The sequence below is a fragment of the Benincasa hispida genome, chromosome 7 (assembly GCF_009727055.1).
Source record: "Benincasa hispida cultivar B227 chromosome 7, ASM972705v1, whole genome shotgun sequence".
Classification (NCBI taxonomy): domain Eukaryota; kingdom Viridiplantae; phylum Streptophyta; class Magnoliopsida; order Cucurbitales; family Cucurbitaceae; genus Benincasa; species Benincasa hispida.
In genome coordinates this window covers 18,443,197-18,515,285 of record NC_052355.1, presented here as the reverse complement: position 1 = coordinate 18,515,285, position 72,089 = coordinate 18,443,197, and the positions used below count along the sequence as shown (strand labels likewise).

General features: G+C 30.3%; 4 protein-coding genes across 5 annotated transcripts in view; 1 reads left to right on the top strand and 3 right to left on the bottom strand.

Annotated features, from left to right (window-relative positions):
- Positions 1 to 6,987, top strand: part of LOC120081690 (tryptophan--tRNA ligase, cytoplasmic) — a 17,018-nt gene extending 10,031 nt beyond the window's left edge. Inside the window, exons 6-12 of the mRNA XM_039036778.1 lie at positions 407 to 493; positions 650 to 742; positions 941 to 1,021; positions 3,965 to 4,036; positions 5,192 to 5,260; positions 5,394 to 5,504; positions 6,517 to 6,987. Coding sequence (XP_038892706.1) covers positions 407 to 493; positions 650 to 742; positions 941 to 1,021; positions 3,965 to 4,036; positions 5,192 to 5,260; positions 5,394 to 5,504; positions 6,517 to 6,567 — 564 coding nt within the window. The 3' untranslated portion in view covers positions 6,568 to 6,987. The remainder of the gene's footprint in view (positions 1 to 406; positions 494 to 649; positions 743 to 940; positions 1,022 to 3,964; positions 4,037 to 5,191; positions 5,261 to 5,393; positions 5,505 to 6,516) is intronic.
- An 11,027-nt stretch (positions 6,988 to 18,014) lies between these two features.
- Positions 18,015 to 19,700, bottom strand: LOC120081765 (U-box domain-containing protein 21-like). Its single transcript, XM_039036920.1, has 2 exons — positions 19,140 to 19,700; positions 18,015 to 19,035 (listed from the first exon to the last, which is right to left on the bottom strand). Exons 1-2 carry the CDS (start codon positions 19,630 to 19,632, stop codon positions 18,182 to 18,184), a joined length of 1,347 nt encoding a protein of 448 aa, XP_038892848.1. The 5' UTR covers positions 19,633 to 19,700; the 3' UTR covers positions 18,015 to 18,181.
- A 14,117-nt stretch (positions 19,701 to 33,817) lies between these two features.
- LOC120080826 (aspartate-semialdehyde dehydrogenase) lies at positions 33,818 to 37,455 on the bottom strand. Its single transcript, XM_039035477.1, has 7 exons — positions 36,799 to 37,455; positions 36,387 to 36,473; positions 36,216 to 36,260; positions 36,025 to 36,120; positions 35,786 to 35,887; positions 34,371 to 34,525; positions 33,818 to 34,270 (listed from the first exon to the last, which is right to left on the bottom strand). The coding sequence occupies exons 1-7, from the start codon at positions 37,354 to 37,356 to the stop codon at positions 34,189 to 34,191; spliced, it is 1,125 nt and encodes a 374-aa protein (XP_038891405.1). The 5' UTR covers positions 37,357 to 37,455; the 3' UTR covers positions 33,818 to 34,188.
- A 16,597-nt stretch (positions 37,456 to 54,052) lies between these two features.
- Positions 54,053 to 58,714, bottom strand: LOC120082117 (CRAL-TRIO domain-containing protein YKL091C-like). Of its 2 annotated transcripts, none has more exons than XM_039037352.1 (6): positions 58,293 to 58,714; positions 57,967 to 58,219; positions 56,422 to 56,458; positions 56,065 to 56,182; positions 55,431 to 55,541; positions 54,053 to 54,389 (listed from the first exon to the last, which is right to left on the bottom strand). In XM_039037352.1, the coding sequence occupies exons 1-6, from the start codon at positions 58,356 to 58,358 to the stop codon at positions 54,252 to 54,254; spliced, it is 723 nt and encodes a 240-aa protein (XP_038893280.1). In that variant the 5' UTR covers positions 58,359 to 58,714; the 3' UTR covers positions 54,053 to 54,251. The 2 variants fall into 2 exon arrangements, with proteins under 2 accessions (XP_038893280.1, XP_038893279.1); XM_039037351.1 differs by having other exon boundaries at positions 54,180 to 54,389; positions 57,967 to 58,222; positions 58,293 to 58,713.
- Between the last annotated feature and the right edge of the window lie 13,375 nt (positions 58,715 to 72,089).

Below are 72,089 nucleotides of genomic sequence, written 5' to 3'. Positions count from 1 at the left end.
CACTCCTTTACAGCCGCTCGAATAGCAGTTTTCATATCAAAACTCGAAGATCCATCAGCAGAAGACGACTGTGGTTGGTTCTCTTCCATAATGGCTAGGGTTTCGTCCTCGAGCTCTGATACCATGTTAAAAATAAAAGTAGGGAAGAGAATAACAACATAGTTACGTGGAAATTCTAGTATAGGGAGAAAAACCACGATATAGAGACTTTTTCTTATTTTTTTTAATTTGATACACTGAATACATAGGGACACACTGTATAAATAGACAGTAGAAAACCCTAGGGGTCTACACAATTACATAAATGCCCCTAGGTTAATAACGCTGTAGTATCACTACGTTGTCTATGGAATTATTTGCTGAGTAATCTAACCTTTTCTTCCATCATCATCCCACTCTAATGCAGGCAGTTCCTTCATTTCCGAGTTCATTCCCACATCTTTTCTCTGGCAAGGATGATCTTCGGTGCTTAATACCTTGTGCTATTGATCAGGTATTGCTGATTGTTTCTCCTTGCACACGTTTTTGTTCACCTTGTTAAATAGCATTTACCACATTGGAATGGTCATATGATCTGGGTTTGATATTTTACTTTTGGTCCGTGATTGATTTTTCCTCTAATTGCGTGGATTTTTTGTTGATTCTCCAGGATCCTTATTTTCGAATGACAAGGGATGTAGCTCCTCGCTTAGGATATCATAAACCTGCATTGATCGAATCTTCTTTCTTTCCCGCTCTGCAGGTAACGCCACAATTCTTATGGTTCATCATGTTAAAAGTTAATTATATAGAACATTGTTTTATTTATTTCTCCTTAAGAAGTTTACTGCATACTAAAAAAATTTGGTTCCCTACTCCCTAGTTTAATGTAAAATATGTTGCCAGGAATTTTTGTGAATTGTGCAACTGCTTTCTTATTATTTCAGTATCTGATTTGCAGGGGGAGACAGGAAAGATGTCCGCAAGTGATCCTAATTCTGCCATATATGTGACTGATTCTGCAAAGGACATAAAAAACAAGGTCTTAGTTTCTTTCTTTTATAATGGGTTTTCTATTGGGACTTTCATGTGGAAAAAATAGTTTATTGTCCCTGAAGTTTCAAGATGTGGAAACTGGGTTACTTATCCATGCGCTTTTTTTTCGTTGGGGGGGGGGGGGGGGGGGGGGGGGGTGGAGACAATAATAAAAATGTCTGTTTCCCTTCCAACCATTAAGTCAATGAAGTGTTGAAGCTGCTCAGTTTTGAAAGCTTTCATTCCTTGGGAATCTTAAACTCCAAAAGCATCAGAACAATGAATATATTTATTTGGAAACTGACATTTCTGCACTCGTTTTCCGTATGTAGTGTTTTGAGAAATAATCTATTGGGAAGTACAAATATGATTACAATTGAATTTCTGTAATGAACTTAATATCTTTTTATTCATAAAATTCTATACCCAATGTTAAATTGGATGGATTACTTCGTAGCTTTGTGGACAGCCTTACTAGTGATTTAAGTAGACTTTTCTGACTTCCACGAATAAGTTTTGAGAATAGTTTAGTGCAAAGGCATCTTGGAGCAAAATTTGTGATGTGATCTTAGGAGGTCATGCGACTGTATGTTCAAATTAATTTTATATATTTTAAAAAATCAGTATGAAATAAGTGGATTGGTAGAATGTGCTTTGCTTTTGAGCCAGTAAAGGTTGGATAAGAAGACTTTTGCATGAGAACTGTTTCCTCTCCATTTCATGAAACTGTAGAAGCTGTAAGCCTGAGTCTCTCTCTGTGAACTACATGGATTGTCCAGTTATCAGAGAAATGTAATGTAGGGTTTTATAAGTTGTTCTTAGGGAGTGTTATCAGAAACGCTCTGGGAGGAGTTTGTTTCAAAGTTTTTGAGGTGCATTTGGATATGACATCTGTGTTCTTTCTGAATAAGTATTAACTTCCTCATCCATTCTCCAGCCAACTTGAAGTTTTTCTAGATGCTTACAAATTCTAAATCTGTCTCCTGGTTAGAGAAATAATGTTCAGAGGGGGAATTGCCTAGTTCTCACCAGGAATTAGTCTATTTGAAAGGTTTTGTTAATTTTCTGGATAACTTTTGTGTAAAGGTTCTATATATGACCAAGGAGAATGCTGTTAGTCACTTAATCGAGGGTATCCTTGAGGTCATTTGTGAATGTTGTGATGGGACTAACATTTTCGTAAAGAAACCATTGTATGTTTGTTACGTACAAAGTGAACCAAATCTCAACTTGGGTAAAATTGACTTAAAGGTTGCTGAAGGCATCTGGTACTGGTGTTATGATGGTGAGCAAGTTAAAAGACAACTAGTGAGAGCGAACAAAGTGGGTTTGAGAGTTGATTGAAGAACTATGATGAGAACATTGTATGCGATTGAGATGGGGAGTAGCTGAAGAAACTGAAGATGAAGATTGTGGAGGCAAACACCATCAATAGAGGAAGGGATGCTCGATGAATAAGGCAAAGTGGCACATAAGATGAAGTAAGAAACATCCGTTTTGATGGTGTAGTTTTTTTAAGAGAGGGGTCTAGGGGCGATGGAGGCAAACACTGACAATAGAGGACGGGATGCTCAATGGATCAGGCAAGGTGGCATATTATATGAATTTAGAAGTTTCAATATTTATGGTGTACTTCCTGTAAGAGAGGGGTCAAAGGAGGGCTAAAGCTTGGGATGATCCCATCAATGCTTGAATGACAAAGCAGGAAGATTGGGTTAACATCTCAGTTCTCATATTATGGGCAGGTGGGTTGAAACTTTGGGTAGAAGTTGGGGTTGGACATTCTGGATTCCTCTCTATTAAGTCATCAATATTTTGGGAGCAACAACTCATTCATGGGCTAAAATATTTGGAGGAGTATTAAGCCCCGCTCTAGTAGATTACATCTGGATCTTTGTGAGTAAAGAACTCGACCCCAATGGAAAATGACCAATCGCCCTGTCTCTGACTTGCACTTCATCTTTTGGTAATGTGAGTAAGACAATTACTTGTTCACAATGGCAGACATCACTAAAGTTAGAAGTCCTGATCATTGGGAAATTAGTTATTGGAATTTGAGATCAAAGCTGTGTCAGCTAAATGGTGGAGAGTCATGACCACATTCATCAGAATATTTGACATGGTTGTGATGCCATGAAAAGTGTATGGGACCGGGTATGCATTGTGATGGTTGAACTCGGTGTTTGGGTTGGATCATTGGTCCCATGACCATGGCATTTCTACATCCCCAACAAGGCATCTAGATCTCAGGGTACAATAATACACTAGCAAGTTTCAAATTAGTTACCTTGAATTGGGAAGGCAATTGTGCCATTCTACCATGATTATTTAATTCACACCTTGAGGATAAGGTATTAAGAGTTGCTCAAGGCTAGGGCGTTGAATGGTTGCTTGGACCTAAGCTTTGTCGTGGAGAATCTATGGTCCCTCAATTTACTCAAGATTCGACTTTTTTTTTAATAATATATATATATATATATATTATTATTATTATTATTTAAAGTTTTCATTAGAATAGTCATTTGGTTAGGTGTACTCTTTGTGTCCTTCACCCTCTTTATTTCTGTAGTGACCCATTTCACGACTATTTGGATCTTTTTAGTTTATACTACTACTAATCCCCAAGAAAGTAGAAATGTGAATTATCTCTACAATACTACTTAAATGCGATGCTTACAAGTTTAATTATAATTTCAAAAGCTTTGATTTCAGTTTTTTGTGAAGTTGCTTATTTATTTTTAACTATGTGGCAATTCTATTGTTCGTCTTTGTGATAATAATAATATGTACGTGTAGTTCTCTAGGTATGACTGGGTAGTGATTTCTAGATTCTATGCTTCCCAATCTTTTATTCTGTAACTGGAAAAGTGTGTTCACTTCATCCAATATTCTTACAATGCCATTACTTTGCCGTTTCTTTCGTCATTGGGATTATGTTTATTTTCTTCAGATTAACAAATATGCATTCTCCGGGGGGCAAGATTCTATAGAGAAGCATAGATTATATGGTGCAAATCTCGAGGTATCTTTTCATTTATTGTTGTGCCATAAAGTTGACATTTAAAAAAAATATCATGCGATATTATATTTACTCATGATATATGACTTCAAAGTAATAAAAAGGAAAATAGATCACTATGATTGTGTCTTTAGACTCTGTTCTTGTTAATATCAAGACCCAAATACAACACGGCATAAACTTACTCAAACCCATTTTAATATCTGTTTTCAAATATATTTGTATGCTGCGCTGTATAATATATAATCATAAGGTTATTCCCAGTATGGTATTGAAGGGTAAGGGTTCAGCTAGTCTTTCTAGTAGTGGTGGACTGGATGCACCTAGTTGATCATGGATGGGAGATCTTTCTATTCTGAGCAGTGTAGAAGAGTTTGGAAGGGAGATGCTTCAGGTTCTCTTGCAATTCTGGCTTTCTTGGCTTGATGGGTCAAGTGGAGTTCCTAGGAATAAATTTTTTTCTTCGCTTTTCATTGTGGAATTAGCACTAATTATAGGATTCAACATATGAGTACTAACATTCTCCATCGAGCCTAATTTATGTCCTTTGCAAGAGTTCTTCCAAAACTATAAATCACATATTCTCAATGGTTCTGCCCAGATGTGACTTGATGTTGATGAAATCTTTTTATACCTTTTGGTTTTGTGTTAACTTTGTACTCCCTAACTGGACACAAAATTTGATGCTCTCTCTTTGGTGTTATCCTCAACGTGGAATCCACAGTTCTTTGGCTTCCTTTCTTTAGACGAGTTTTGTGGGATACTATTATCTAGGTAGCTTCTAGATGTAGCTATCATTGGAAAGGGATTTTATAATTATTATTCTTTTCTTCAAATTGAAATGCCTTTTTTTTACCTCGAAATTCTGTATATATTTATTTGTATATTCTATTGCATTCGTAGTTTCTTATCATAAAAAGTACTTGAATGAAGAAGGTCCAATGTGGTTCAAAATTCAAATTTCATCAACGTTTTTTTTTTCATTTTTGCATGCTCTATGCATTAACACGTTAATGTTATGCTCCCCTGCTTCCAAGATTATAGTCAGCATTCGAGTCTGCCTGAGAAGAAAATAGGAACCTAAAATTAAGGTATCGTGCCAATGCCAATTTCTAATGTGGTTTTTTTTTGGGGTCAATTTTACTATAAACTATCCAGGTGGATATACCCATCAAATATTTGAACTTTTTCCTTGACGATGATGCTGAACTTGAACATATAACAAAGGTGAGACTGCTGGTTCCATAATGGAGTTGATATTTCGATCATCCCTTTTGCTCATCTTTACAATGTTTTGGCCCCCTAAACCCTATATCAGAAAAATAGATTTTTTTTCAATTCTTTCTTTTTTTTAATTCAGGAGTATGGTGCTGGACGCATGCTAACAGGTGAAGTGAAGCAGCGCCTTATTCAAGTATTAACTGAAATGGTAGAAAGACATCGTAGAGCTCGTGCTGCTGTGACAGATGAGGTAAGTTTGTTTCATTCTTTGTGTGATAGTGTGATGGAAATTCATCCTCTAATCATGGCTGTTATAATCGTTATTACATTTTTAATGTTTGGGATGGCTATAATAATTCTCGATACCATTATGCCATTTCTTTCCCTTTTTAATGAAAAACCAACTATTATGCTATTTTTTGTTTTAAATAAACATACCTGATCATAAATTTTAGGAGAAACTCATTTTTTTGACACTTGTACTTGGTTGTTGATTGAGAGAATCAAGGTTAACCCCAAAATTTTTATTTCATGAAATTTAGTTTGAACTTGAATAAGTGGGGAAAGTTAGTAACCTTAGCCGATTTATTCTTTTCTCCTTTTTTCCTTCTTCTTTTATATATATATATAAAGATTTTTACTTGTGGTAATTTTTTTTTAAATATATGAAGAACAATAGTGTTACAAATAATGAATATGATGAGGTTTAAGAAAATAGAGCATTATTTTAGAGTGTTGGAAAAAATGATTAATTTTAAAGAATAATCTTTCTTTTTTTGAAAAGGAATTTTAAAGAATAATCTTGAGTTATAAAATTTTAAAAAATAGTGGGAAATAAGACACCTGTGCAGGGGAGTAAGTTTTGCCATTTAGCTGGGTTTTGTCATTGAGTTATTTATTTATTTTATTTTACTTTCTTGATTATGTGACTTTTATTTGGGCATAGAGGTCAAATTTGTTTTCTTTAAATCCTTGAAGGATACAAATACAAATAGACAAGCAATATAAATAAAGCAACAATCTATGCATGCTGAGGCATGGATTTCAGCTTAGTTAAGCATCAAGTTATCTATTAATAGAAGTTTAATGCTCTTGAGAATTGAAACTTCAAAAGAGAGAGAAAAACAAAATGCTCTCCTTGGTTTCCTATCAAGAATACTATTGAGCATTGAAATATGTTAGACCACCTCAGTTCAGTTGAATGCATGAGATATTTTGTTGGCTGGTATGGCCTACTTATATTTGTTTTGCTTCCTTTTCAGATGGTTGATGCTTTCATGGCAGTCAGACCCCTTCCTAATATGTTCGACTAAAGAACTCATTCTTCGAACTGCTATTTACCATTTAATTCAAGGGGCCTGCATTAGATGAGACACGGCGGGACGGGGGCTCGTGTCTCTACTCTCTAGTCGAATTAGTTATCAGTCAGTCCACCCAAATTGTCTTAATACCACTTATGAACCTGAGGGCTTTTCCTTTTCCAACATTAACTTTCTAGAGATCCTATATTTACCCAAATTTTGTATTATTAGGGAAGCAATGTTATACAATGCTGTTTGGCAGTATATCTTTTTAGGTGTTTTGGGAGCATTGGAGTTTTTTGGTATTGAGGATTGGGCAAGAGTTTGTTTGATTTCAGCCACAGAAAAAGTGCTAAAAAATTAAAGATTCTTCATGACTCATTTTGCAAAACTATATGATGACTAATGAGTTTTTGGAGGATTTGTACAAAATGGAATTTGATTTTGTTGGTAGGTTTATATGCATGATTCATTGAATTGTATCCAATTGTGTTTTGGGTGGGAGGTAATGGTACAAAAATTGTGGAGTGATTGGAAAATGATGGCTGTTAATAAAAAAAATTTATCGAAAAATATATTTTTGGTTCTTAGGTTTTGGATTTAGATTTCAAAATATTACTTTCAAGTAAATGTAATCAATCAGTCTTAATATGAAAAGTGGAGTCAATTTAAATACGTTATCAGAAAATTAGTTAACAAGATATTGTGAATTATGAATAATGAAAAAATTCATTATAATTGTATCAATTTTTTTATGGAGTAGTAAATTTGATTTTAAATTTCGAGTTTGATTTCATTCGTCTCTAGATTTCACAATGTTACAATTCTATTTTTGAGATTTGAATCTTGTTCCAATTTGGTTTCTAATTTCAAGATTTCCACTTTTATTTTAGATTTTTCATCAAATATTTACAGACTAAAATGTCTATCAATTAAATTTAAAAATCTTAAATTTATAACCAATTAAATTTTACTATTTTTTCATCACTAATAAAATTAATTTTAAAATATCACTTCATAATTATTTTAAATTAATTAATAGACATTAATACCAAAATACAAAATTTTAGGTGTAACATTTTGAAATCTAGGGATTAAACTGAAATCAAATTCAAAACTCAAGAACTAAAATTATAACATTTATAAATTTAGAGACCAAATAAAAATTAAACTCAAAACTTAGGGATAAAAGGGTATTTTCTCCCAAAATTCATATTTTTGTTTTGCATTTTAACTGGATATTATTATTATTATTATTATTATTATTATTATTTAAATGTAGATTAGTAAAGTCAGTTTCATTTTGAAGTTCAAAGGTCCATTACTGTTGCTCCATATATGAGGATGGTCAAATTGTGATGACATGTGTAGTAGGTAATATTTGAAGACTTCTGTTTTGTTTTTCTTTTCTTGAATATAAATTTGACTATTCTTACCATACTATATTACAATTTTCTGATTTTTTGTTCAAACAAGGAACTACCTACATTTTGAAATTTGTCTTATTTTCCCAACTTTATTATTATTTATATAATATTATTATTTTTTAAGATGTAAAACACTTCGAAGAATATTTTATTCGAATGGTTTTGTATAAAATGTTTGAGACATAAGCTAAGATTTTATTCTCAATTAAAGGTTCTTGATATTGAATATTTAAAATCCTTCATTTTGAAATTAGTTAAGCTAGCTAACCTTCTTAGTTCATAATAATTTTGTCATTTACATTACAATGAATATGATGTTCACTATGTAAAGGTTGAGAGAAGTGATCTATTTTTATTCATGAACATACTAATATTTTGCTTTTGATCTTGGATGAGGAACATTTTTTTATTACTTCAAATACAATGCTCTCTTCAATGCTATCAAATTCTTTTATCGTTTATATTCAACAACAGTTAGAGAATTGCTCAAAATTGCAACCATGTAGGCAACCGTTTCGGTCGGTTTGGATAGTTTGGTCGGGTTGCGTGGGTTTAGCTTGCACCCTTAATCATTATGCCTTTCTCTTTCAAGGTCAATATGTTTTCATCCGTTGGATTTTGGTAAAAATATTAGAAGAGTGGTTTTCCCAAATTGAAAAGGTTTAAGGAAGTGATAAGCTCCAACCACTGTAAAAGGAGGCAATGACTTTCGTTCCAATTGTCCCAGTTGGAAACACTTTAAGTTTGAATGTATTAAACTCTAATTAAATTCTCTTTTGTATTCTCAAGTTATGAGAGGATATTATTGTATTTGAGATTAGAAAGAGAATTATTCTGTGTAATTGTAACATTTTTATAGGTTGTGGTTTTTTCACCGAATCGAGAGTTTTCTATGTAAATTTTTGTGCTTTTTTTTCTTATTTTTTTTAATCTTTACGTTATTTTTCTGCTTATTCTTGCGGTATCCACATTTCATCATCTTTTGTAGATGTATGTGCAATTATGAATTTTATATCATGAACAAAAAATTTACAAGCTCTAAAATAGATTTCGTGATGTTGACCTATTTAATCATCTTCTATTAGAACCTCTCCTTGCCTCTTAGAGACCAATGAATCTACAATATTGACATTGGATGATTTGCTTGTGAGGGACTCAATAATTTGAGTACTCTTGTTATAAAACTTATCTACTAATTCTTATTCAAATTTGATTTGCGTTTGGTCATTGAAGTTTTAAAAGTGACATATATGGATATGAAAGTTTGCCTTCGAATTTTAAAAAATAAAATTCAACCCATTTAGAATTAAACTATTTAAGCACAAATTTTAAACTTGGGGGATTGAATTTGAAATTAAATTCAAGTATTTGAGACCAAACATGTCACTTTTGAAATCATAAGGACAAAATAGTTTGTAGCTTAAAAGTTTTTTTTGCTTGTTGAACTTTTAAAATTAAAAATTTAGTCCTTGAACTATAGTAGTGATGATTTAGTTTATATATTCTCAATTTTTAACATTTTAGTCCCAATACTTTTAAAATTGTAACCATGGAATCTATGTTATAAGAAAAATTTCATCAATATTTATATGTAACAACTTAATCTTTATATTTTATAAGTATATTTGCTCCATAATCAATTTCTTGATCTAGACATGGACGAAACTTCACTAAATTCATACTAATATCATTTACATTAGGGACTCAATCGTTACAAATTGTAAAGTACATTGATTATTGTATTATTATATATTAAAGTTTATAAACTAGATTGTTAAAAAATTAAAAGTGCATGACAAATTCAAATTTATAACATTTTAGTCTCTCTACTTTCAAACTTGTAAGAATTTAATTTCTAAAATTTTAAAAAGTAACAATTTAATCTTTATACTTTATAGTTTGTAATGATTTAATTCCTATTGTGAAATTTTTTGTAGGATTTAGTAAAAAAATACATGTAGATCAATAATCTGATCTAAGATCAATTTCTTTTCTATAAAAAAATATATATAAATAATAAAAATCGGCACTTAATTTTCTATGAGATTTTCTTGATAGAGATTAAATTGTTATAAATTAAAGTTCAAGAACTAAATTGTTACAAATTTAAAAGTATATAGACTAAATTGTTACTAGTTCAAAAATTATGGCTTTGTTTGGTAACCATTTGGCTATATTATTATTTTTTTAAAATTAAGCATATTTCATCACCATCTCTTATAGTGATTGAATTTTTAAGCAAATTTCAAAAACAAAAACAGCTTCTCGAAAACTACTTTTTTTAGTTCTCAAAATTTGGCTTGGTTTATAAACGGTGAAAAGTAGATAAGAAAGGAAAAAATTTGGAGGTGAAAGTAATGTCTATAAGCTTATTTTTAAAAAACAAAATGATTATCCAACGAACCTGAATTATTACTTTTGTAAAAATTTAGAGCCAAAATCGTTCATTTAACAAAAGAAAGTTGGGTTTTTTTTTTGTATGAATGGTCTCATTTGGGAGGCCCAAATGAAAAAAAGTAATGGTAAGTGGTCTTCTGCTTACGTCATAAGCATGTGATTTTACAGATTTGCCCCTAAGATGCAACCTACGTGCCTGTCAATACAAATTTTCTCGATCCTCAATGGCTCGTCACACGTTCCTCGATGCATGGTCACTCGATACCTAGCTTCATGGTCACTCGATATGACTGCAATCGACATGTGTATACTCAATCATATACACGTCATACTCGATGCCCGATTACTTTATACTCGATTCTTCTGAATTTCAGAGTGTAAAAGTGTTATCGTTGAAGGATATACAATCGGACCAATAAAGAGAATAGTCTGAGCTCATTGGAAGTGATGAAGTAATGGATTTCAAACGCCTTCAAACATGTTAAGAATTCAAAAGAATCGAGTATAAAATAATTTGAAAATATAGGAAATGAGTCAATTTATTCACAAATATAACAAAATTATTCTCCCAAATGAGATCATCCATAAAAAAAAAAAAAAAAAAAAAAAAAAAGGTTGGAGAGAGAGTTGAGTAGTTGGGTTGAAGGGTAAAAGATTTGGAAGAGAAGGAAAAAAAAAACCAAATCTTTTTATACTAAAAAGTCTAAAAAGGAATCAGTGCCGTTAAAAAGCATTCGAAAAAACAAGAAAGATTTGATTGTTGAATTTTAATTTCATTTTTGGTCAAAATTATTGCCCCAACTGTTTTTACATCACTATTTAGCCCATAATTATTGACCATAAATGTTTTTTCCCCCTTTCACTTTGGTTTAGTTTTATTTTTATTAATTCATCAACTTTACACCTCTTATCACTATCTTAATATGCTATTTGTAAATGGTGATATTTTATTTCTATAAAAAACGGTTGCACTTTTAATCCTTAAATTTTGAATAATATGTGTCTTTGATTTTTAATAGTTAGTGTATTTGGTCATTGAATTTTAAAAATGTGACTTTTTAGTCTTCAAGTTTTTAATAATAGGTACATTTAGTTCTCGAGTTTTTAAAATACACATTTTTAATCATTGAACTTTTAAGAATTCGTTTAAAAGATCATTGAACTGTTTTTTCTTTTTCTTTTTTTAATTAACTATATGATATTTAAAAGGAAAATTTTAATGGATAGAAAAAATATCAAATTACTCACAGAAATAGTAAAAAGAATACTGATAGTCTAAAATGATTAAATTTTGCTATTTTGGATAAATAATTCCCTTATTTTTCTATTTTTGAAAATCTCCTATTTAAAATTATAATAAAATAATTTTAGGGAGGATTTTTAAATTTTTTTTCTTTTAATTTGAAATGCCATATTATTATTTAAAATAAGAATAAAAATTATTTGAGGGATCTTTTAAACCTATTCTTAAGAACTTGAGGACTAAAATGTTACATTTTGAAAATTTATGGACCAAATACACGTAAAAAACTGAAACTATCAATTTACATTTTAAAAACCTAAGGACTAAACACCCTTAATCTTCCAAATTCGATGACTAAAAGAGTAATTTCTCCTTAGTTTTATTTATTTTTTGTTTTTATTGTCAAACTCTTGTATCATGCATTGCTTCAGTAAATATTAAAATGACATACATACATACATACATACATATACATATATATATGTATCGATTCCATATCTAAAAGGTGCTATATGAGAACAATCTTTCTCTCCCCATTTTACCCTTTATTTATTTAAAAAATGCCCATTATACGATCCATTTTAATTATTTGTACCTTTTTCTTTTTTTCTATTTGATTAGGAAATTTGAGAAAAAAAATCATAATTTTTAAAAACAAATTGGTTATCAAACATAATGTATTTTAACCATTAAAGTTACTCGCAAGTCTAAATAGTTCTCTAAGTTTAGATGAATTAACTATAAGAATATTTTACCGTGACATGGTAGACAAAAATTATTATCATCATCAACGATAGCAAAATCAATCTAAAAACTAGCTACTATGATAAGTTTTTTAGCTTCCACGCTTGAATATAAATATTATTCGACAATCTGACTTGAAGTCGATCCTTCTTTCTAATTGTCATTCATATCTTAATTTTTTTTCTCTCCCAACCTGAAATCTAATATTTTAAAATTATTTTATAATTTCAATTGATTAGACTTATATCTTCAAAAACATTCATAAAATCACTTGCCTTACTTATTGAACTAAAAAAATTATTTAAAATGGTTTATTATTATTTTAAAATAGAAAACTAATCTAAGATTTGTTTTCCCAACCATCACATTTTAAATTATCCCATGAGTCATGATCATTTCTCAACCTTAAAAGAGAATAATTTTAGAAAAATAAGCTAAAAAAAGTGTTCTTCCTAAATATAAAATTTTGGTACCCTACCATATGAAACACTCATTTTCTTTTTTTTTTTTTTTGGTGTAACCTTAGGGCCAAGGGAACAATACTTTATTTGAAAAAAAAGAGAGAAATAAAGAAAGAAAAACCCTAAGGAAGTGTTCTCTTAATTATCCCTTTACTTTTCAATGTGTCAATTAAAAAGTATTAAAACTTAATGCATGTGGAAGTGGACTTGGACTAAGCCCTAGTTTTGTTTTGTAATTATTATTATTATTATATATATAGGCACTTGCACAATTTAACCATTTGTTTTCTAATGACAAATATAATATATACATTAAACTTTTTATGTCATTACTCCTAATATGTAACATTCCGAGTTTAGTTGGGAGGCATGAATAAAACGAAATCACATCTAAATGAGGATATGAAAATATGAAAGTATGGTTAGAAAAGACTTAGAAGAATTGAAAGTTACTATCTATATCAACAAGGTGCACCTTCATAATTAAGCGTGCTTAGCTTGGAGCAATTTTATGTTGTATGACCTCTTAAGATGACCTTGTTAAGTCATAGGAGAATGCAGAATCTGGATTCCGAATTTTGGATTTAGGACATTACATAACATTTTTAACTTAGTCTTTCAAATTTCAAATTTATATTTCAATCCCTAAACTTAAAAAAAATATAATTTTAGACTCTAAACTTTTTAATATCATCCCTAAATTTAAAAGAAAACATCATTTTCATCCATATTATTATTTTGTTACCCAATATTCATCCACTCAATACTCGTCTCATCGATTTATGTAGCTCCACACACATTTAATAATAAATGTTAAATATTGTTTTTTTTTCCTTTTGAAGTGACATGAAAGGTAAAGGACTTAAAAAAATAATAGACATTCATGAAACTTGAACAAACATGTGAAAAATGGGAAAATTCTAGAGAGAGAGAACCATGCATTTTGAAAGAAGAAAGGGAGAGAAATTATAGATTCATTTATTAAAAAAAAAAAAAAAAAAAAAATAGCAAAGCTGAAACATTGCAATATTCAAACCAAAAGACTTGGACTAATTAAGTTTCTTCAAATAAAAAAAAAATAGAAAAAGACTTAATTGTACACACCTTAGTCATAACATATTAAAAACTATAAATGAATTAATTAAAATAAAAACATGGAATTTTGCACTCTAAATTTTTTAATATATTAATAATGTGAGTGGGGCCATGTGATGTTTCTAATGAGAGAATTTTCAAATCATTTGCCAAGAATAAAACATTAAATGTAACTTCAATTTAAATTTTGAGTCACAAAAAGCATTAAAGTTTCTCAAAGATCTAACTCAATTTTTTGATTGGGTTAAAATTTTGTGATAGGAGTAATGGGTGGGATTTCATTTATCCTCAAGTTGAAAATAAATGGTATATTTAAAGATAAATTAAATAAAAACCCAACTATTTTTCAATGTGTTAGGTTAACTTTTCATACATGGTAAAAGAGAGAGGGAATACATACATATAGCTAATAACCTAAATTCCGAGTTCTTAATTTTACAGAAATTTTGATAGATATTTTCAAACAAATATAAAAAATAAATATTCAAAAAATAAATAAACCTTTATTATTTTCAAATAATTAACATTTGTATTTTTTTTTATATTATATTTATATGCTTATTTTTTGTGTTTCGTAGATTCTTTTACGATATAATGGAAATATCAAATCACTTCTCATGTGATGTCGAACTCAAGGAAACGTGAAAATAACGATGAAAATGTAATACTGTGATTATAATTAAGGTGTAAAATGTCAAAAGTCAATGGAAATATCCAAATTTCAATTTTATGAAAATGTAAATGAAAATATCAAATGTCATCGTCAATAAAATTTATTGGATTTCTTTTTAAAGAAAGATAGATTAAGAATACATATTCGATACTAAAGTGACATTTGATTACTTATTTTATACGTCTCATGAATAATTTTTACAATATAATAGAAATGTCGATTCACTTTTTAGTATCAATATTTGATGTCAAAGTCATGGATATGTAAAAATATTAACGAAAAATGTCAACATATTGATAGAGATTTACTATGTTGTAAAATGGCACACAAAGGGGAAAAATGACAAAATAAAAAACAGTTATTTTAAATAAATATATGTAAGTAACAAGATTGAAGAAACAAAAGCACCTCATTTTCCATTTAATTTATGGTTCTAACTATACATAAAAATCACATGGCAAAAAGTTTTTGCCACTTTGGTAGGGAAAAAGGTGTGTTTGGTCATTTTCCCATTAAAGATTTTGTGGATAAATTAAAGAGACATGCCATTGTTGAAAAACAAAAAGGTGGGCTTCCATTAAAGACTTGTTTTCAGCTTCCTAAATCCCACACTCTCTTTTTTTTAGGCTTCATGCTAAAGAATAATGTGTCTTATAGTCATAAAAGTTTCATTATGAGACACATTTTAATTTTACACAATAATATAATGCAACATTGAAGTCACATCCATCCAAACTTTTAGAGCTTCATATATACTATTCATCAACTTATATGGTTAGCTCACCAACCAAATATTGTTCAAAGATCTTAATATTTATCCATGTGCCTTTTTTTTAAGTACGACAAATTGAAGCGGGAATTCAGACCTCTGATCCCATGATTAAGTATATATGTCTTATGCTGGAGTTACTCATGTTAAGTTAACGTGAAAGTAAACGTATTCTACGGTGTTTGTGAAAGTGACTTTGAAAATCAAATTTAGTACATGCAAAAGTGAAAAAAAAATACTAAAGTTTTGATAATATCATGTTAGAAGAGTTAATTATATTCAACAAATTTTATGAACGGGATTCCCTAAATCTTAATAAGTGATTTTATCAATTTCGTGAGAGTAATTTAATTTTGTCTTTAAAATCAATATAGGTAAGTTGTGATTCTTTTATGTACATATAATTATTGTTGGGCCAAATGTCTACCTTTTGTTTAAGTAATTACACGTCTTACACATCATAAGAACACAAGGTAATATTTTAATGGACAATATGTTTATAGTTCAATCATAAACTAAGTCTCTCTTATATTAATGAGGTAGTGGTGCTCTATTATTCAAGTCTCTAAGATGTAGAACAAGTAAAACTTCATCTTTTATATATATATATATATTATGTTTCAACTCTCTACTATGTTATGTCTCTAAGAAAATGCAAACTTATAAAGCAAAGACCGTCTAAATCATTCTCACCAATATATATTTTAAAAAAAAGGTTTAAATCCTATTTTGGTCTTTGAACTTTGAATCTTGTTCTATTTTTTGTCCCTAAATTTTCAAAAACGTTCATTCTAGTCTTTGAACTTTTTAAAAGTGCTTATTTTGATCTCTGCTATTAAAATTTTGTTAACTCTTAAATAGAATGATGAAATGACTTGTATTTTTTTATGACCAGGTTGGCCACACAAAAAAAAATCTAGGGTTTCAATTTTGAGTTAGATAGTAAAACGATTTTTTATAGGAGATCAAAAGTCATTTTGCACTTAAAATTTTGGTTGTTCACTATTTTGATGCATTGGTTGTTGACATTTTACTTCACATTTTTTCAATCCATGCTAGATGCAATTTTATCCTTAAAAAGATAATAGAATCTTAACAATGGACCAAAATAAACACGTTTTAAAAATTTAAGGATTAAAATGGAAGACTATGAAAATTTAGATACCAAAATAGAACCAGATTTAAAGTTCACAAATCAAAATAGAAATTAAACCTAAAAAAATGACCTCTAAATAAGAGTGATCATAATTCACTATGAAATAAGATCGATTTACCTCCCATGTAATTTGTCTTTTGTAATGAATTTATAAAAAAGTATAAATAAATAAATGTCACATTTCAATTGATGCAAATTCAATACATCCCTACTTACACGTGTCTACTAAAAAATAATTTGGAATGTTTTTAAATATAGAAAAATGAACCAAAATCTATATTATATTAAATGAGGGCATGTGGAAGAATTTTTAACTTCCCATATTGTCCTTCAATTTTAAGCAAATTCCCATTCTACCCTCCCATCTCCCATATCTTACATATCTTACGTTATTTACTATTTATTATACCATTTCATCTCTTAGGTTAGTTACAATTTATCACTTCCCACCTTTTCATGTGATTGTTTGTTACAATTGTGTATTATCAACCATTTCTCATATTACCACGGCTTCATTTTTTTTGGAAGTTTGATATATATTGGTAACCCACTCGATTTCTCCATATTTATAACATGTTCTAAACTTTTCCTTCAAATCTTTGCAAAGGAATCGTAAAGATGGTTAAGCATGACATTGGTCTTCTTTTGTATTGTCAACACTTCCCGGTACATTGTCAAAATTGAATCATTTGAGAAATCTCTAATCTAAATCCAAATCCAAATTTTATTTCTTTATTTTTCTATATAGAGGCTAACTTCTAAATTTATGTCCCTATTATTATTGTATATATGGTTCTTTCTACGAGCATTACACATTCTTCTAATTCTCAATTCTAAATTCATCATTGGAGATGTTTTAGTTCAATCTATCATTGTAAATTCAGTCCGCCTTTTTTTTTCTGTTGAATTCTTAAAATTAGTAAGTTAAAATTTTCATATTCATTTCCAAATTATTATTGTATACGATTTTTTAAAAGTATAAGAACCAAAATTAACCGAAGTTTAAAGTACAAGGACTAAAATGAACATTTTTAAAGTATATAGACCAAAATGAACCAAAGTTGAAAATATAGAGACCAAAATGAACAATTTGAAAATAACCAAAATGAATCAAAACCAAAAGTATTGGGACTAAAATAGTATTTAAATCTAAATAATAACTACACATACACATACTTCAAGGTTAAATGCAGTTAACCTAAATTTTAAATGAATTTTAAATTTCTATATATTCATTTAAAATATTGCGCCTAAAGATAATAATTAAACAACTTAAAAAAAAAAAACTTTGTTCATGTTGAATATAAAATATTTCCAATTGCTTAATTTGTTTAATTACTTCTTAAAGAAAGAAAAAAAACTAATTTTCTCATATAATTTCAACTGTGTTTTAATTTTTTTTTTTTCTGGGATATTTTCTCACTTGATATCAAAGAAGAAAACACAATATTGAAAATTTGAATTATCACTTCCACATATTATTGAACTCAAAAATGGAAAAATGTCATACCTATATTTGTTTTTTTTGTTTTTTGCCTTTAATTTCGTTGTACAAAATGGAAAAAAAAAAAAAGGAAAGGGCCACAAAATCCTCACCCAAACAAGCAACTTACATTTTTTGCATTATATATGCTCATGAATTTAAGTAATGAAGTTTTGAATCAAAATGTTCTTTTGAGGTCCTTAAAATCCAAAGAATCAATACATTCTAACCTATCCCTATGAAGATTATTCAAGAGTTTCAACAACTCAGTTGCTTTCTCCTTTGTCCATTCACTACATCCAACTTGCAACAACAACAAAAGCTTTTGAAATGCTCCCACTTGAAGTGCTTCTACTTTAACCCCTCCATCTTCTTCTTCTTCATCTTCTCTACTCTCATGCTTTACAAGCTTCCAAACAATGGAAACCGATAACTCGGTCGCCAAATCCGACACTCTAAGTATCTTTTTCACAATCACAGGCATTGTCAAAGCGTGCGCATATGCCTCTTCTCTTCCTTGTTTCGTCTCGCAAATGCCATCGAACGCTCCCAATGCTCTCTCGCATACGCTTCTCTCGGCGTCGACTAGGGTTTCGAGTAGTAAAGAGACCAACCCCATTTGAAGAAGTGCTTTTGTGAATCTCTCTTGATTGGGAGAAGAAGTTGAGGCTATGACATGATATGTCATGAAAAGTGAGGCCTTTTTTGAAGATGAACAAATTGGGTCTTTTATAAGCTTAAAAAGACCCTCTAATGCTCCTTGAATTTCACCTAATTCATTCACTTTTTCTGGGTATGATGAAATTATCTCTTTCAATACCAAGACTGAGTTTCTTCTTCCTGAAATGTCTCCTCCTTTTACAAACCATACCAATGATTGCAATGAAGTTTCTGATTTCAAGTGTTTAATAGCTTCTTCTTGTAGAGGGAACATCATTGTCATGGCTGATAAAATTTCCTCTAAAATCTCGATGCTTTTCTCGAATTTTTCGGGGTTTGAAAATGCTTCGAATGTTGATGATAATGTATTACCTGCATTTCAAAATATATATAAGTATATCGATTCTTAAAGTTTCGAGTTTTTCTAAGTTTAGTTTTGTTTTAACATGGTATAAAAGTTACAAGTTTACACAAACCTGTTCCATTGTTGATAATACATTTCTTGTTCCTTTCACTTTCTTTTCCCAATTTCTTGATCTTCTCCACCAGAGACTTGCATCCATCACAATCCCCTCGCCGTGTTGCAGTGGCCATCTTCTCAAGAATCTCCCGAACCTGTGCCGGACTGGCCGGAACCCTCGGCGTTGGAATCCTCTCAATCCCATAAGCTCTATTCTCAACACACCAATCTTGGATCATTTTCCTTATGTTATGATTAGGAATAGAATCAATACTTTGCAATGGCTGGTTGGTGAAAGGGCAGGTGAAATTCCCTCCTTCCATCCAAGTCTCAATACTAGCTCGATCGTACGTGATCCCGGTCGACAAAGTCACTGGATCTTTCATCAACTCAAGCGATATCGGGCACCGAAAATGGCTCGGGATCGTCAACTCCACCGTGTCGCCACTGACACCAACCCTCGCCATTCGCCGGGCGGCTCTCCGCCGTCTCCAAGAAGAAATCATCATAAGGTAAGAGCTCAAAATGTAAACAAAATTGAGGAGAGATTAGAGAGAAAGGGGTTGGAATTTATATTAGGATAGACAAGTTTTTGTTTATATGTGAATGGGATTTATAGAAAGACCCACGCGGGGGGAAGTTTGAAACATGGGAATATTATTAAATTTTAAAAATAATTTAAAAAATGGTTTGAATAAAAACGGAATTAAAAGTAAGAGAAATTGAAGAGTTTGAATGTTGACCGAATTAGAGGGAAAGAAGAAGAGAAGTTTGAAATGGTAAAATGGATTTTTTTTAAAAAAGAAAAAAAAAATTAAATTAAATTTTTTTTTAAATTCTTTAAAATGTATAATTGTAAGAAATTAGAATTGATCAAAGACTAAAGGGATTCAAAAAATCAAAGATTTTGACGTAAAGGAGATGGCCGTCAACGAGGTGGTCGGTGGGTCTAAATGACCGACTCTTTCACTCCATAATTTGTGTATGTTTGTTTCTCTCTCTTTTTCTTTATGAAATTAATGAGAATTTTATGGGTAATTTTAAATTTTTCAATATTTATAGACAGGTTAAATTAGGAGGCACAAATTATTAACAAATATATCACAATATAAAAATAAATTACAGATATAGTAAAATTTAGATCTAGTTTTCATAGTCTATCACTATTAGATTTTGCTATATTTGCAATTTTTTTAAAAAAAATTTGCTATATACTCAAATGTTATCCTTAAAATTGCTACAAATTGCAATTACTTTTAAATCATCAATTTGGGTCTCTATGGTTTAGGTTATTACTTTTATTTTGCTTCGTCTTTATGATTTCAAAAGTTTCAATTATTTGATATGTTTTTGTGGTTTGGGCTTTATATTAATTTGGTTTCTATGATTTAGTTATATTAAAATTATAATTGGAATTTTACCCATTTGAAATTTTGATCATTTATATTATTTATTAGCTTAGATCTAAATTTTAATGTAGGGAGCTATTGGAGTTAGCTATTACATTAGTAAATATAATTTTTTTTAAATTGTTATATTTTAAAAACGTAGATGTTGTAGATTTGAACCTATAATCTTGTGGTCGAAAATATATGTTATAATCATTTGAGTTATGTTCAATGATATAAAACATTATCTCACCGTTCAATAATAAAGTGAAGGCATATTACACATTCAAAAAGATAATGACGACAATGATTTGTGACGTTTGACCAAGTCATATAAATCAAAACTAAGTTAAGTCTAAACTTTATGTACCAAATTGAACCTCTAGAAAGTATACAAGATTAAATTCAAAGTCAACCAAACTATAAGGACTAAATTGATAATTAATTTTAAAAATATGTATTTTCTTAAAATAATTGGGAATATTACATATTTTATAAAATAATAGTATATATATATATATATATATATATATATATATATTTATTGACAATATGTAGGTGATGAGGAATAATCGAACCTCAAACCTTGAAATTGTTAGTACATGTATATGTTTATGTTGGCTTATGAAATAATTCTAAGAATAGTTTTTGTTTAATTTATCATATATATATAACTAATTATAATAATTAACAAAAATTGATTTAGCTAACACTAACTTGAAATAATGTAGATCATTGTTGTGTTGTGTATGAATCATTGTCTTGAAAGCAAAATTCGACGTGACTTTCGTGTTAAATCGCAAGCTTGCTCAGAAACCACCAAGAACGACGAAGATGATAATCAAGATATGAAAACTCATTCAATATAAGAAGATTGGAGAAGAAAAACATTCAAATAAAAATCTTTCCACACGTGGGCAAACACTTTTTTTAAAAAGATTCTTTGGTGGGCAAAAAACTCAAGTCATTTCCAACGATAACTAATGGGGTTACTCTAAAAAAGCAATTAAAAGAAAATTCGAGTATATTATTATAAACAATATTAAAATATCAATGTCGAGTTTCATTTGTATGAATATAAAATATCTATGTCTATGTCGATAGATATTTTTGAAAAATTTATAAAAACAAAAAAAATTTAAAAAAATGTTTAAATTAATAAACAAACATTTAATGTGCTTTTGTTTATTATCTATATTATATTCACATTAGTAACAATTTATTGCTTATCTTCATGCTTCATAGTTTTTTTTTTACAACACAATAAAATTATCGATTCACTTCTTATGTGAACGTGGAACTCGTGGAAATATCGACATGTCGATAAAAAATTAATCCCAAATTATAAAATAATATTTCTTAAGGGCATTGAAAAAGTTTTTTTTAAATTAATTTTGATTTGGGTTATAAATATAGTAATTTTGACTAAAGAAGAATTTGTATAGTTAATTCCTTGCTAAAAAAAAAACAGAAGGAAAAAAATTTGTATACTTAAACCTTTTAAATAAAATATGATGCTGTACACTAATGCAATGGAGCTTGTTTTCCACATGGTGGTATCAGATGCTAAAATTGTGTGATTAATTTTGTTTGATGGAAAATTTGTATCAGATGCCATTTTTGTGGAAAATCAATTTCTATTATTCCACCATAGTTTCATATCTCGACCTAGATAGAAATATCGAGACCTTGATTTTATAGGTTAAATTATAACTTTAAGACCCGTTTGGATTAACTTAAGAAAAAAGTATTTTTTTAAAAAAAAAATCCACTTTTATTAAAACACTTTTGACAACAATTATTGAAAATACATTTTACAAACTATTTTGAACAGTTGGCAAACACTTTATTTTTTTCAAAATGACTTATTTTTTAAATTAAATACTTGAAAATACATTCTAACATATGTCCCTTAGTCCACGAGTTTTTGACTATTGTGTTATTGATTTTGGAGGTAAGAGGTATCTAATAGGTTTCGAAAATTTTAATTTTGTATCTCAAAAGTCTCTAATTTCTTAATTGTGTGCATCTAATATGTCATTGACTTATTTACAAACCTAACATACACAAAAAAATTTAGGTTGCTTTTTAAAAATATTACTTTACACATTCAACTATATTTTACATCTATTTGTCATTTATTTATCACATCATATCAAATTTATTAACATTCCCATTAGTATGAAACTTTATAATGTTTGTAATTCAATTATAAATATAATATTATAAACTACTAAAGTAATTAAAAATAAAGTGTTTTGTGTTTTTTAGTACAACAATGAGAATGGGGATCGAGCCCTCAACTTCTAGAGAAGAAAGTCATGCCAATTAACGGTAATCTCCAAATCTATTTTTATACTAAACTAAGGTTATATATAGACCAACCTCTAGGGAAGAAGGTCATTCTAATTACCGGTAATTAGCTTGACATTGTTCCCTAGAGGTTAGACTATATACAATCTTGGTTTGATATATAAATAGATTTAGAGATTAACGTAGAACTTTCACTTGAGGTTTATTTCTGTATAATCAAAAGTTTAGTAGACATATATGTATATGCTTATTATTTCTTTTTTTTATATATATATATATATATACTGGTTTTTATTATTTAATAATTTAAATTTAGTAACATACATATATTGGGTCCCTAATTAGATTATTAATCTATTTATGTAAGAAATTTCATTAAATTTTAATATTTATTCTCACAATTGAAACATTACAATTTTTTTTTAGTAGAAATACTAAATTACTACATTCTAAAGTTTATGACTAAATTAATTAAAAAAATTAAAAATATAAAGACTATATCGTCACACACCAAAGTTATACTAAATTATTACTTTGAGACCAAAAGTGGTTTTTATACCTACTTTGATTTCTAGTGAAATACTTTCTAGTTTAGCTTACTTTTATAGTACTTTAAACTCAGCCTTTTATTTGTAATGTCATAATCCTATTTTGCATATATAATAAATGTCAAACTTTTCCTTATAAATTTTATGGTTTAAATACTATCTTGATCTTCGTACTTTTGATTTTGATTCATTTTGGTTTTTTTTATATTTAAAATGTTTGTTTTGAACTTTTATACTTTCAACTTTGGTTCAGTGTAGTTCTTATACTTTCAAAATGTTCGTTTTGATCACGGTAACTTCAACTTTCATTCGTTTTAGTCTCTATAATTTTTTGAAAAGTAATTATTTTAGTAAAAAAAATAAAGATGAAGGAACAAAAAAATATCCGTTTTTTAAAAATACAGAGAGACTAAAATGAATATTTTGAAAGTGTAGATATAAAAATGAATTAAAGTTAAAAATTTAAGAATAAAGTAATGTTTAAACTAAATTCGATAGGGAAAGAATATATATGTGTATATATATTTGAAAAGAAAAGAAATCAGCCTGTGAAATATGGACAAAAATGTAATAGATATATTTTTCCACCAAAATAATTTATGATTTTATTATTTGCCCATTCATATGACTTGATCTCTTACATGACTTTTAAGATTTGATTGTTAATAGTTTAAGGCAAAAATAATTAAGAAAAAAAAAAGTATAAAAGAAATGACAAAATTTTACATTCATATTGAAACCTTCTAACTTCCTATACATATAATCAAAATAATAATTATAATAATAAATAAAACCCTTCTAACTTCCTATACATGTAATCTTTAAGTACAAGTTATTTCTCATTTCTTCTTCACATTTTTTTTCTTTAATTACAACGTATAGGATATGAGGATTTGGACCTTTGATATCGTAGAAAATAAAACATATTAATTATCATTGAGTAAAAGCTCATTACAGTCATTTCTTCTCGACCTTATCCCTACATATAAAGTTAAATTTGGTCACTTTAGTTTGGACATCATTTCAATATAGATTCTATGGTTTTAAAAGTTTAATTAAGGCTATAAGACTTGAGTTCAATTAAAATTTGGTTCTTATGATTTTACAAGTACCAATGTAATTATTATGATTTAGTCAAATCACACAAACCCTCCATAAATTACCATATTGATTTTTTTGACATGATAAAATATCGATGTTATAATGTCTCAAGTTTAGTAAGGGGCACGAATGAACCGAAATCACATCCGAATAAGAGTGATCCTAAGTATATGAAAGTAACATTAAGAAAGGCTTAAAAAAATTAAAAGTTACTGCTTATACCAACAATGTGCACCTTCCTTTTCGGTGGCGCTTGAGTGTGGACAAAACATGCTGAAAGGACCCGTGTTGGTTTGTGTTGAAAGAAATAGTGATATTTTGTTACTTATTTTTTATATTTATGATTTTTTTAATTAAAAAAATTGATTCACTACTCATGTCGATATCAAATTCATGAAAATATTTATGTGTCGATAGAAATTTAATTTTTATGACTAGACCAAGTTGAAAAGGGTATTTATTTATTTTTTCAAGAAAAGACTATTTATTTATTTTTATTAATTGAAACACAATAATTTATTAAAAACAAGAAGTTAAAATTGAATATCGTTAATTGTTGGGTTAATAATAATAAGAAAAGACAAACGCGGAATAAACGCGCTATCTGAAAGCGCGGGTTTAAGCGCGTGTCTAAATTCGGTATTTCACCTTTTTCCTTTTTATGCAATCCAAAACCATCACGCATTTTATCTCTTCATGATTTTCTCCTTTATCACACACGCAAATATGTTTTTTCATATTCATCATTATAAATCCTTAAATTATAATAATTATCCTTGAACTTTTTTTTTCGTTTAAAAAAATATCTTATGCTTTAAAAAATTTAATATTATCATCCAACTTTCATAAACGTTTCAAAACTATCCTTGGAGTATAAATTCTTTAGATTTTCAAATAGAAATCGAAACTTAGAACTGTGTGAAGATAACCTAAAACAATGTAGTGATTCAAATATTCGTTCTATGTCACCTACTACACCATTTCACATCTCAATTTCCATCCAAATTCTAGCAAATTTCTACTCAAATGGTATTTTTGAAACGTTTATGAAAGTTCAAGGGTAATATTGTAACTTTCAAAAGTATAAAAGTATTTTTGAAACATATGACAAAATTTAAAGATATTTATTGCAATTTTTAAAAGTATATAAGGGTATTTCTGAAACATATGACAAAGTTTAAGGGTATCTTTTATAGTTAACCTCTCTCTATATATATATTTTTTAATTTAGTTATAATCCCATTCATTTTACATATAAATTATACCTATGTAAGTTAAAATTTTATATAAATTAAAAGGAATCAATTTAGACCCTTAGTTAAAAGAAAATTGTAATAAATAGCAAAAAGAATATAAGGATTATTGCAAATCTAGCCATGGTTTTTAAAACTTGCAAATGTAATATAACATTTAAATCCAATTTTCATTTTTTATTATTGCAAATTTACCTTTATTTATGTATTTATCAACATGTATATTTGATATACTTTATTTTTGGTATATCAGCTGATTTACTTTATTTAGGGTATATCAATAAATTGGAATACTTTATTTTTGGTATTTTCATAAACCACCTATGTTTTTAATAAATTATATCTTTTATGTAACTAGCTAATATACCATGACTTTAAATAAGCGTGTGTTGTTTTTGTTGTTTTTGTACGGAGTTGTTTTCATTAGATTAATTCTATTTTGTGTTGTCTAATTTAGGTTTTGGCGTTAGTTTTTGTGTCTAAAAAAAAATGAACTAATATAATTTGGTGGTATATATATTAATATTGTATTAATTGTGTCAACTGATATGCAAAATCTAAAGTACATCAATTAACTTGTTCTATTTTCGATTTTTTTATGATTTTGATGACAAGTAAAAATTACATTTAATTTGGTATATCAATTGTATAATGTATATATTTCATATTTCATATATCGGTTAATTGATGTCTATATTTAGAGAGAAAAAAAAAACATATCAACAATGTTATTGATATATCAGTTAATCGATGTACCATATCAACGATGTTGTGTTGATATACTCATGATATACCCAATATGAGTATATTAGTTAAAATGATATACTTAAAGTATAACATTTGGTATTTCAAATTAACATTAGTACTACTTCAAAATATATGTCAAGTATATTATTAGTGTATTAGTAACATATCGTCATTCACTTAAAATACACGATACTAAGTGTTGCATTGGTTTATGAGCAATTTATCGGTGTTCATTTAAAATTTAACTGTAGTATATCAATAGTATATTAGTATTAATCTTTAAAAACATTTCAAGTATATTATTGTTGTATTGATAGTATATCAAAACTCATTCTAAATTCATTTCAAGTTTAACAACGTTGTATCAACAATATATCAATTACATTATCAAAAAATTGTATATCAAATTACATTGATTATTCTAAATTAAATTTCAAATATAAAATTGGTGTATTAATAGTATATCGATGTTATTTCAAAGTTCTTTTCATGTACAATTTTGGTGTATCATTAGTATATTAGCACTTCTTAAAAATATATTTATTCTAGCATATCAGTTGTAAATAACCATGCTTTTTTAAAATTCAATTTCAAATGTAACATCAGTGTATCAATAGTTTATCAACATATATTATTCGGAATGGTTACCTTTAGGACAAATTGAACCATTGTAAGTGGATGATGATGATGTACTAGAAAATTAATATACTTTAAAACAAATAAAGATTCAAATTAAGTCCATGAATAATAATAACAAGGGCATGAGCACTTTTTGATTGATAAATTTGGAAGAATGAATGGTAAATTCGGTACACCAATTGTATAACTAGCCTACCTACTAAATATAAAGTGTATCAATTAACCGATATACCAAATATAAAGTATATAAGTTATCTAATCTACCAAACATAAAGTATACTAGATATACTACTTATTTATAGTTGATACACCAAAAAGGGTAAAACTGAAGTAATAAAAAATGGAAACCAGATCTAATATTTTTTTTTTTTTGCTATATTTGTAAATTTCAAAAAATTATTGCTAAATTTACATTTTTTATAATATGTTTTCGCCACTCTTGTAATTTTAAATTTTCATTTCAAGTTATTCATGCATAATATTAACTAATGTATAAGATTTCATTAATACGAGCGATTTTTCATATTTTTTCGTCTTTATTTTTCTAAACTTTGGAAGAATTATGTCATAAATTTATTTTGGCTGTTTTGGAAGGATTTTAGGAGAAAAATAATTTTATTAGATGATTTTGGGCTGATTTTGAATGAAATCAACAGAAAATAATTTTCTCAAAAAAAGAAAAAAAATTACTTAGAGATGAACATGAATTCACTAACAAAAGCTTAAAGTTTAACTCGAAGCAATTATTAATATGAGATTTTGATTGATATAATTCCAAAATTTAAATATATAAATTGATTTTCCTTTCCTTTCCTTTCCTTTTATTTTATTTTTAACTTTTTGAACTTATTTTAGTTTATTCACGTTTTATAGGGTTTGGGTTAATTTAGGAATTTTTTAAATAAAGGAAAGTGAATCAACTTATTTACAAATATAGTAAAATATCATTATCTATATAGATCGGGATAGACTAGACATCTATCAATAGCAGCAATAGATGTATGACAAACACTGACATTTTGCTATACTTGAAAATGTTTTCAGTAGTTTTACTATTTAAAATAATAGTTTTTTAAAAATAAATTTAATTTTTTTTATTTGAAAATGAATGAATTATGCAAGGCTTTTAGACTTACATAGAATTGAGAAGAAATTTTGTTTGAAAGGTTAGAGAGAAAGTAAAATACAATTCCATTGAAATTTCAAGTGTGTGATATGGGAAATGGAAATTGACTAAATTGCATATTTTCCCTTTTTTTTTTTCTTTTTTAAGAAAAAAAAATAGTGTTTGTGGACTTTTGAAATCTAGGATTAGATTTGTTCAACAATTTGTAATACAATTAAAGAAAATGACTAAAAAATCCATCACATTCCATTTTTATTTTATTTGTCCAAATGACTACTTCCAACATTCCAATAAATTGATTGATATTGATGGCAAAAGGATACAAAATAATAATAATTATTATTATAAAGAAAAGAAAAAAAAATATTGTTGCATAAGTGTTTGTGGGTTGATTTGTGTTGAGTTGAGGTATATTTTAGATCCAATTCAATTTTTTTGGATTGACTAGAGAAAAATGTTTTTTAAAAAGTCATTTTTATTTAAATTTTTTTATTAAAAAAATATTTAAAATACACTTTGAAAGTGTCAAAAAATGTATTTTAAGTGGTTGTCAAATACTTCCATTTTTTCTAAAATAACTTATTTTCAAAATTAAACACTTGAAAAAATAAACCAAACATACCCTCTCAATTGTTTAAATTGTAAATCTCTTCAATTCAAACTACCCTATAAAATAAAACAATTCTACCCATGAAACATTTAAATTGGATTGGTTCGAATAGTTCAAATAATTGATTATTATTAATAAGGTTAAAGAATACTTTTGGTTCCTAAACTTTTATGAAAGTATCAATTTAATCTCCGAATTTTGGTTTGTAACGATTTAGTACTCAAACTTTAGTATATAACAATTTAGTCCCTAACATGAAAAAATTTGTCATAATTAGATGTCAATTTTCGTTATTTTACAATGTAGAATTTGTATTTTATAAAAATATTGAGTCTCTTATTAGTTTATCGGTTTACTTAGTTAAGAAATTTCATTAAATCTTCACACTAATTTCTATAATAAAGATTAAATTGTTATGATTTAAAGTACAATGACTAAACTGTTACATAGTAAATTTCAGTGATTAAATTGTTACAAAATTGAAAGTTCAGAGACTAAATTATTACAAAATTGAAAGTTCAGAGACTAAATTATTACAAATTAAAGTTCAAATACTAATTGTGACTTCTACGAAAGGTTAAAGACTAAAGGTAATTTTTAACCTTCTTTATTACGTGAGAAAAAAGGTGAAAGGTTAATAACTAAAAATCTATTTTTTTTAATATAAAGTTAAGATTAGGAACTCAATTTCCATTTATATTAGGAAAAATTACATTTTAAAGTCATAAAAGATCATTATTATTTGTAAATTGTTGAAGAATAAATCATCCAGAAAGAATTATAAACTAAAAATCTATTTTTTTTTTTTAAATATAGAGTTAAGACTAGGAACTCAATTTTAATTTATATTAGGAAAAATTACGTTTTAAAGTCATAAAAAATCATCATGATTTGTAAATTATTGGAGAATAAATCATCCAAAAAGAATTATAAATATAGACATATTTTAAGTAAATGAAATAGTTTTAAACTTAATAACATATTCGGATTTTGTTCAATCGAAATTAATTTTAGGTGAATCCATGAATCAATCCAATCCATGCAATTTTCATTTATTTAAACCCAAATACAATCCATCTCACGAGTTAGGGTTAGGTTGAGTTAATTGAATTTTTGAGTCATCAAGTCATTTGAACACTCTAATTACATTATAATTACATAAATCCGTCGTGAATAGACTTGTGGACTAAATACATTTGACTATGGTAGGATTTTCTCAATTATGTAGGATTTTTAGTTTGAGTTAGGGAGAGTTTTATAGTAATAGGTGTCATAATAAGATGAAACTATTGTTAAAAGAGTTTGTGATGAACAATAATGTTTTGATATCAATAAATTCATTAGTTGTGAATGAACCTATTGAATGTTGAGTGTAAAATGGAAGAAGCTCTTTGAGTATATTGTCATATCGAATTAAAATCATTCAACTTAGATATATATGAATTGTTACGACGTACCTCGATCTTGATTAAGTAAATTAGTTGATTGGTGTAAAAGTAGTTATTTATTTTAAACAATTGTGTCAACTGAATTGATAAGAAAAGTACAATAAATTTTTTACATTTTTTATGCATATAATCCATAGAAGGGATCATATGTTTAAATATATATTTTTGAGAACCTAATAAAGAATAATGTGCCCTAGGTTTTTTTTTTTTTTTTTCTTTCTCAAAAAATGACATTAAACATGTGACAATACAAATAATAAGTGATAACCATAACTTCGGATTTTCATATTATAAATTTTGGTTAAATTAAACTTAATTTTTTTTTCCTAAACTTTCAAAATATCTATTTTAATCTTTGAATTTCTAATTTTATCCATTTTGACCCTCGAACTTTAAAAATGTCTTTGTTAATCCCTAAACATTAACAAAATAACTATTCTAATCCTTAATTTTTATTTTAACTATAACAAATGAATGACATATCTACAAGTGTGTACTAGTATGTAATACAAGTATGATTTCAAGTCAAATAAATTAGAGACGAACATTGGACACAGTGAATTTGAGGTAAAAAGTAACATAGAAAAGATCAAAATGATTTTTTTAAAAAAAGTTTGGAAATTAAAATAGATATTTACAAAATTTATGAACCAAATGAGAAGTACACACTTGAAAATGTTGATAACAAAATGAACATTTTAGGGTAATGCAATGAGTACCACTTTTAGGACTAATAATTAAGTACATAATAATATATTTAAAGAATTGTAAATATAGCAAAATTTATTGGTGATAGACTTTATTGCTAATAGACTCATATTTTCAATCTATTATTAATATTCCGAGAGCTGGATCAAAATTTTGTTATTTCTACAAATTCTTTTATATTATGTTATATATCTACTAACACTCTGGATCTTATTACTAAATTTAATTGTTCCAACATTTTAATAGTTTAGAAACTAAAATAAATATAAAACTTAACACTTGAATTAGATTTAAGCCTATAACTTTTATCTCTATATTTTCAACATTGAATTTGATTTTAAATTATTTTTTTATGGTCTTCCCGCACTATTCCTCCCCACTAGAAAGAAATTTAGTTGAATAGATTCTATGTACTATCCATCAAACTTAGCATTAGTTTTAACCAAAGTTTAAAATGTCGAATTAAATGAAAATATCGAGATCTTAATTTTACAGAAATTTTGATAGAAAAAATGATTAAATGTCGATTTCGATGAATATTTCTAGAAAATTTTAAAAAATAAAAATTCAAAAAATAAATTTAAATTAGAAAATAAAATTTTATGATTTTTAAATAAATTAAAATGTAGTATTTATTTTATATTTATATAAAGACATTTTGTTACTTATTTCCTGTTTTGTTGATTTTTCTATGATATAATGGAAATAATGATTCATCCCTCACCTCATGTCGATATCGAATCCATGAAAACGTAGAAATATCAATGGAAATATCGAAATGTCAACAAAAAATTTAATATTATAGTTTTAACCAATTGTCCAATTGTCAACTTGTCTCAAGTCTATTTTATTCATTTGTAATATGTAATATATCAATTTGTATGTAAAATCATCAATATAATCTAGCATATAATTAAATGCTAAATCAATATTCAATATTAATGATAAAATTAAGAGATGAGAATTCGAATATATCGAAAACTGGTTGAGCTATACTCAAATATCAATTGAATAGTTTTACTATTTAAAATAGTTTTGAACATTCCTATAATCTTAATTTAACATCTATTCATTTTTGTCTTTATACTTTCAAAATATCTATGTTGGTCATTAAAGCACTATTTAGGCTTTTTTTTTCTCTTTGGTGAAACTTAAGTTTGTAAATATTTTTGTTATTCCTTTTTTAATTTAAAAATAAATAAAACTAAATAAGTAATTTTCAAAAAATTGCTTTATTTTTAGAATTTGACTAGAGATTCAAGTGTTTCTTTAAAAAAAAAAGTGAAAACTATAATAAAAAAATAGGGTGGAAACAAGAATAAATTTCAAAAACAAAAAAGAAAACGAAATCATCATGGAGACAGAATTAAACTTTTGAAACTTTCAATTTGATCCTTATACCTTACCTAACGACCATTTTAGTAATTTTTGTTTTTTGTTTTATATCACAATTTCAACACAAAATTGCTCTCAATAATTTTATTGCAATATTGTCAAAATATTTGTATAAAAGTATTTTCGCGGTTTATAAAATTTGAGTTACATTTTTTTTTAATAGTGATCAAAACAACCATTTTCAAAAAGTATAGAGAGAAAAACAATTTCAAAGTAAAAGAATTAAAATAAACAAAAGCTAAAGACCAAGATATGATTTAAACCTATACAACAATTTTTATAAAAATGATTACAAATATGAAAAATAAAAAAAGAAAAAAAAAAGTAGTTATATACATCATTAAGAAAAATTACACTTCGTCAAAAGAAAAATCGCGAATTGACCTTCATATCTCTCGATCTTAGTATGACTATCACAACTATAATCATGTTGATTAATCAAAATACTAACAATAATCATAATTAAAAACTAAAAAAGACTCAAGTTGTCAAAGCAAACATAGCTCAATTGACAACTATGTTAGCAACAAGTTTGGGTAGTATTTTGAGTTGGATTAGATTCAAATAAATGAAAATTTTATAGATTTAATTGGTTCATGGATTGATCAAAAAGATTCTGAGCCAACCTGAACTTATAATAAATTTTAAAATGTATTTTTTTTTATGATATAATTAGATATGCATATATTTATTTTAGATTTATTTAATTTCATTAGTTTTTGTTGGATAATTTATTTTTCAACTACTAAAAATAATTTTTTTAACACTTTGAAAAGAGCTTTTACATTATATATATTGAAATTGAGTTGTTAAAATTAATTCAATATATGAAAATAATTAAGTCAAATTTTTACGCATTAACATTTTACTTTCTTTTAAAACAAGAATTTAAATAAATTATCCAAATAACCTAAACCAACCAAATCCAGATATTTTATAGTTGGGTTGGGTTATTTTTTTATTGAGGATTATTTGGGTTGAAATTTGCAATCCGACCAATTGGGTTGGGTCGTTGAGTTGGGTCTAAAAAGTCTTTTAACCCAACCCAATCCTACTCTACCGAAGTTAATGTTATATAACTATGATGAATGATCCATAACTGACTTATTTGTAAACAATTTGCAGACAAACCTACAGATTTTTACCTACAGATTTTCAAAATTCAAAGGAAAAAGAAATCTCAAAAAAAAAAAAAAATTATACACAATTATTTAGAATCTAAAAGGAAATGCCCTGCCCTTGACTTCAAATCTGATTAGTTGATCTAAGGATTCTAAATTTAACAAGAGGTATTGAAAAAATCATATTTAATTCTATTTTCCCTAAATTGAATAAATATGCTTCAAAGCCAAATTTTGGGTCAATTCATTCATAGAAATAGATGGGAAAATCAAAGAGAAATTTGCAAGAACCCAAAATTTGAGAATAGATGAACTCCCTAAAATTAGGCAAATTGCTCTTTCACCTAATAAACAGGTAAATTAAAATGGCTCTTACATCCATTGGGTCCCATTTTTACCACACACATTAAATCAACAACTCACAAACAGAGCATCAAACTGGCTTATTGTAGAAAAACTTACATCATCAATTCCAAAATTTCCCTTCAAACCAGAGATCTAAATGCAAATTCATAACCTTAATCGACCATCCTGCAAAATTTGCTCTAAGCTATCGATACCAAGACCGAGAGATGAATTTTCACCTCAAGAGACATCCTATGACATCATAAATAGTAACAACAAAGACTTCGTCTATCAATTTACCGGTTTTTCAGCCGTCGTCACAACTACAGTAACAACTCGGCGATCTGAACAGCATTAAGCGCTGCACCCTTGCGGATTTGATCACCACAAATGAAGATATCCAACCTGTATCCATAAAAATCTCTTTAGTTCTGTTTTCAAATTTCAATTAGGATATAAACAGAGAATTACACAGATTTTGGGTAAACTAGTCAGTGCAACATACCCTTTATTTCCATCAAGTGAAACATCCTGTCGAATCCTTCCAACAGCAATGTCATCTTTGTTTGATACTTTCAGTGGTGTTGGAAACTGGTTGGCAGCCCGGTCGTCAATAATGACGACTCCAGGAGCATTTTTCAGAATCTCTCTGGCTGCGTTCTGCATAAAACAGAAATGATAACTTTTATCAATTCGTAAAACTATATTTTTGCAACTAGAATCATCGATTAAAAAACGTATCAAATGGTTAAAGATTTTACTAATCCAATTACAACTTCCTGCATAGAACTAATATACACAGAGGTATTCTTGGTGGTCTCTTGATAAATGAAGTCAGATATTTTCTAGTTATGTTACACAATTTCTGATTTGCATCGTGAAGAAAAAAATTATATCTTTCATCTAAAAAGTAAAATTTTCAATTAATTTCAAGCATCAGATACAACATGCTGGACTGACGATGACCTCGAGTTCAACTGCTGGGTTCAGAGAACCAATGATGAGAAAACCAATACAAAGGAAAAGAGAGACAAAAATATCAGACTTGAAAAATGGGTCATGAATATAACCGTAACAAAAGAAAAGGAGGAAGTTTCTAATGCAAAAAACAGCGCTGGTAGGTTTTATTTGCTATAGTTTCTGGTGCTAAGTTCAGTTTTTGGTAATTTATGAATTTTTAACTTCTTATAAGAAGAACGAAAAGGGAAAGAATATTCCCTACAAGAAAAAAATGGGAAATAATCCATGAGGACTTGATCAGGACCATCCTAAAGAAACAAACAACTGGCATCCACTATATAGTAATCAATCAAAGTTCTTATACAGCCAGTTTCAGAATGTGATCATTCTTAGAGCGTTAAAAAGAATCATTCGATCAAGCATCTCCTAGAAAAATCAAACCTATGGAGTGCAAATGTACAAAGGCAATATATTGGGAGAACAATCGACGGAATTCTAAATAGGCTGTAAGAGGTAAAACACCACATGGCATGGCCTCAAAAAATTGAAAGCATATTCTATTAGATTCACTAACATCCATTTGTGCATTACAAAACTATATACGGAAGATAAGAAGAACAAAATATGAAATTCAAAAGATAGTTACAATTAAGAAAAACAAGTTTACTCTTTTACATTATGCTTAAAACCAAGACCTTGAAGGTTATCTCCAAATATCCCAATTCATTACCACCCAGGCTACCCTTGGTCCTAACATGCTATTTTCACAACTATGGTGGATTTCTATTCCCCATTCAGAAGTCTGGGAAAAAGCACGACAAAATCATTTCATTCTCAACCTGTGATAAGCTTAGGAAAAAGAAAATCTATATACCATGCAATCAATAGATATCTCATGCAGGCTGCAGAATACACAAATACAATAGCACTAATCAAACCAATATCAAATTAAAATCTTACCTCATCAAGGGGATTCTCAAATTGAAGATTAATACTCTCAGCATGTGCCCGCATGACAGGAACTCGTATACAAGTGGCAGTAACTTTAACATTTGCATCACTCTTGAGAACCATAGAGAAAATCAGTAAAAACAAGACAGGATTCTATTTACCAATTTCAAAAGAATAAAAAATTCACAAAGATGTGCAAATAAACATCAGGACATAAGCGGTATCCGTAATTCACAATCAACACTCACCCATATTTTCCGGGTTTCTTTTACTAATTTCATTTCCTCTTCATTGTATCCATTTGAAAGAACAGATGCATTGTGGGAGAACAAATTGAAAGCATACTGCAACAAGTAGAAGAAACTGAGAAAATGGCTATAAAAACGTAACCCTCAAAAAAAGACACATAAAGATAAGAGTAACTGTAAAAGAGACAGACCTGATCCCTAAATATATTACAAGTTGGCGGTTTGCCTTCCAGGACCTTGAAAAGGGAAGAGAAACAAAATAGTTTAGAACAGCCATTGAAATTAGACTAATAAACCATCCAAAATATAAGAAAACAAACAAAATGCAAACCAGTTTATGAGATACAATAAACGGGATAAACCTCACGAGTTTGTTGCACAAGCTCTTCCATTGCTGCAGCACCAGCACCACTAGCTGCTTGATATGTACTAACAACCATACGTAACACCTGCCATTTTCAGTACTCATCAATCCATCTAACGTATGACCTTCAAATGAAATTTAGTCGAAAGATCGATCAAAAACCATTTTGAAAAAGCTAAAACCACGAATAGAACACTAAAATTCCTCATCCCTAAGGACATTGAATTGCTTTCTTGTCTACCATACAATCTCTTCGTTATAAGCACTATTAAGGGAACATCAAAAGACAGGATAATTATGAAATAAAACGCAAGACCAGAGAGTAAAATCTCAAACCTAAACATAGCTCGCGTACCATTTCCAAACAATTATAAACAGAAGAACAAAATTGAAAGAATCAACTTCAAAACCTTAGCGTGACGATGCAGAGGAGTGACAGCCATCAGGCAGATGATGGTCGAGCAATTAGGATTAGCAATCAAAGCGCCCTTGCCATTTCCAACCTTAATCCCCTTCATAGCTTCAGGATTAACCTCCGGAATAACAAGAGGCACATTCTCAACCATTCGAAATGCGGAGCTATTATCAACCACAATAGTCCCCTTCTCAACAGCAATCGGTCCAAAGTGCTTGCTGATGGAACCTCCAGCGCTGAAGAGAGCAATGTCCACACCGTCGAAGCTATCCGCGGTGAGCTCCTCGACAATATGCTCTTCGCCTTGAAAGCGAACAGACTTTCCAGCAGAGCGCTTGGAGGCCAGCATCTTGATGGAGCGATAAGGAAACTCGCGATCGGAAAGGACGGAGAGAAATTCCTGGCCGACGGCACCGGTGACGCCGACGACAGCGAGAGAGGGACCGTTCTCCTGATATGCCATGCGAACAACTCTAGAGATGCGCCTTGGTTTAGGGTGAGGAGAAGCAGTGGAGAGGAAGAAGGAGGTTCGTGAAGAAGATAGAGCCGCCATTGTTAGAGAGAAGAAAAAGCTTCAATGGAGGCTGAGGCGGCCGGTAAACCCACTGAATAGCAAACAAAACTGCAACAAGCGCTTTAGGATTTGCAACCTTTTTCCATTTCATTTATTTATATTTGCAACTTTTTTTAATTATTTATTATCATAATTTTTTAAAGCTAATGGGAAAGCTAATATATGTATTTATTATTTTAAATTTGTTTACATACTTAATGTAAGCGTTTCTTTTCTAAAAGAAATATTCAATTATAATTTATGATAGGATAAATTTTCTTACTTTTCTTCGAAGTATTTTAATTTATTTTGTGCGTAGGTAATTGGAATAATTTTTTTTCCTCTTGTTTTTTTTCCAAGATTTTGTCCAAGATTTCGATTCTATGGATATAAGTATCAATGAATATTTTTGTAAATAAAAAATATTTAAATTAATTATTTAGTTGTTTGTCTCTCAAACTATGTTATAATTTTGTTATTGATATCGTATTTATATTGAAATTAGTACACTATCTTTTACCATAACGTTGAACTAATATAAAATTTGTGTTATCAAGTAAGAATAATTTTATTGATTTTAAAAAATCAATCTCAAATATACCTTTAAAAACTTGAATATATTTTGAATTTTATAATTTGAAAACTATAAGTTAGAAATTATAATGGATTTGAAGAATTAGAATGTTCTCAGTTCATAAACAAGATAAACAAGAACAACCAAAGTAAAAGATTTGTCAGAAGTTGGATTCCTTTTAATACGCATTTTTCAATTTTTCTTTTTAAAAAGGCAAAAAGTAAAAGTAAAAAATTTTAGGGTAAAAAAATCAAGATGAAAAAGTTTATTGAAGAAATTGCACATGAAATTTATAAATATTCACTTTTATGGTAGGCATTGTTTTCTTTTTTAAAAAAAAAATAAAAAAAAAATTGTCCATTTCATCATATCCTTTGTTTCCTACTTTTCTCTTCATTAAGTGTGCTCGTCTGGCATAAGATTTTATAGATTTTTAGGAGTAAAAGAGGTCGAAAAATAGTATGCTTGAAATAAGAAATTGTTGCGTTTAATTATACATGGAATATCATAAGAATTTGAAGAAATAAATTATATTTATATTTATTTTATAAAATTAATCATAATAACCGTATATAATTTTAATAGATTAATCAATAAAAAAAATTAATTGGTCAACAAAGTGATTAATTATAAGTACTATTAAAAAATAAATACTTATACTAAATTAATTTAACTTGGACCAAAATTATTTTTTTTATTGATCAAACTAATACTGAAATTAATTAACTAATATTTATCCTAAATCACATTAATTTAATATATTTTTTTACCAATAACAATAAATTAAATAAGTATACGATTATTTATTTATTACGATCAATTATTTAACTTTAGTTAATTAGTGTTAAGTATTATTAATTATAATCTTATTTGAATTAATAAATTTTAATTTAAATAAGTACATTTTAATAAAGTATATAAAAATAAAGGTAAGAAAAAGAAAACAAAACATGATATGTTAATGATGAAAGTTAATAAGAAATTAAAATTATTCTAAAAGTAATTATTTGATTCAATAAGTAAACAATTATAAGTATTGAAAAATGAATTTTTTACTAACTAATTTAACTAATCTTAATTAACTAATTAAATATAGGTTTTTTTTTTCATAAATAGCAAAATAGTCAACTTATTTACAAATATAGTAAAATAACGAAAAAAATCCTCAACCCATTGAAAAAGCTTTCTGTTTTTTCTTTTATTTTGCTATATTTAAAAATATTTTAATTAAGTAATTAATTTGTGTACATAAATATTTGCATGCATTTAATAAAAAGTTATTTGTATAAAGGAACGAAAGATTGTTTTAAATGGCAAAATTGTTGAAAAATTTAAAAATACAGCAAAATTTTATATTCTATTTGTGATATACATTGATAGACATCTATCAATATCTATCAGTGTCTATTAGAGATGATGATATATGTCTATTAATGTCTATCTGTATCTTTCACCAATAGTAGTGACATTTTGTTATATTTGTAAATATTCTGGTTCAATTTGTTATATTTGAAAATGCCCCCAAAGGAATTGAGTAAATATTTTAATAAATTATTATTAATTTACTAAAATAGTTTTATCAAATTAATATCAATTAATTAATTAACTATACTCAATATAAAATTATGTATAAAATAAAAAACAAGGTGGAAAAATATAAAGCCCACAGTTTTAGAATGGTATAGAAAACTTTTGTAGGTGGAAAGAAAAAATGCATATGAAAACTGTATATCATGTTTAACTTACCGGTGTCAATTCTTATCCAAAATAACAAACTATGAAAGATATTATAACCTAACAAACAAGTTAGAAATTTGAATTATTGTCTCACATATCTTATGTGTGTGGTCGACAAATCATGAGAAGTTGAACATGAATAAATCTACGAGATTTTATAAGTGAAAAAACGTGAGAGGTGATAGAATGTCAACTATATATATATAGTCAAAATATGGTTACAAATGGTATCTAGGGATACTTTATGATACTTTGGAATTATTGAAAGGTAAAAACACGTGCACGAAGTTGTTTGCTATAAATTTGAAGAATTTTGATTTTTGTTCATCCTTCCAAATGAAACCCTAAACTTTGCTAGACGGTCAAATTTTCCTAACATAATTTTTCAATTGAGGATGGAAATAAATTTTAACATAACATATTGAAAAATGGAAAAAAAAAAATAGCAAAGTGATTTTAAAGATAATTAATTGATAATCACCAAATGTCCAAAATACCCATTTACACAAAAAGGAAACACAAATTTTTTTAATCATAACAAACCATATTTTATCTAAACAAAATCTTATGATTTAGAAAAATATGTTGTTTTCTAATTTTAAAAACATAGTTGGAAAACTTCCTAAAATTCAAACTTGGAAACACAAAGTAATATATATATATATATATATATAGGCATTCTTGAATAAGCTTGGAATCAAAATCACCTAAAAAAACACAAAACAATGACTAACGATTAATTACAATGTAATCAATTGCAGTATATTTGTCATTTGAAATGATTATTGACATATGTATATATTGTATTTGCAGAAATTAGGGGACAAAATAGAGCATGGTAAACCTGTCACACCCTCTCCCGTTCTTATTCTCTATGTCCAGAAGGAGGCGTGAAAGCAACAGACACCACCCTTTTGTGATATTTACTATCCCCTTACTGTATTCTAGATAATTCTTATAACATGATGTGTTTAATTTCAAGTTAAACAGATTGTTTACAACTTTTTATACTAACTAGATTTACAACATATACTTGTGATTCCTAGTAATTTTCTATTGTCGTCGAATCCAACCTTTCGCTCCGCTAGAGTGGCAGATCCTAACCTGAAGTGGCACTTCCAGAACGTCTTCTTTTGCTACTTGGGGGGACAAAACATTGAAAAATATGAGCTAGAAGCTCAGTGAGTGGTAAGGAATTTAGGAAACTAGGTTTTTCTTTTAGTAATTTGTTTTGAAATAATTTCACAAGAAACAAACACGAACAACATCAAGAAATAAGATATAACCATTCCAAGTTGACCGTTGAGATATTACTAGCATGATCATGTATTTTCCAGGCAGTCCAGACCAAACAAAGACACATGTGCAAGGAAATAATCCCCAGTACCCAATATCTTATTAGACGTGCTTGAGACACAGTCACACGTGCACATGTCGACAATATCGCATTAGACGTGCTCGAGACACGCTAACAATTATCCAGGGTACAATTCCAATTTCCCAATCAATCCTTACAAATATGCTATCAAGCAAAAGCAAAGTTACACAATCATTTACACAAAACAACGAAAACTTAATAACTTAATTCTAAGAGAACACATTCCTAATCATGCTAGTCTCATTAAACCACACATATCATAACATATATATATATATATATATAATCAATCAGAATAATTGAAAATATAATCACTCATAGTTCCCCGTAGGAGTTTCTCTTTCCTAATCTTTTCCCATTTTCCTAGTTCCTTCTTGATTCCGAATCTATGTTAAACCCATAATCAACTTAGAATCCTATATTATAGGGTTAAAACAACTTTAACATGCCTTTTTGGCCTTAGCTCTTTTGTACCAACTCCAACAGGCTCTAAACTACACCATAGGACAAACCAAGACCGCTATTGGTGCAAGAAGTCACTTTCCTACCGGCTGATTGGTGCATGGACCCTCCTTCATCACAAACAAGCTTGATCAACGCATAGCCATACTACCATTAACGCATGATGGTACCATTAACGCAACCCCCCTCATCGAGTTCCTCAATTCTCTTGAACGTTCTCTCTTTTTAGGTTTCTTTGAAGGTATTTGAGTTGTGAAGTGAAATGGAGTCTCCTCGGGTATTTATAGGCATTCCAAAGTGATCCTTGTCACCTTTCCTATGCTTCAATGCATGACACTTTGTTATGTTGGTTTATAGAAATATGCAGCAGAAGAAAATAGGATCATTAAGTATTATAATTCCTCAATTTTGATATCAAATTAAGCATGTTCATGGGGTATCAAGAGGGTTTCATTACATACCTTTGAAGATCCTCTTCAAACTCGAAATTCAGCTGCAATCTTCTCCAATTCTTGTTGTGGACCACCACTAGAGCTTTCCTACTATTCTCTAGGAGCCTTAGATTGAGTTGTGGGACTAAAAAACAAGCTTGAACTTTGGGAAATTGGAGGAGAGGTTTTCTTGTTTTTCAACTTGTTGAAGAACAACTTCTTCAACCTTAAAAAACTAGCAATTCAGTAATTGCATATCCTTTTCCACACAATCAAGAGTGGTTTTATTACATGACTCTCATGCAAACTGATCACTTGAATTGATTCCAACTACTTCTTGAATTTGATGGTGGAATTATGTGTAGGAACCTTCTTGCTTGAAAGTGGGAAAAGCCCACATTGGAATTTTCCTCAATTTTCAATTTCTATTTTGATTTTGAAAATTGATTTTCAAAATCAAAACTATCAATTTTGACCCAGTTGTAAATATGAACAACCTGTGAATGATCGACTTACTAATTATAGTTAAAATGGACAAAAATATATCTACAGTGAGGAGGGTGCAACTATAGAGCTATAGTGGCCTTGATAGTTAACGAATAGTAATTAATTCAGTTTAAAGAGTTCAACCAATTAATTATAAATCGTTGGAGCTCATGATCTGTAGGCCTATTAGGTCCCTCTACTAGCTCGTAAACTGGATTAATAAATTGAGTATTTTAGATGAGATTTAAAATTAAGGTTATGAATTTGAAATGTTCAAATTCAATTTAGGATTTCAATTTATTGTATTCGATACAATTGAAATATTTAATTTTATCAAAATTAAACGAAATTGGAGAATTAATTAATATTTAAATTATAATTTAAATATTAATTACATGAAATTGAATTCATTGTAGTGGAATTGGTGTTTTACTAATTTAATATTAAGATATTAAATTAATTAAATTAGTTTTATTTAAAATTAATTAATTGAATTAATTATAAAAAACTAAAATTTAAATAAATCAGTTATTTAAATACAAAATCATTTAAATCAATTTGATTGATTAAATTAAAATAACATCAAATTTAGTCATAGTGGGTTTTTCCAACTATGGTGATTAAGGAGCTTAATTACCCAATTCCACTTTGATATCAATAAATTATTGAAGCAGGTGCTGGTTGTCATGGACTCCATCTCTCTGCATGAATTTGAGCTTATAAATAGAAGCTCAAGGCTGAGAAATATGGATGCATGCTGAGACTTACACCAAAAGGCTACTGGAAAAAGAAACCCACCTGCCCTTTTTCAAATTCACCTAAATCTAGCTCAATTTGAGTGTTTCCACCACACAATCCTCACTTGAGATTAGTAGAGAAGATCTTGTTGGTGATCTACTTAAAGATTTCGTGGATATCTTACTGAATTAGAAGTGAATTCTTCAAAGGTATTGTGTTATGCAAACTCTCTTCTGTAAAAGTTACTTTGAAGCATGTTTTAAACTCAAATTAAGTATAATTAGAGTGCTTATTGATTCTGATTTTCTCCAATATATGTTATCTAACTCTATCAGGATCTACATCAAGTACAAAACCTTTAGAAAAGAAGTCTGGTTCTTCAAAGGATAAAGATATCCAAATGAAGAAGAAGTGAAAAGGGAAGAAGAAGGCTCCTGTTAAAAAGAGCAAGACAAAAGTTGCAAAAGGAAAATGTTTTCACTGTAACGAGGATGAGCATTGGAAACAAAATTGCCCAAAATATCTTGCAGAAAAGAAAGTTAAAAGGCAAACCAAGGTAAATCTGATTTACTTGTAATAGAAACATGTTTAGTGGAAAGTTCTCATTTAACTTGGATATTGGATTCAGGCGCTGCTAATCATATTTGCACTTTCATTCAGGAAACTAGTTCCTAGAAGCAGCTGATGAAAAACGAGATGATTTTCAAGGTGGGAATAGGGTGAAATCATTTCGGTTGAAGTAGTGGGAGATATAGAATTATTTTTTTTTTTAGAATCTTACATTTTGTTAGAAAATGTGTATTATGTACCTAAAATGAAAAGGAATTTAATCTTTGTCTCTTGTCTTTTAGAATATATGTACAAAGTTATTTTTGATATACATGAATTGTTCATTAGTTCAAGAAGTGTTCAAATATGTTCTGCCAAACTTGAAAATAACTTGTATGTGTTAAAACAAACTGAGACAAAAGCTATTTTAAATATAGAGATGTTTAAAACAGCCAAAACTCAAAATAAGAAACGAAAGATTTCTCCTAAAACCTATCTTTGGAACTTAAGACTTGGACACATAAATCTCAACAAGATTGAAAGATTAGTAAAAAATTGACATCTAAATCAGTTGAAAGACAATTCTTTACCTCCATGCGAATCATGTCTTGAGAGAAAAATGAAAAAAAGATCTTTTTCAGGAAAAGGTCTTAGAGCCAAAGAACCTATAGAACTTATATATTTAGATCTTTGTGGTCCAGTGAATGTTAAAGCTCGAGGAGGATTTGAATATTTCATCATTTTTATTGATGATTATTCAAGATATGGCTATGTTTACTTGATGCATCATAAGTCCGAAACCCTTGAAAAGTTCAAAGAGTATAAGATTGAAGTTGAGAACTTATTAGGTAAACAGATTAAAACCCTTCGATCAGATCGAGGTGGAGAGTATATGGATTTACAATTCCAGAACTATTTAGTAGAACATGAAATTCAATCCCAACTCATAGCACCTGGTACACCACAACAAAACGGTGTAGCAGAAAGGATAAATTGAACCCTGTTAGACATGGTTCGTTCAATGATGAGTTATGTCCAATTACCTCAATCCTTTTGGGGGTATGCAGTGTAGACTGCTGTATATATTTTGAACATGCTTCCTAAAAAAGTGTTTCAGAAACAACGTACGAGTTGTGGAGAGGACGTAAAGGTAGTTTATGAAACTTCAGAATCTGGGGATGCCTGGCACGTGTGTTGGTGAAAGACCCTAAAAAATTAAAATGATGTTAAAAAATATGCCTATTTGTAGGATACCCTAAAGAAACAAAAGGTGGGTTTTTTTTTATGGTCCTCAAGAAGAAAAAGTACTTGGATCGATAAATGCTACATTATTAGAGGAAGATCACATAAGAAATCATCAATTAAATGAGATGTCCAGAGAGTCTACAGATAAATCAACAAAAGTTGTTGATCAAGTTGGTCCTTCAACAAATTTTGTTAATGAAACTGGTCCATCATATCCTTCTCATGAGTTGAGAATGCCTCGATGTAATGGGAGGTTTGTTCAACAACTTGATCGATACATGGATTTAACAGAAACTCAAGTCACCATACCTGATGATGGCTTAGAAGATCCATTGACTTTTAAACAGGCAAAAGAAGATGTCGATAGAGACCAATGGATAAAAGCCATGGACCTTGAAATGGAGTCAATGTACTTTAATTTCATCTAGGAACTTGTAGATCAACTAGATGGGGTAAAACCTATTGGTTACAAGTGGATCTACAAGAGAAAACGAGACCAAACTGGTAAGGTACAAACCTATAAAGTCAGACTCGTGCAAAAGATTTTACCCAAAGAGAGGGGTAGACTATGAAGAAATCTTCTCTCCTATTACCATGAATAAATCTGTTAGAATACTTTTATCCATGATTTCTTTTTATGATTATGAAATATGGTAAATGGATGTCAAGACAGCTTTTCTGAATGGTTATCTTGAAGAAAGTATTTACATGTCTCAACCAGAAGGGTTCATTGAACAGGGTCAAGAACAAAAAGTTTGCAAGCTTAAAAGATCCATTTATGGGTTAAAACAAACATCTAGGTCCTGGAATATAAGATTTGACACTTCGATCAAATCTTATGGCTTTGAACAGAATGTTGATGAACCTTGTGTTTACAAGAAAATAATCAATGGAAGGAACTCTAAATAGAGATCTAGTGAGCGGAAGCGAGATCGTTCCAAATTCCATTGAGAAAGAACACAAACAATTACAGTCTAAACAGAAACGATTAAACAGTAAATTACAACATACTTCTTTAAAAGGCTGAACAAGGGATAGAGTATGCAAATCTTTGAAGAATTCTTCTTCAAGTATCTCTTGATCGTTCAGTAAATCGTTCAATCAACACGAACTCGAATGCAACGATCAGAACTCAATCTCAACAAACGTTGAATGAACCTCGATCCCAATCAAGTTCAACCCGACCCTCGAACGAAATTAGAGCACCACCACAATGGTTACCTTGGTATTCTCGGTGTGAGAATCCAGGAGTTGTGGGCTCTGTATGACTTTGAATTGAGGAAAGCAGGAGGTAGACGATTGAGTAAATGGGAAATGAAGTCTATCATATAGACTAGATACTCGATTGTTTAGAAAGACGAAGCCTATCATATAGACTTTACTACTCGATCGTGTAGCAACGAGTTAACGAGTAACTATCATATAGTAAACTCGTAACTCGATTGTGTATGCTCTTTATGCTATCGTTTAATAAATCACTTTTACTTTATAGTCTTTTTGTGAGATTATTCCGAATGAATCATCATCTAATTTTGGAAAACCATTTTTCTTTTATCTCACAGTTACCATAAAACTTTCAATAACCTCTCATTCAATTCGGTTATTAGAGAAAAAGAATAATTAATTATCATATAATTAATATGTTATAAATAAATATAATAACCAACTTATCATATTATATTTATAACCTAGAGTTTTAATATTTCATCATATGAAACAAATAAACCATAGTTCTTTTTCTATTTTATGTTATTTAATATAAATCATATTTATATTAATTCCTCCAATTAATGTATCTAATACATCATATCAATTATATCATATTAAATTGAATTTTCCTCTGTTAATTTGAAACACTTCAAATTAACCCAAAATCTGATTCTCACTTAAACCCATTAAGCTACCAAGGGGACCTCATGGACCTGTACTTGAAGCTCCAACAGTAGTGAATAACTGATTAAACTCTTTAATCACGAGATCCAGCATCCGTTAACTGTTGATCACTCCACTAAAGACTGGCAGTTGCACTCTTCGCACTATAGATATATTTCTATGTTCATATGACCAATCAACAGTGCGATAATCCTTACAAATCGCTAGTAAGTATAACTGGGTCAATTCACCGATTTGCCCCGTGTAGTTACATCTAACTCCTTAAGTACCACTGATTCCTCTAATGAAACAATAATTCATAGTCTTACTATGACTAAGTCCCCTCGGACATAGGAGAAGGTGTGGCCACTATTTCAAGACCCGAATCAGCCCTTAAGCGAGCAATTTATCTACTTACCTCGTCTTCACAGGGAAGGAGTGAATTTTGTCTTGTGTAGCTGAGTTCCCAGTTCCTCAATCAAACAAATCCCCAAAATGGTAGGTTGTTGAGTTGGCAATCTGGCCACTTTCACCCATACAAATCAAAGGGTCGCCTCATGAGCAGAAGTTTCCTAACTTCAGTCAGGATTAAGGTCATATCACCTATGGTCATTCTAGTGAAATGTAAGTCTCAATTATCAACGGCGTTATAAAGAGACTAATCATTTCGTGGTCCGGTCTTATACGAACTCTTCATATAGGATACCCCGCTCGCATGTCTCTATATGAATGGTCAAGATCAAACTATTTATAACACTTTACAACACTTGTAACATCTACAAAGCTGGTCGTATCCGTAGTGTCATCAGGATAAGGTATCCCTCCTTTTTCTATCTACTACAGACCATTTAGGTTGTTACTTAAGGCATGATCCACTTGTATGTCTCCATATACATGCTTATGTTACATGAAATAACCATGGATCTTAGTTTATTGGATTTGAGCAAATGCTTATAAAATAACATTTATTTTATTAATAACAATATGTTTACAGAGTGCTTACAAGCTATGAGACCACCGGGGACAGTAGCTTTTCTGGTACTTTATGTTGATGACATCCTACTCATTGGGAATGAGATAGGATTCCTTGCTCACGTAAAAAGATGACTAGTATCGCAATTTCAAATGAAAGATTTAGGAAATGCATAGTATGTTCTTGGAATCCAAGTAGTTCGGAATCGCAAGAACAGAATGCTTGCACTATCTCAAGCATTTTATATTGACAAAATGTTTTCAAGATATAATATGCAAGATTCCAAAAGGGGTTTATCACCTTTTAGACATGAAATTCATTTATCTAAGGAACAATTTCCTAAGATACTTCAATAAATCGAGGGAATGAAAAGAATTCCTTATGCATGAATAGTCAGGAGCTTGATGTACGCAATGTTGAAGGAACTTATTTTTAAAGGAGATCCATGATTGGAAGCGGATCGTCCAAATTCCATTTAGATTGAAAACACGAATTTACAGCGAACATATAGTTTATGCATTCTAATTAAAATTATAGCATGCTTTTTAAAAATAGGGTTAAAGAGATTATACCTTTGAAGAACGTTTATTCGCGTAAACCCCTCGAACTATCACGAACTCGAATACAACAGCAAACTTAAAGACTTTCTTCAAGAACATCACGAACCAAAATAGAAGACACGACCACCTAGAACCTTAGGTATGCTCGGGGTGAGAACCCAGGAGTTGTGGGCTCTGACTATTTTGGTAAGGAGGGATTTTGAGTTTGGAGGAGGGAGAAGATTGAAGAAGACATTATCGTATAGAAAGCTTCTCAATCGTGTAGTAAAAAAACCTATCGTATAATCTCTGTATTTTTCATGTAATCTTGTTGTGGAAAAATAAAATCTTATTTTATTTATCCCATTTGCTATAAAAAAAATCACTTAACCACCCACTAAGGTGGTTGGAGAGAAAAAATGGATGATTATTCAAAATAATAAATAATATAAATAAATATGATAACTAACTTATCATATTATATTTATAACTTATAGTTTTAATATTGTATCATATACAACATAAACTGTAGTTAATTTTTTCTATTTTATGACATTTAATATAAATCATATTAATATTAAAATTAACAATTATTTGAATCTCATTCAAATATTATTTCCTCCAATTAAACTATAATGTATCAAATACATTATAATAATTATATCATATATAATTGAATCAATTTAATTATATCATATAATTAAATTTCCTCTTATTAATTTGAACAATTCAAATTAACCCAAAAATTGATTCTAAACTAAATCCTTTTAAGCTACCAAGGGGACTTTAAGTACCATGGATCCCTTTAATAAACAATAGATAATAGCCCTACTATGACTGAACCCCTTTTGGGTTAGGAGAGAGTGTGGCGCCACATTGTTCAAAACCCAAAATCAGTCCTTAAGGGAGCAATTTATCTACTTACCCTTGCTTCGGGGAATGAGTGAATTCCATCTTGTGTAGCTGAGTTCCCAGCTCCCCAATCAGAGAAATCCCCAAAATGGTAGGTTTGTTGAGTCGGCGATCTGGTCACTCTCACCCATACAAATCAAAGGACCGCCCTTATAGGTAGGAGTTCACAACTCACTCAAGATTAAGGTCATGTTACCTATGGTCATCTTGGTGAAATGAAAGTCTCTATTATGAACGGTGTTATATAATGAGACTAAACATTTCGTGGTCCAGTACTATACAAACTCCTTTGTATAGAATATCTCCGTTCGCATGTCTAATACATGAATGATCATGATCAGATCATTTGTAGCAGTTTACAACATTTGTAACATCTACAAAGCGAGCCATACTTGTAGTGTCACTAGGATAAGGTATCCAGTCTTATCCATATACTACAGACCATTTAGGTTATTACTTAAACATGATCCACCCGTATGTCTCCACATATATGTTTAAGTTACAACGATAACCTTGGATGTTAGTTTATTGGTTTGTGGTTAATGCAACTAAAATATCACATATTTCATAGACAAAGTGAATAAAATATCAAATATTATTAATCACATACAAGCTTGTTTATACAAGGTTTACAAAATATAGAACCTTACGAGATTTAGGGCATCAACCCCAATAGTGTACATGCCCAGACATATACTTTGCAGTCGGAATAGTCAGCAGGTTCCAGTCCAACCTTGGGCATAGTCATTGGACTGACGTTAAGAACATCCTTAAGTATCTACGGAGAATGAGAGACTGTATGCTTGTGTTTGGCTATCAGGATTTTATCCTTACTGGATACACTGATTCTGATTTTTAGACCGATATAGATTTTTAGGAAATCTACTTCGGGATCAGTATTCACTCTCAACGGAGGAGCTATGTTATGGAGGAGCATCAAAAGTTGTATTACTGACTCCACCATGGAAACTGGATACGTAGTTGCATGTGAAGCAACTAAAGAAGCAGTATGGCTCAAAAAATTCTTGACTGATTTGGAAGTGGTTCCAAATATGCATCTGTCAATCACCCTATATTGTGATAACAATGGAGCGGTTGCAAACTCAAAGGAACCTAGAAGCCATAAACGCGGAAAGCGCATCAATCAAAAGTACCATCTCATTAGGAAGATAGTACACCGAGAAGACGTGATAGTCATGAAAATAGCCTCTGAAGATAATCTTGCTTATCCATTTACAAAGGCTCTCACGATTAAAGTGTTCGAGGGTCACCTGATAGGACTAAAACTACGAGCTTTATCAATCTAGGGCAAATTGGAGAATGTTAAGGGTATTTAGATGTCTTAGTTTATTGTATTTTTTTCTTTTATTCTCAACATTGTATATTTGTATATATTTAACACCCACTAGAGTTTTAGTCCAGGTGGGAGTTTGTTGGATATGTCCTAAAACTTGCAGTTTGTAAACATTAAACATATTCTATTCACAATAAAGTTGTTGTTGAAGTTTTTATCAATAAATATGTTATTGAATTGCATTCTTTTATAAAAATCCAATAGACGAACCCATGGTTATAACATGAATACTTAAACTTTATGTAGAGACATAAAAGAGGATCAGGTTTTAGTATATAGCCAAAAAGGTCTATAAATATATGGATGAGATTGGGTACCTCATCCTGGGAACATTATGGATGTGGCCCACTTTGTATATTGATACAAATGATGTGATCTCAAAATTGTTCATATGGAGATATGTGAGTGAAGACATCCTATACAAAAGACATTTGAATAAAACCAAACCATGAAATAGTCACTTTTCTTTATAAACAATCGTTTATTGTTAAAACTGACTATTTCAAATTGATGACCTAAAGTAACTCGATCTTAATCCTGAGCTAACTATGAACTCTTGTTTATTCAGGATTATCCTTTAATCTGCATAGGTGAGAGTGGTTTAAAATCATCGCTCAATAAGCCTCCCATTTTAGGGGTAAGACCATATAGATAGCTGGGGACATAGTCCTGCAAGAAGGAATTCACTTCTACCCACCTTAGGATTAGTAGATAGGTTATTCCCTTAGTACTGACTTCTGGTCTTAAGCAAAGGGGCCCCACCCTCTTGTGGCAGAAAGGGATTTGGTTTATTGATTGGACTGTAAACCAATTGTTCAATAGAGGATTAGTAGAAACTTAAGAAACAAGATGTATTACAGGGGTAAAATGGTAATCTTGACCTAGTTGTAAATACGAACGATCTGTGAATGATCGATTTACTCATTATGGTTAAATCAAGTGGACAGAAATATATCTACAGTGAGGAGAGTGCAACTACTGAGCTATAGTAGTGTGTCTTGGTAGTTAACGAATAGTGATTAAATCGGTTTAAAGAGCTCATAATTTGTAAGTCCATTAGGTCCCTCTACTAGCTCATAAAAGAATTAAACCTTAGAATAACATGTTAGAATTTGAAATGTTCAAACACGGTTTAGAATTTGAATTATTATATTTGATATAATTGATGTTTGATTCATGAATTAAACATCATGGTTTTGGAGTGTTAATAATATTTAAATATGATTTAAATATTTAATGAGGTTAAATTAATTAAATTAGTTTAATTAATTTTTTAAATTTAGAATTATTCAATTTTGAAATTAAGAAATTCAAAATTAAGTAATTAATTAATTAGTTTTTTGAATTTATGATACACAAAATTATAAAATTCTATTAAAAAAAAATTGAATTTGATTTTCAGTTTTTTGAAATAAATTTTATATACTAATTAATTTTCTTATATAGGATTAATTAATGGAAATTAAACGAAAAGTGGGAAAATCCTACAAATTCCATTTAATACCACCGCATGTCATTCAATTCTTAATAGAAGATTGAGTGGCTAATCTTCCTTCATAACTATCTGCATGGTGGATGATTATAAATTGAGTTTTTGACTTCAATTTGGACTACTTGCATGCTGGAAAATTTGAAGGAAGAAGAACACCATATCTCCTTTATGTCCAACTCCTAAATCATTTAAAATTCATCTCAATTTGAGTTTCATAACTCAATCTAAGGCCTGAGAATAGTAGAGAAGATTTTGGTGGTGATCTACTACAGAAAAGGAAGAAGATTCACGTGGATTTCTCAAGAAATTTGGAGGTTTCAGCAAAAGTATGATATTGAAACCCTAATAGTTTGAAACTATGAACATGCATACTTTTCCTTCAAAATTGATGTAGTTAGAGTGCTTAGATTTTTAATTGCTTCTATATGTTGAATGTCAACTCTATCAAAAGGGTAATTCTTTCAAATGACAAATATTTTGAAAATATTTTCAAATATAACAAAATATCACTGTCTATCAGTAATAGATAGTGATAGACATCGATAGACATCTATCAGTATGTCTATCGCTGTGTACCACTGATATATAGTGAAATCTTGCTATATTTAAAAATATTTTCAACAGTTTACTATATTTAAGAGAAATCCTCATTGTTTTTCCAATACATACCTCATATATATCAATGTTTATATAATTATTTAAATGGGGTATAATATGGCTCAACTATTCAAATGATTTTAGATGAGAAGGGTTCTTATAAATAGTTCACTAAACTTACTAGCTGTTGTCACTATATTTCAAACTTTTGCCACTTCTCTATCTCATAATATTTCCACCCCTTCCTTTAAGTTACCAAACAACAATGGTACATTGTCAAAGATGAGCATAGAGATCACCTATGGAACCTTGTACCTCCCAAGATACTAGACCTTACCATTTTTGCAACTAGATAATGGAGTGTTTAATTAAAGAATTCATCGTAACTTTAACGTTAATGTTTCACATACTTTGTCACAGATTTTTGGACAACAATTTAATATTCTTATTTGTTTTACTCAAGATGTTATTATGAATCGTAAAACTCACCAGACATGAGTTTTCTATCCTCTGTAGAGCTGTGAGTGTTTATATTTTGAGATGAATAGTAATTAAATTATTATTAATTTAATAATTTAATGATGATAAATTATTATGTTTATGTAAAAATATCAATTTATTTTTATTTTAAGTGATTAAATGATTATTTTAGCAATATATTAAATTATACTAATTTAGCTAGATTAATTATTCTCTTACATATAATAAAATAATTATTTAGTTTTTGTTTCAATATTCAAAATTAGTAAAACAATTACAGATATTTAACTTCCAAACATTAGTTATCATGCATATCTAAACTCGAACATTCATTATTATAGACATTTAAATTCCAAATAGAATTTTCTTTGGGAGATTTTCAAAAATAGGAAAATAAGGGAAACTATTTATACAAAATATAAAATTTTCAATCTTCTCTGATAGAGGTTGTCGATCTCTACCAGTGATAAAAATTAATAGAAATCTATCAGTGATAAACGCGGATAGAAATCTACCAGTGCCTATCAATATTTTTTTTTTTACTATTTTTGTAAATAGTTTGATATTTTTTTTATCCACGAAAATTTTCCATTTTCTTTTATGCCAAAATACTTAAAAGAGTTGAATAATACTAAATTAACTACATTGATTGGTTGTCGAAGGATGTGGTCATAATGGTAATGGGGCATTGAGGACTTGAGTGCACTCTTACCAAATTAATGAAATGGATATAAAATATTGATAACATACAAAATTGAGACTCCGAACACTAAATTAGGTTAAAAATCCAACTCATAGCAACTCATACCCTCACCCTCAACCACCCCATTATGAACAAAAGCAAATTTGAATAGTCCAAAAGTTCAAGACAGAGATATTTACTAAGAACTGATATCATTCTCTTTTTTCTCTTTCCAATTTTCTTTGAATTTCATGTTAAATTATAACTAAAAGCTATGGTAACTTTAGGTACTGAATTAGCTTAATACATATATATAACTGTATATAATAACTATATATATATATATATATATATCTATATATCTATATATAACAGCCATTCAAATTCCTAACATTCAACCATCCAAGTGAGGAAGAACAACATCTTGAATAGCAATAAGCTTTGCCTTTCCACCATACTCAACTGGCAATACATCTTCTCCAATTTCTTCTATCATACTTCTCCTTTCTTCTTCATTGCTCACAATCACAACCTGAAATCCCATTAGAAACCCAAATGATCATCATTCATCAATATATTTATCATCCTTCTTATAATAATGATTCTTGCTCCCATGCACTTCAAGAACATCTTTTGTAATATTTACACAGTGATCACTAACATTGAATAGATCGTAAAGAAGTTTCTATCCATATTCTCCACACAATATTTTCTAAGAACCTTCTTTTGTGTGGGATCTAATGTTAATTCGGTTCAAAAGTACATGTGAAATACGAAATAACGTTGTAGGAGTTTGAAATTAAAACTTCATGCTCTTACTTTACGTTAAATCAGTATTTATAATAAAACCAAAATTTAAGTTAGGTTGGATCAATCTTAACATAGTTTAGTGGATAAAGCACTAAGTATCATTCCAAAGATCATTGTTTGATTCTTCATTCAATGATGGTTGAACTAAAAGAATAGATAGGATTAAAACCTATTTTCAAAGGCTTTATATTTTCATATTTTTATGTTATATTCATTGAATTTGAAATTTTTAAATGCAGAATTACAATAAAAAATTTGATAAATATAGTATTTTAGGCTATGAGCTTTTTCATTTTTTGTTAAATTAAAACATGTATAGTATAGTCTATAATTTATTATAAATTATATGATATTGTAAAATAGTAATTATAAAAAACTTATAACATAAAAACATGTTCATAAATTAATTGATAAAAGTTGAGACTAAATCTAATCAGTTCAAAATTAGAATTATTTTTATACTTTATAAATATATTTTCAAACACATTTTAAACACGGGTTAGAATCAAGATCTAGATTCTAAAATCTGCAATAAAAAAACGTATCTAAAGCAATGAAGATATGAAATACAACTCTATTTCTCTCGTTTTTAAATTAAAGTTTCCAGATCACTAATCAAACGCACCCTACATTAACCCTCTCTGCCTAGTCTCTCTTATAGTCACTTCCTTCTTGGGTAGGGCTCATTTCCAGATCATTTACTGAAAAGGCATAGATTTACTATCAGCAACTTTACTGGCACATTGCTACAGAGATCACATACCTTTTCGAGCGTCGCCTTCTCGAGGAACCGAGAGACCATCCTCCACACACTGACAAAAAACCGTGGCATGTTTAAGATGTAGCACTTTGCCAGACGTTCAGGATAATAAGCCTGCACTAAAAAGAAGGCAAAACAATCAAAACTTCCCATGGTTATGAGGAAAAGAAGGAAAAAAAAGAAAAGATAGGCAGTTTAGAGCCTGACAATCATCTAGCCACAACCTGAACTTAAGATCAGGAAAAAAAAAAAATGATTACGATATTCGGGAATTGTAAAAAAGAAAAGAGATCTAAAAGGATCTTTTTCCTCGTCTTGATCGCAGACTGATTTAAAGGGAACCAGGCCTTAGATTACAAAACCATAATAGCATGCTGCAACTCCATCATCCTAATGAAGGAGCTACTATCACAAGGCCACCAGCCCACCTTAGTACTCACTCTTTATAGTTTATAAACAAATTTATCTCTAAACAGTTTATCAATCTACGTGTCTATGAAATATCATTAAGTTTTAATATTAATTTCTACGGTAGGGATTCATCCCTTGTAAATTACAAGGATTAAAATGTTACTTGTTAAAATATTACTTCTACGAAAGTTCAAGAGCCAAAAATGTTTTTTATCCCGTAGTTTACCTGCAAAAACTGAAAGCCTGTGATCAATCCACGGGGATCGATGTTCTTGTACGAAATTTGCTGCAGATCAAGAATGCCAATCAGCTTCTCATTCCCAATTTCTCTTCCCTTGAAAGCACTGTAACAGACACCAGAAACACCAAACCAAGCTGTCACATGAACGTATCAAAAGATAGAATTGATCTTGTTTTTAAAGCAACAGTAAATTTTGGAATTATAATCTTCACATGAGGGAAAAATAAGAGGTACAAAGAAAGCATATGACATTTAATATGGTGTCAAAATGGTCAGTAATTGCAAAGAAAGATAATTTACAAAAGTTCTGAGCACATGAAGTTAGTACAGATTAAGTGGCACCTTGAAATTGTCTTGTCCAAGGAATAAACCACATACTCTGCATAAAGAAAAGAGATGAAAATAAGTGAATCAGATAAGATCAATTACATGATGCCTTGAACTCATTTTTCTTTTTATTTTATAACAATGATTTGTCCGAACTGATTTACATATACCTCGACTAATCTGACAATTTTCGGACTTCTATATAACATTTGGCATTAAAAAAAAATATTGCTTTGAATTGCAAGTTCCATTTACGTTTGATGAAATTTTAATGATGTTTCCAAAAAGGGTAGGGCAAATATGTCCAAGTCTTCATTGCATTAAATGCATAATATTGCATTGTGGGAGAGAAAAAAGGCTCAAGAAGACAATTTAAAATATTCAATCATACTGACATGGAGAGCTGGAAGTGCCCACACAAAAGGGGTGGGTATGGTCCATAGTTGCTTGATTTTTTTAGGTTAAAAAATTTAATCAGGGGTTTGAAACTCAATTTTGAAGATAGAAAAAAGAAATCCAAGAGAGGTGAATTGTCTGATAATTTTCATTATCGCTCATACTCATAATCTCAATCTCTGTGATTTTGGAAGGCATAACAATTTTATTTCATTGAAAAATTTGTCCTTCATGATAATATACTAGAAAAGAAAATTCAATTTTAACAAACAGTCATCCAAACAAGCTCTCAGAAGGTTAAATTTTGAAAGTACCCTGAAGTTTTCTCTTGTTCAAAAAATACCCCCATTCTTTTGAAAATTGCAATATCACTCTTAACCATTCATCAACTTTCAAAACTAAGAGTAGAAATCCTTTAGAATTTCAAATGCAAATTGGGACTTGGTTCGATATGACTGTAGACAGTGTATCGATCCAAATTTTTGTTCCAGGTCAATACCACCACACTGTTTCATGTCCCAACTTTTGTCTAACGTTCTAAAAAGTTTCTACATCAATGGTAGTTTTGAAACTTTCATGAAAGTTCAAGAGTAATATTGTAACTTTCGAAAGAATTGGAGGTATTTTTTAAATACATGACAAAATTTAGGGGTATTTTTATAATTTAGCCTATTCACAACATTTTGCTTCTCAAAATAGAAAACCATTTGAAAAAACAATCTATAAACTAGCATATCCCTGAAAACTTCATCCCAAGGATTTTGTTTCACTTGTTTGTCTCAAAGATATACAGTGAAATCCCATTATCAAGTTGAAACCCAACCAATTACAATTCATAATTTTGCATTTCCAAGATATTGAAATGGTGCACTTCAATCTATTGTTGAATATAATATAAAAAGAAAGCAAGTTGAAACTCTTATTCTAAGCATTAACTAATTAAAAAAAGAAAACAGACCCACATCTTCAAGGAAAAACGAAGAAACAGAATCTCATCTTGGAATCAATATAAAACCAATTTCAAAAGCTGGCTAACAAATTCAAAACAGAGCCCTCAAAGAAACTCCAATGAAGATCAAAAGCCTCAGTTCATAATCCATCAATATCAAAACAATTTCAACACTCATAAAAACAAATTCAAAGGAGCAAGATAAAGAAACTCACTCTTGAACTGAACTTGATCCTTAGCAGGAAAATGTTTGTTCCCTTTCAAGAACAACACAGCGTGCCCATTCTTCGATAAACCCTGCAAATACATCTTCCTTGTTCCCAGTTCATCTTCAACCTCAGATTCAACGATTCGCCCATTCGGAACCATCGTATCCCTCCATTTCTGCCATTGCACAAACATCTTAGCCGCTTTCTCAACATCCATCGATCTCGCAACCAAAAACCTCATCATCGTCGGATCACCATACTTCTGCAAAAAACATAAAAATCATTCCAAACCCAAAAAAGAAACATACCCATAAACTCATAGAAACCCTTACTTCTGCAGAAACCCCATTTTTCTCCACTAATCTCCTCATCTGCTCAATCCGCTGAGTATTCTCCATTAATCCAAAACCAAAGCAACAAAAAATGAACCTAAAATCAAAACTGGAGAGAAGGGGGAGGGGATTTTTGAAGAGTAGAAGCAGAGATGGGAAAGTGAAAAGAGAGAAAAGGGTAAAACAGAGAAGAAATTTGGAGGGATTGAGTGGAATTTTGTTGTGGTGCTAAGTTGATCGTATTGAATGGCTATGACCCTTTTGGAATTTTGTTGGGAAATATTCGAAATGGATTTGAGTCGGCTTTTCACGCTATTCAATATTGAAGAAACTTGCAAACTTCGACCAGTAATCGCCATGAGACTACAAAAGTCAGCTCCATCGCCATTTTTCTTCTTCGAAGATTATCATTTGTTGGGTTTCTTTTTTGTAATTGTGTATATATAGACAAGTAGGCAACAAAACTATATTTGAAATAAAAAAAATTATTTATAATTTCAAATTCGACACTTAGAAGTGTGTGATGGTTACTTGGAATGACGTGGTAAATTTTCAATCTATCTCATTTATTATACTATTTCATATCTCAATTTTTTTTAATAAATTTTATTAAATTTCTACGAAAATTATTTTAAATAAGAAAATTATTGAAAATACTTTCAATTATAGTAAAATGTCAATTTATCCGTGATAGTCACTTATGTCTATCAATGAGAAATGATAGTGGACTATTAGTATTTATTACTTATAGACAATGATATTTTACTATATTTGTAAAAAAAAATTTCATTTTACTATATTTGAAAATAACCTAATTTCTAATCTAAAAGTATTTTTCTAATATATTTTTGTGGGTGTTTTAAAAACAAATAACAAAGTTCAATTCCTAAAAAAAAAAGTTGATATTTTCTATAAGTTTAAAATGTCATTTTGATCTCCATACTTCAAAGTTTATTTAATTTTAATTCTTATACTTTTAAATTTTCAATTTTAATATGTGTGGTTTCAATAGATCTTAAATAGTCTCTTATGGCTTGTTATTGTTGATTTTTTCAAATTTTTTTTTTTATCATTTATCATTTTCAATATAAAATTTGAAAACATATTCACACATTATATTTCCTTGCATGAAAATTATTAGGTTACAATACCAGTTTGGTCCTTGTACTTTGGAGTTTGTAAAACTTTAGTTCGTATACTTTCACTTATTCAATTTTAATTCTTGTACTTTCAACAAATCTTAAATTTAGTCCTTACTGATAGTTTATTCTTGATTTTTTATATCAAAAACCTTTTGGTTACCTATTAGATTTTTATTATGGATTTTGAAAATATATTCATATATTGTATTTACTTGCATGAAAATTATCATGATTAATTAAACAATTTTTGTAAAAATTAACTTTCACAGACTAAATTTAAGATTTATTGAAAGTACATAAACTAAAAGTGAATAATTGAAAATATAGGCACTGAGGTTGAACAAACTTTAAAGTGTATGGACCAAAATAATGTTCTAACCAAAATTATTATTACATAATCAATTTCGATAAAAATTAACTTTGAGGACTAAAATTAAGATTTATTTAAAGTATAAAGATGAAACTTAAATATTTGATAGTATAACACTACAATTGAACAAACTTCAAAGTACAGATAATTTTGGGAGCCAAATACAACCATAAAAGTTATTTGAGCGTTGTTTAAAACTTTCATAACCAACATGAGAATAAAATTGAAGGTGTAAGTACTCTTAATCAAAAGGTATAGATTAAAATCTCTAACTTGCATATTGTTGTACTAAAAAGTAAAGAGCAGTCACAAATATAACAATCAAGCCAAAGTATTAGTAGATATAATACAATGCAAAATAAATTGCAAATATAACAAAAATTTATATTCAGTTCTAGGAGTCTACCAATAATAGAGTCTATCACTGGTAGGTTTTGCTACCAATAGTAATAAACTTTTACAAATGATAAATTCATATCAATGATAGACTTCTTTCACTGATAACAAAATCTATCACCAATTGAAGTCTATCAAACTCATATCAATAATAGAGTCTATTACTGATACTCTATCATGGGTAGAGTCTATCATGAGGTATCATCGATATACTTTATCAATGATATGAGGTATCAGTAATATGCTCTATCAGTGATTTGAGTTTAATACTTGGAGGCTTATATTATTTGAAATCTTTCAACGATAGGCAATGATAGATTTCACATAGCATATAAAAATCTATCACTTATATAGAAGGCTACTTATAAAGTTTTCTTACGTACTTTTAAGCTTCATTTATAGATAGTTTAGCTTGTCGTTTTGATGTTTCTAGTATTCATGATTGCAATTGCTTTGAAAAAGAGATTGCATCAAATTACTTTGAATCTTTTGTTGAGTTATCAATGAGAGAGATGGAGAAAACAAAATTAGAGGAAGAAAGTGAGAAAATGGAGAAAGAAAAGGGAAATATTTGTTTGAAATCTATCAATGATAGAAGAGATAGAATATATGTTAGTTGTGCATTGTATTAAAATCTATTGGTAGGTTGTGAAATAAAAGTATGTTAGTGATAGACTTTTAACTATGAAAAAATCTACAATGATAAACGGCAACATAAATAAAGCTTAATTGAATAAGACATATATTTTTTCCTAAAAAAAAATTAAAAGTTCAAATCCCACAATTATTGTGCTAAAAAAAAACATAATGATAAACCTAAAAAAAAACAAGAGAGAATGGAAAAGGAACTTGTAAAGAAGATAAAAGTCAATGGAAACTATATGTAACTAAAGAAGAAGAATATTGTACGACTTTGATCATATAATGAAAATCAAAGAAAAAAATGACAAAATTGAGAAGAAAATGTGGCATTCCAAATTTTTAGGTAATTTAAATTTAATTATCTTGAAGTATTTGAGTTTTTTTTTTTTTTTTTTTTTTTGAATTTTGAATTTTGAGTTTTGAGGTTGAATTGAATTATTGTGCAAGGATAATTCAATCTTTTTTTTCTCTAAATTTTGTTTGGATGAAAGATTTGGGAATTTGAAATTTAATGTAAAGAGTGTTTGGATTTAATTAATTTTTTTTATAATTCAATTTGTGAAATTGAATTAAATTTGGGAGATTTAGAAGTTGGTTTTTTTTTTTTTTTAAATTTTGTGAAGGAATTGTTATATTTTTTAAGAATATTGGATTTAATGGTTTTGGAAAAGATAATTGATTCAAATCAAATTTATAAGGGAATTGATTTAAATTTATTTGGGATTTAAAAGTATGGAGAGGATATTTGGAATTTGGGGAGTTCTTGTTGGTTTTGGAGAGGATATCCAAGCTTGTTTTTTGAGTTCTTGTTGGTTTTGGACATTCTCTTTAAAGGATTTTGGCTTTTAACTCTTAAGCATCCACTATGAATTGGGTTTAATTTCGCTTTCCTATTGGCATTGGAAGGTTAAATTGGAGTTTTTGCGAGGTTTAGGCTGTTGTCTAGCAGGTCCGGGACGATTTTGGTAAGTTTTTGGTGGGATACTTCAATTGTTTCCATTACCCCTTGAATTTTGGTTTCGAATCTTTGATGTGGTTATGCTTTGAAGATTGAAACAAAGTTTTAAAGCTAGGAACATGTTGTCCAACGTTATAAGGATCGATTTTTGGAGGTTTTTGATAAATTTTGATGAGTTTTAGTACTTTCGGCCCTTTTGGATTAAGGATAATTGTTTAAAATTAAGTTATTAAAATTTGGATTTGACTTATGTTCAGGTTGGTCTACTGAATTGAGTTTTGGAACTAATTTTGGTCCAAGCCACAATTTCAGTAAGTTAAATTAAAGACATTTGGATAAATTTGGCTAATTGGAATTAGACCCTAAAGGTTTAATTTAATTTTTTTGGCTTAATTATTTTAGGTCTTAATTTAAGGTTGTGTTTGGAAAAAGGAAGATAAGTTTATTTGAGTTTGCCATTGGGCCTAAATTCTGAGATAAGTAATCTTATTATTGAAATCGCCTTCATGTCGAGCAATAAAATTAGGATTAATTTGGATGGTTTTAAGATTGTATGAATCACGATGCCTGATTAAAGAGAATATATGGGCATGTGATAAATGTGTTTGAAGCACGTTATGTTTATGAGCATGATCTAGAATTTTATGAGATGCTTTAAAAGGAGGAATGAGCATGAATTAATTTTATTTGATATTTATGAGGATGTATGAAGTATGATGTTATATTTCCATGATGTTGGAATCTCTGATTTATTGCATGATATTTATGTTAGTGATCATTGCCCCCTACCCATAGTCTTGTACCCACCAGAGGTTGTGTCTCCTTCGAGGTTCACTAGAGGTTAGAGTCTCCTTCAGGATTCACCGGAGGTTTCTATCTCCTTCAGAATTCACTAGAGGATAATGTCTCCTTCAAGATTCACCAGAGGTTGGTGTCTCCTTCGGGATTCACCAGAGGTTCGTGTCTCCTTTGGGATTCACCAGATCTGAGCGTCTCCTTCGGGATTCACTAGAGGTTAGTGATTTTCTTCGGGACTTCACCAGAGAACTCCTTCGAAATTTCGCCAGAGGTTTGTGAGTACATCTTACCTACAGTAGGAGGGGTCAATTTTTCATTAAATGGCCATCCATGATAAGTAAAGATTTTTGCATGTCCCACTAGAGTGTTGCATTTATAGGACATAAAAGCTTAGTTTGACTCCGGTAGTGCGGTTACTTACTGAGTATTTTATACTCATTCTTTATCATGTTATGTTTTCAAGTAAGGGCAAGGACACGCTAGCGAATGATAGGAAAAAACTGTGACCATGCCAATGGGACTAGTCAGATGCTTCCGCTTATGTCTTTTCTATGTTTCCATGATTTTAAACTTAGTCAGTTATTAAATTTAGAGAATTTTTCAGTTTTTGCACTTCTTGTTGTTTTGAATAATATCTTCAAGTGATGTTTAATTTTCTTTTATTTACTTAAGGGTACCCTGTTAAATGAATTTTAGCTATTTACTTTTAATAAAAGTTAATTATTTCATATCATTTAGTTGATTTTTGCCAATTTATGAAAAGTGTCGTTTTGAGGTGAATGCACGTGTATAGTTACGACCTAGTACAAGTCCTAAGGAGTCAGAATGTTATAGTTGGTATCAGAGCCTAAATTTTTAGGTTCTGTAGAACTGACTTACTATGTAAGTCCAAAATGTCCTTATGGCTCAATAACAGATTCTCCGTCATCGACAGGTATGTCTTTCTAGTAAAAGTTTCCAGTATGATATGCATGAGATAGTTCGATTTAATGTTATAGTAGACATGTTTTGTGATGAGGAATTTAGTAAAAGTTTATTTTGAGTATATAACAGGATATGGCACCTAAGTACAGAGTAAAAAGGAAGGTTTGAGGAGGGACTTAGGATTCAAGACCTAGTCCCGTATGTTAGGTACCCATCCATGCCAGGGGTGTAGAATCTCCCTGTACCAGAGGATCCCTTTCCACCGTGTGACCCTTCTAGGACAGAGGGGCAAGGAGTGCAGACAAGAGGTCGAACTAGGAATCGAGTGCACCTACTTAGACACCAGTTCCCCTACCGTTCTAACCGAGTAAATCGCATGGCTACATCAATAAGAGAAGCAGTCACAATAGTGATTGGGCAGCTAAAGGACCTTGTGGCAGAATAGATAGCCCAACACAACCAGACCCAAAAAAAACCCACCCACACAGGACCAGGCGCTTTAAGTATAGGTCTAGAATCAGTCGCAGAATCAGTATATGTTAGACTTGTTAGTAGAGGCTAAACACTAACAGGATTTCTAGAAGTACAATCCTCATACCTTCGATGGGTCGTTGACGGACCCTACGAAGACTAAAATGTCGATGTCCTCCATCGAGACTATAATCCAATATATGAAATATCTAGAGGATCAGAAACTTCAGTATGCAGTTTTGTGTTGACTGATGATGCTGAAATTTGGTGACAATCGATCGAGAGGTCAGTCGATACCAGTGAAAGGTTGGTTATCTAAAACCAATTCAAGGAGCGATTTTATGAGTAGTACTTCTCTGTTGACAAGAGGTACAATAAGCAGGCGAAGTTCATGAATTTGAAGCAAGGGGTTATGTTTGTAGTGGAGTACGAACGAAAATTTACCAAGTTGTTTCATTTTGCTCCCAAAATAATGGTCGCAGAGGAGGACAAGATAGAAAGGTTCATCCAGGGTCTGTAGGATGGACGAGAGGTCATGTACTGGCTCAAAAGCCCACAAATTATGCAGTAGTTTAACATATAACAACGAATATACATTCCAATGTAGGCGATTGGAACATGAGATTGTAGGGACCAGAATCCTCTTAGGGTCAAGAAAAGAAGGAAGACTAGAGGGCTCCAAAGCCTCTGTAAAAAAAAAAAGTCAGAACACAGATAGAACTCCACAACATTAGGGGCAACAGGGCTCCAAGTCTGTAACTGTTAAAGAGGATAAGTCAGTTTGTTCGTCAGGAGATGTCACTGTGGCGTTGTCTAGCCGGTACTAGAGTTTGTTTTCGATGTGGCCAGGAAGGGCACATGTCTAAGAAGTGCCTCAAGAAGAATGCATCTGATAATAGGAGCCTGCATACGAGCTCGAACCAGGGAGGTTCTAGTCGCCAGCAGTAACAGGATCATGTTTATTTGACCACTCAACAGGAGGCTGAGATGTTTGGCACTATGGTGATAGGCACGTTCCCACTCTTGGACACTATGCATCAATTTTGTTTGACTCTAGCTCAACTCACTCATTTATATCATCAACATTTGTAAAGCATGCCATGTTAGATTTAGAACCCTTACATTATGTCCTATCAGTTTCTACTCCATCTAGAGAAATTATGTTAGCTTATGAAAAGATAAAGGAATGTCAGATTAAAATAGTGAATCATACACTAGACGTGACCTTAATAGTTTTTGATATGCATGATTTTGATGTGATATTGAACATGAATTAGTTGGCTACTTATTATGCAGTATAGACTGCTTTCGGAAGAAGGTGATTTTTAATCCTCCTACAGAAGCTAGCTTTTATTTTAAAGGGACTGAGACTGTGGTTCTGCCTAAAGTAATTTCAGCTATGAAAGCCAATAAGTTGCTTAACTAAGGTACCTGAAGTTTCTTAGCTAATGTGATTGACACTAGAGAAGCCAGGGTCTCCTTGACTTCAGAGCCAGTGGTAAGAGATTACTCAGATGTTTTTTTCCACCACATTGGGAGATAAATTTACGATTGAATAGGAGCAGACACAACTTCTATCTCGAAAGCTCCATATAAAATGGCCTCAGTAGAGTTGAAAAAGCTCAAGATTCCATTGCAATAGTTGCTGGATAAGGGTTTCATATGCCCTAGTGTGTCACCTTGGGGTGCACCAATGCTATTTGTGAAAAAGAAAGATGGGTCGTTGCACCTCGTTGACTATAGGAGTTGAACAATGGGACTATAAAAAATAAGTATCCATTTCCCAAGATTGATGACTTGTTCGACCAGTTACAGAGAGCTACAATATTCTCCAAGATTGATATTCGGTCAGGTTACCATTAATTAAGGATTAAGGATAATGATATACCTAAAATATTGTTTCGTTTGAGATATGGAATTATGAGTTCATCATAACGTCGTTCAGTTTGATGAATGCTCCTACACTATTTATGAACCTAATAAATAAAGTGTTCAAGAAATTCCTTGACACTTTTGTGATAGTTTTCATAGATGATATCTTGGTTTACTCCAAGAAAAAGGCATAACACAGGGAGCATTTACGAAAATTTTTTGAGACTCTGAGGGCGAATAAGTTATATGCTAAGTTTTTTAAATGTGAGTTTTGGTTGAGGCAGGTGTCCTTTCTAGGACATGTGGTGCCAAATGAGGTAGTATCAGTTGACCCCGCAAAGATTGAGATAGTTACAAGTTGGCCTTGTCCAATCACAATTAGTGAGGTGCGTAGTTTCTTGGGGCTAAGAGGATATCATCGTCGATTTATGAAGGATTTTTCTCACATAGTCACTCATTTGACTCAATTAATTAGAAAAGGAGATTCCTTTATTTGGAGTAAGGCTTGCAAAGACAGTTTCTAGGATCTCAAATAGAATTGGTTTTTGCTATGATTCTTACAATACTAAATAGTGGTTTTTGCTATGATTCTTACAATACTACATAGATCAGAAAGTTTTGTTATTTTAGTGACACCTCAAAAAAATGATTGGGGTGTGTATTGATGCAACATGGTAAAACAGTTGCTTATGCCTCTCGCTAGTTGAAGAACCCTAAACAAAACTATCCTACACATGATTTGGAGTTGGCTGCAGTGGTGTTTGCCTTAAGATTTGGAGACATTATTTATACGGAGAGAAGATACAGATTTTCATAGACAATAAGAGCTTAAAATACTTCCTCATTCAGAAGGATTTAAATATGAGAAAGTGCAAATGACTAGAGTTAGTGAAGGATTATGATTGTGAAATTCTGTATCATCTAGACAAGGCAAAAATGGTGGCAGATGCTTTAAGTTGAAAGACAACCCATTCGGCAGCCCTGATTACCAGACAGATTCATCTATGTAAGGATCTTGAATCGACTGAGATTCTATTAGCAGTGAGGAAAGTTATTGAACAGTTGGCACAGTTGACAGTACATCTGACCTTGAGGCGGAGAATTATTGATGCTCAACGGGGTGATCCTTACCTTGTTGAGAACTTTTGCCAAGTAGAGACAGGACAAAATGGTGAATTCTCAGTATCCACAGATACTAGTCTTCTTTATCAGGGACACTTATGCATACCTGTAGAAAGTGACCTTAATAATGAGTTATTATTAGAAGCTCATACTTCCCCATTTTCAATACATCTTGGTAGTACTAAGACGTACTAAGAATTGAAACCTGGTGGTATGACATGAAAAGAGAGATAGCAAAGTTCGTCAGTAAGTGCTTAGTGTGTTGGCAAGTAAAAGCTCCAAGGTAGAAGCCAACAGGTTTGTTGCAACCCGTGAATGTACTGGAGTGGAAGTGAGAAAATGTGTTTATGGATTTCATTGTGGGGTTGCCCCGAACAACAAAGGGCTTTATGGTGATTTGGGTTATAATAGACAGATTCACAAAGTTAGTGCATTTCATTCCGAGAAAGTCTACTTTTTTTGTGAATAAGTAGGCGCAGTTATACATGAAAGAGGTAGTGAAATTGCATGAATTGCTAGTATCTATTGTGTCTGACAGAAACCCTCGCTTTACAACTAGTTTTTGGAAGAGTCTTCAGTCAGTATTGGGTACTTGGTTGGATTTTAGTATAGCTTTTCACCCACAAACTAATGGTTAAACAAAGTGTTTGAACCAAATGTTGGAGGATATGTTGCGCGCTTGTGCATTGAAGTCTTCAGAGAGTTGGGACTCTTACATGTATTTAATAGAGTTTGCATATAATAACAGTTATCAGGATACCATCGACATGTCACCGTTTAAGGCTCTATATGGGAAGATTTGCAAGTCTCCAGTGTGCTAGGATGAGGTTGGTCAACGGAAGTTGCTAGGACCTGAGTTAGTGTAGATCACGAATGAGGCAATACAGAAGATCAGAGCACGTATGCAAATAGCATAGAGTAGATAGAAAATTTACGATGATGTTAAGCGTAAAGACCTAGAGTTTGAAATTGGTGACAAGGTGTTTTTGAAAGTAGCACCTATGAAAGGTGTTATGAGGTTTGGTAGAAATGGGAAACTAAGTCCACGATTTATTGAGCCTTTCGAGGTCTTAGAGCAAATTGACCCTCTAGCTTATCGGTTGGTGTTTCCACCATCTCTTTCTATAGTTCACAATGTTTTTCATGTCTCGATGTTGAGGAAGTATATGATAGATTTGTCCTATGTGGTGAACTTTGAAACATTACAATTGAACGAGTACTTAAGTTATGAGGAGAAGTCTATTTAAATTCTCCTTAGGAAAGGGAAGACTTTACGCAATAGAGAGATAACACTAATGAAAATTTTATGACAGAACCATCCGTTCGAGGAGATAATATTAGAGTTGGCAAAAAAACTCGTGGGGTCAAATCGGGAAATTTATTCAGATCCTCATCCGGGGACGGGGCAGAGACAAGGATAGTATCCCTGCCCTAACCCCAACCCCGATTAAATATTTTTATATTTTTTAAAAATATATATTTAGATATATATAATATATAATATAATATAGGTATGATAGCCCAATCCCAACTAATACTTCAACTCAAAAGCCCAACTAATACTAAACTACCCAAAAGTCCAAGCCAACTCCCAAGCCCAAACCTAAAAACCCTACACTATCACTTTTCTTTTCTTTTTGTTATTTGGCAGCCTCTTCACATCTTCACAAGCAGAATAGACCAAGCCCCCTCAGCCCTCACATCTACCATTCTTCAGCAATCAGCGAGCAGCCTCGTTCTTCATGTTCTTCAACGTTTGACGAGCCATTCATGAGTAGAAACAAGTTGCATTCTCGGTTCTTCCTATTCAAAGTCTATCCATCTTCTTTAGTCGTTCCCTCATGTTCTTCGTTCAAGCTATTGTTGGCCTATCGCTTCTTCAGCCTACCATTCAAGACTCGAACAAGCTGCTGTTCAAGACTCAATCATTGTAGGTAACAAACTATATTCTTAATCAGATCTTTGTTTGTTGAAACTATATATTTGTTAAAATGTTTGTTAAACTCATATCCTTGTTTGTTAAAATGATGAAATTATTTGTTGTTAATATGTTTGGAATTTGTACTGTATTTTTAAGTTTGTTACATTGGTGGTGTTTGTTAAGAATTCAATTATTGTAAGTTTATTAATTCTATAAAATTGAATACTAAAACAATAAAAAGAAATTCTAGGAATTTGAAAGTATATGGTGAATTTAGATAAATGATAGCTCTAAAAAAGAGCTATTATTCCTAGCTTAGTTCGGGCTCGTTGTTGGATTTTATTTGTTTATTTTCCTATTTTATAGGTACGAAGCAACCATGAGTGGAATTGACGATTTGAAGCTGAACTGGGTTAATTTAGAGCAATTTAGAGTTGATTTGAGCATCCAGGCTTCAAAGAAGTTGAAAAGACCAAAATGCCCCTGTTAGAGCATCGCAATGCTCAAGATTTTCCTTGGTTCAACGCTTGCCTGACGCTGAAAGGTAGTAGCTTGATGTGCAGGGTGAAGGAACTCTTATTCAAGAGTACCTACGAGCAGAAGCAGATCTTTCCAATTCATTGTGACAGAATTTCCACATATACAATTAAACGTACTAATATGCATTCATAATGCTAAATTATTGACATGCTCAAAAGAAGAATAAATAAGAGATCGAGAGATCATACCAGTTGAAGACTTATTCTTCACAACAATTCTTGCTTTTTCTGAGATGGCAAGCTATAGCTCAGCAAAACCCAATCGTCTACCTCAAACAGTCTTCACACGAACAGAAGAAAATGAGGATGACACCACCATTTAGAGCCCTCAGTATTCTTGGAGTGAGAATTCAAAGTGTGGGCTTTGTTTGGATTTGGTAGAGGGAAGGAGGAAGGGAGATCGTATACAACGATCAAGCAAGTGGGAGATAGGCTCGTCTATCATATAGATAAAATGCTTGATCGTTTAAGTGAAATATACGATAGTGTAGGAAAAGGTAAGCGATCGTCTAAACAATCGTGTAGAAAAAACTAAGCGATCGTCTATACAATCATTTAGTAAATATCGGGAGCTAAACGATCGTTTAGGAAAAGGTAAACGATCGTTTAGTAAATAGCGTACGCAGGTGTAATCGTTAAGTGATCGCTCAGCACTATCGTATAGGTAAACGATCGTTTAAGCACTATCGTATAGGCACAAGTTTTTCTAAGTGATGACATTCTTCAACACAATGTCCGCGCATTCCATGCTTAACACACCGTGAGCTATTTAAGCATCTCAAAGTGGTTTTTCAACTTATTCATCCATTATGAAAATAGAAGAAATTCCGTCCTATTACCCCTTTAACTGTCCAATTAATAGACAATGAATATCATCATATCATATTCATAATTTATGAATTAATATCATATATTAATCATAGTATTTTTCTCCACTAGATATAAATCATATTTATAACCAATTTCCTCCAAATTAATGTATCTCATACATAAAGTTAATTATATCATATATAATTAACTAGTTCAATTATATCATATATAATCGAACTCCCTCTTGTCCATTTGAACATTTCAAATTGATCCAAAAACTGGCTCTCAACTTGTATCCAAGCTACCAAGGGGACCTTATGGATCTCTGGCTCAAAGCTCCAATGGTACGTGAATAGCGGACTAAACTCTTTAGCTACGATATTCACCATCCATTAATTGTGAGGCATTCCACTAAAGATCGACAATTGAACTCTTCTTACCATAAATATATTTCTATGTCCATTGGATATAACCAGTCATCAGTACGATGACCCTTCACAGATGCTCGTAATGACAACAGGCCAATTTACCATTTTGCCCCTGTAGTTACATGTTACTCCTTAAGTACCACTGATCCCTCTAATGAACAACACAACATAGTCCTACTATGTGTGAACACCTCTCGAGCCATGAGAAGGTGTGTGGCGCTACATCGTTCAAGCCTCGGGATCAGCCCTTAAGAGAGCGATCTATCTACTTACCCCTACTTCGGAGAAGGGGTGAACTCCATCTTGTGAAGTTGAGTTCTCAGGTCCCAAATCAGACGAATCCCCAAAGTGGTAGGTTTGAGTCGACGCTCTGGCCACTCGCACCCATGCAAATCAAAGGACCGCCTCAATGGCAAGAGTTTCCAACTCACTCAAGATTGAAGTCATGTTACCTATAGTCATTCTAGTAAAGTAAAGTCTCAGTCATGAACCAAGTTATATGACGAGACATTAACACTTCAAGGTCAGGTCTTATACAAACTCTTTGTATAGGACGCCCCCACTCGCATGTCCCCTACACGAATGATCAGGATCAGACCATCTATGACAAGTCACAACACTTGTAACAATTCCACAAAGTGGGCCTCGTCCGTAGTGTTACCAGGATAAGGTTTTCCTCCTATATCCATATACTACAGACCATTTTGGTTATCACTTAAGACATGATCCACTTGTGTGTCACTACATACATGCTTAAGTTACATAAAGACAACCAAGGATGTTAAGTTTATTGGTTTGTGGTAAAATAAAAAACATCTAAATGTGCAAAGTCAATAAGTGAAGTAAATATCATATATATTATACATCACAAGCATTCTTACAAAGTTGTTTACAAACTACAGGACACGAGACTTTAGGGCACAAACACAACACAGGGGAGTGTTACAACACTACTTCTAACATCACGATGCTTCGAGTGTGGCAAGAATGTCAGTGTTGCAAAGGTTCTCTCTAACGCTCATGGCTTATTTGCTGAGCGATGTAGTTGCGTAGTTTTCTCTAAATACCTCCTTTCATCTTTAGGTTAAAACATGCTAAATTTTAGGGCCGAATTTGATGGAGGTCGAAGTTAACCTTCATTCTTCTTCCTTTCCCTTTAGAATTTAGTATTTTTAGGTTGATTTTTCTTTTTTCTTTGTGTTGTAATCGATGGATTAGATGTGTATCTCGGATTTGTCTATGAATTAAAAGGTAAATTCTATCTAATTTTCTTTGAACAAGAGCCCTATGTCTAATTTCTTGAATTTTCTGTAATTAAATTGTGATGTTTTTCAATTCTATGTTTTTCTTTGAATCTTGATGAATTTAGATTTGCATTTGTGTGTTGGACTGACGACCCTATCA

Excerpts from the sequence above, each read along its gene's own strand:
- LOC120082117 (XM_039037351.1), bottom strand. The coding sequence starts at position 58,358 with ATGGAGAATACTCAGCGGATTGAGCAGATGAGGAGATTAGTGGAGAAA. Across the intron at positions 56,459-57,966 it reads GGATCAAGTTCAGTTCAAGA|AGTATGTGGTTTATTCCTTG; the intron begins GTGAGTTTCTTT and ends TTCTTTATGCAG. Across the intron at positions 54,390-55,430 it reads AGAAGGCGACGCTCGAAAAG|GTTGTGATTGTGAGCAATGA; the intron begins GTATGTGATCTC and ends ATGGGATTTCAG.
- LOC120080826 (XM_039035477.1), bottom strand. The coding sequence starts at position 37,356 with ATGGCGGCTCTATCTTCTTCACGAACCTCCTTCTTCCTCTCCACTGCT. Across the intron at positions 36,121-36,215 it reads GTAATATATTTAGGGATCAG|TATGCTTTCAATTTGTTCTC; the intron begins GTCTGTCTCTTT and ends TACTTGTTGCAG. Across the intron at positions 34,526-35,785 it reads TTGAGAATCCCCTTGATGAG|AACGCAGCCAGAGAGATTCT; the intron begins GTAAGATTTTAA and ends TGTTTTATGCAG.
- LOC120081765 (XM_039036920.1), bottom strand. The coding sequence starts at position 19,632 with ATGATGATTTCTTCTTGGAGACGGCGGAGAGCCGCCCGGCGAATGGCG. Across the intron at positions 19,036-19,139 it reads TATTATCAACAATGGAACAG|GTAATACATTATCATCAACA; the intron begins GTTTGTGTAAAC and ends TTTGAAATGCAG.